Genomic DNA, 71,149 nt, shown 5'->3' on the forward strand with positions numbered 1-71,149 from the left:
CATAACACAGCCTAGGCGCACACATTTCTCTATGGGAAAGGGGTTGGTTACATTACCCTGAGAGCCCCCCGTTATTTGGGCAAAGTTGCCCTCATGAAGGCGAGCAATAAGGGAAAGCAGTTCTGGTGACGTCCCCAGCTCCTGCAACACTGTCCACAGTTTGCTGTGGGAGATGAGGTCAAATGCTGACTTGAGATCGACAAAGGCAGCATACAATCTGCTCTTGCCTATGACCACAGTCCGCCAATGAATTAAAATTAACCGAAACACCTGATTGATGGTACTGGTGTGTTCCCGGAAGCCTGCCTGTAGTTGGGATAAGATACCCTGCTCATCTATCCAGTCTTGGACCTTGTTTAATACCAGCAGCCCCATCACCTTTTGCAAAGAATCTATTAGGCTGATGGGCCTGTAGTTGCCTGGATGGGATTTATCCTCTTTTTTATACACAGGGATAATCTCAGCCCCTTTCCAGGAGTTGGGGACTGGGGCACCTAGGGCAATTGCATTAGCCAATAGTGCAATATACCGGCACCATTTAGGCTTGTCATGGAGGAAGATGTCAGCCGGGATACCATCTAGGCCTGGTGCTCTTCTCCCCGGTACTGATCCTAGGGCAGCCTTGACATCAGCCAAGACAAAGGCTGTGTCTTGACAAAACTAATACGAAGGCTCGACAAGATCTCCCTCATCTAAGCTACGTGCATATTGGGGTTTAAAATGATTGACCCATTGATCCTGAGCCACATGGTTTTGTGGTGGTAATGGCTGTCCTACCCTGTCCCATTTTACTATGTTCCAAAACTGTTTGGAACTCTTACTGGCACACGCCAGTCCAAGGTCCTGCCATCTGCTTTCATCACATTGCTTCTTAGCCTTTTCCTGGGTCCTTCTGTAGTTTCTCCTGGTTGACCGTAATATGCCTGGGTCCCCTGCTTTAATTGCTTCCCCAAAGGTTCTACGTACTATCCTACATTCCTTGTTGAACCATTGGCAGGGTTTCTTTTGTTGATTGTTTTTGGCCCTACATTGCTTGAAGAACTAAAAGCGTAGATGGGCGATAGATTTGTTATGAGTGGCAATTATAACCTCAGGAAGCTCGGGTTGACAGAACTGGCCTCTAGCTCAGTTATCATGCAGTCAATATCCTTAGTAACGTGGCTAAGAGTTCGTACTTCTCTACTATCTTTACCCATTTTAGTCACCGCATATCATTAGTGGGGACCAAATCAAGAGTGATCAGGTAATTAACTGGCTGTGTAAATATCCTCTGAGCTTGTAGATCTAGGGACGAGCAAAAGTGGCTGTGATCGCTCTCCAGGCGGTCTCTCACAATCATATCCCCCAGGGCGTGCCATAGTTTTAAATTGATTAAAAGATAGTCTATACGGCTTGTGCTGTGGCCGTTATTAAATGTGTTCGGCCAACGTCTTTCTGATGCAGTTCTTCCATTTGCCGCCCGTAGCCCTTTTTCAACAAATAGCTTTAATTTGAATTGCCACTTCTGACCATTTTTTTTATGGGTGCTAGTTCCAGTCTTGGGATGCCCCACTGAGCATCTTCCTCTCCTGTGAGATCATACTCCTCGTTGCCAAGGGCTGAAAGGTCGAGTTCAAATCTCCGACAACTAGTACTAGGGAATCCCACAAATACAGGTCTAGAAGATCGTCGAGAGCCGCTAAAACTTCCGACTTCTTCCCTACATTGCGGACCCGTCTTCAGACGATTTACAAAATGTCATCCTTTGGGTCGGGAGTACCTGGATGTTATAACTGATTGTTTGGTGAACCCAAATTGTTAATCCTCCAGATGGTCGACCTTTTCCCCCACTGGTAGCTGGAATGTGATAGTTTAAGTAGCCTACACAATGGAGAGGGTCCACCAGCCATGTTTTCTGGAAGAGGCAGGTATTCTGGTGCTCAATGAAGGTGTGCCAATCAGGAGATATAACCTTTGACCTCAACCCTGCGATGTACCATGATAATACAGCTAGCCTGGATGAGGGGAGACGAGGTGAACTCTGCCCGTAACACCTATTAGTCAATTTTACTCTAGTATCCCTCTTTCCCGCTAACGGGGGGTATTGTAGGTATATTTCTTAACATGGTTAATGATGGATTTAATACCGTGGCATCCTCCCTCTCGCTGGCAGTAGTTTGTGTTTTATGCTCCATAGGGGCGCCAGAAAGTGAGGATAACCTTTAATCTACTTCCCTTAATGTCGACAGACTAAGATGTAAATTCAACTCAGGGGGATTATATTATAGTCTAATGTTGGAGCAGGTAAGATGTTGGGAGCGGATGTCAAAATTTATGAGGTACGAGGAGCATTGGGGGCAAGTGTGTCTTTTAGCAGTAATAATGCCGCCCCTTATTACGGACCGACAGCCCCTACCATGGCAAATCCACTGGGTGCACTTATTCAAGAGGGAGTCCTCATCTTCTCTAGACGAGTCACCAGAATACTTCGGGACATTAACCAATTACACAACGTTTCTTGTACCTGCCATACTACTTGCCTTTCCTGCCAGTCTCTGCCCACAACTTCTATTGAGGTCGGGGATGGTGGGGGTGCAAGGGCCATAGCAGGAGGTAATGAGGTCCTAGGGATGGACATGGATTTACGCTCCCTAGCAGATTGCAAATGGCTCTTTGTAGTGCTTCCCATAGTTGGTGCCCTGATTAGTCCACTAGCCCTTGAGCTTTGTGATCCCTGAGCTTACTATGATGCATTTGGCAATTGCTAGCACCCATATCCTGTTGAGTGGGGGGCTATGGCTAAGGTATGCTCCCAATGAAGATTTGACCAGCTCCACAGCTAAATGCACCTTACTTACGGAGTCACTAAGATTACAGACAGACACCTTAAGAACTCTAACTTCCTTCATTAGGGCTATTAGCTGGCTGGACACTGATCTTTAGAAAGAATCGTCTGTGGGCCTACTAGGTTGTGCGCCACTAGCATCAGGTGCTATACTGCTCTTACTAACTTCGCCTGCTTCATCTGTGCCCCTGGTATTGTTATGTCAAGGTTGCAAATCTATTACTACAGGGAAAAATGGCCAGGGCTTCTCTGGAGTCTGGTTGGAACTGGGAAAGACCCTCTATTACATCACTTGACTCGGATTCCCTCAGGGGTTCAGAGGAAGGGATCCTACTAACTGCCTTTTTAAACATATCTGGTATGCACCCTTTGCCTGTTTTGCTACTCTGGGCCTGCTGTGTGCTATCCCTGATTGTTGTGTCAGGGAGTGATGAATCTAAAAGGCCCTCGCATTCGGATAACAAGATATCTACCCTCTCCATAACACCCCCTAGGAATCATTACTGGGACTTCTTTTTTTGACCACCACCCATTCCTCCTTCACGGGATTTTCTCTTTCCTATTCATGCCCCAGAGATGACAGATTCCACTAACAAACCTAAAACAACTGTCTAAAGGTCTAAAAAAGAAAATTGCGTCACCGTCCAATTAGCTCTTTAGCTGCAATAAATGCCCCTTAGCAAGAGAGCTGCCTGTACACAATTAAAAGCTGCCAAATAATCACCTGTATAAGGGTCCAGAAAATCAGGTGTCGGAGGGATTGCCCAGCCTCCTCCGAGCTCTGACAGACACAGACGGGCCCGCCCTTGGCCCATGCTTCGCATGGAGTGGTCCAGGCACACCCGCGCATGCTGCGGGAGTCGCGTGATGCTTCTAAGTGCCTCCGGGCACGGGAAACAGGTGACAGCACCTCCTGGTGCAAAGCAAAGAGTTCTGAGCTTGCAGTCCCCTTGTGGCAGCTGTGACTGAGTGATTGTGTGTGGCTCCCATGCTGTGGGAACCGTGTGATGCTTTTAAGCACCTCCAGGCACAGGAAACTGGTAACAGCGCCTCCTGGCGCAAAGCGTTCTGGGGGTTGTAGTCCCCTTGTGGCAGCTGTGACTGGGTGCGGTTAACAGAATAGGCCTGCAAAGGTTCTCATAAGAACATTCCCTCATATATCTACTATTAGACATATTAGAAACTTTTAGATAGCTGCTCAACAGAGTGAATATTTACCATGGGAAATGATAGGAGAGATGACAAACCATCAGAAATCCCGTTTCCATTGGATGACAATGAGTAATATGTGCTAACAGCAGAGTACAAAGTTCCCCAGGGGGCGTTAAACCGTGTGGAGCAAGGAGTTGGTATTATGAATACCGTGGCTGTGAAGAAAGGGTTCCCTAGTCGGAACTTAGAGAGCCTCACACACCCAAAGTAATAAGCGTGAAACACACCCTTACTAGAGGGTGTCCGGTGTCATCATCGGCTCACTGCCCCTCGTCAGACCGGCGCTGCAATATCTGACGGAGTCCCCAAAGGTACTCTTTTGACGGGGTTCTTTTAGTTCCTTGCCGAAGGTGGATGTGGGTGAGGATGAAAAGGAAGGTGTAGTCAGTGCAGTGGTGAGTGAAAGCGATAAAAAAGGTAATCAGTCCACTTGCAACTTTAATAACGTGGCTGATTCCTTAGTTAAAAGGGGTGGGAGGGGAGTTTAGAGACCGTAAAAGGTGTACAGAACAATAACTCTACCCCCTAGTGTGGTCAACATGTTTCTCGCCGAAAGGCGATTCGTCAGGACCTAAAATAAAGTACTACACAAAAAGAAAGTGAACTCAATGCTCAATCTATATAAAGAAAGCAAATACAACCTCGCTGGGTCGGAGGACAAGAGGGCCAAGCACCAGCAGCTCCGCACCCTGACCAGGTGCCGCGAGCGTGAGGGGTAGGTGTTCCGCCGTTCCAGTGTCTACTCAAAGGTGTATCCAATCCTTATTACGCTGGCCTCACGGGAGCTTGCTGCGGGGCCCATTCTTAATCCCCTTAGGGTCGCATAAATAGAGCAGGACCCCTTGGCCCTCTTGTCCTCCGACCCAGCGAGGTTGTATTTGCTTTCTTTATATAGATTGAGCATTGAGTTCACTTTCTTTTTGTGTAGTACTTTATTTTAGGTCCTGACGAATCGCCTTTCGGCGAGAAACATGTTGACCACACTAGGGGGTAGAGTTATTGTTCTGTACACCTTTTACGGTCTCTAAACTCCCCTCCCACCCCTTTTAACTAAGGAATCAGCCACGTTATTAAAGTTGCAAGTGGACTGATTACCTTTTTTATCGCTTTCACTCACCACTGCACTGACTACACCTTCCTTTTCATCCTCACCCACATCCACCTTCGGCAAGGAACTAAAAGAACCCCGTCAAAAGAGTACCTTTGGGGACTCCGTCAGATATTGCAGCGCCGGTCTGACGAGGGGCAGTGAGCCGATGATGACACCGGACACCCTCTAGTAAGGGTGTGTTTCACGCTTATTACTTTGGGTGTGTGAGGCTCTCTAAGTTCCGACTAGGGAACCCTTTCTTCACAGCCACGGTATTCATAATACCAACTCCTTGCTCCACACGGTTTAACGCCCCCTGGGGAACTTTGTACTCTGCTGTTAGCTCTACTTTAGGACATGTACACTGGACCCCATTAAAAATCGTCCTCTTCTGTTCCCCTTTTGTTAAAAATGAGTAATATGTAACATTCGCCATGCTGAATGTTACAAACTTTGTCTCCCTTTCCCTCCCTCACTCTCCCTCTGTCTCCCTTTCCCTCCCACACTCTCTCTCCCTCTCCCTTCCCCTCCCTCACTCACTCTCCCTTTGTCTCCCTTTCCCTCCCTGACTCTCCCTCTGCCTCCCTTTCCCTACCTCACTTTGTCTCCCTTTCCCTCCCTCCATCACTCACCCTCACTCTGTCTCTGTCTCCCTCACTCTCCCTCTGTCTCCCTTTCCCTCCCATTCCCTCCCTCACTATGCCTCCCTTTCCCTCCCTCCCTCTTCCTCTCTCTCGCTCCATTTCCCTCCCTCACTCTCCCTCTGCCTCCCTTTCCCTCCCTCACTCTCCCTCTGTCTCCCTTTCCGTCCCTCACTCTGCCTCGCCTTCCCTCCCTCCCTCTCCCTCCCTCCTCTCCCTCCCTTTCCATCCCTCACTCTCCCTCTCCCTCCCTTTTTCTTCCCTCCCTCTCCCTCCCTTTCCATCCCTCACTCTCCCTTTGTCTCCCTTTCCCTCCCTCACTCTCCCTCTGTCTCCCTTTCCCTCCCACACTCTCTCTCCCTCTACCTTCCCCTCCCTCACGCACTCTCCATCTGTCTCTCTTTCCCTCCCTCACTCTCCCTTTGTCTCCCTTTCCTTCCCTCACTCTCCCTATGTCTCCCTTTCCCTCCCTCACTCTCCCTTTGTCTCCCCTTCCTTCACTCACTCTCCCTTTTCCTCCCTTTCCCTCACTCCTTCCCTCTCCCTCTGTCTCTTTTTCACTCCCTCGCTTTCCCTTTGTCTCCCTTTCCCTCCCTCACTCTGTCTCTCTTTCCCTCCCTCACTCACCCTCTGTCTCCCTTTCCCTTTCTCACTCTGCCTCGCCTTCCCTCCCCTTCCCTCCATCTCCCCCTGTCTGCCTCTCCCTCCCTTTCCCTCCCCCACTCTCCCTCCCTCTCCCTCGCTCTCCCTTTCCCTCCCTGACTCTCCCTCTGCCTCCCTTTCCCTACCTCACTTTGTCTCCCTTTCCCTCCCTCCATCACTCACCCTCACTCTGTCTCTGTCTCCCTCACTCTCCCTCTGTCTCCCTTTCCCTCCCATTCCCTCCCTCACTATGCCTCCCTTTCCCTCCCTCCCTCTTCTTCTCTCTCCCTCCATTTCCCTCCCTCACTCTCCCTCTGTCTCCCTTTCCCTCCCATTCCCTCCCTCACTATGCCTCCCTTTCCCTCCCTCCCTCTTCCTCCCTCTCCCTCCCTTTCCATCCCTCACTCTCCCTTTGTCTCCCTTTCCCTCCCTCACTCTCCCTCTGTCTCCCTTTCCCTCCCTCACTCTTTCTCCCTCTCCCTTCCCCTCCCTCACTCACTCTCCATCTGTCTCTCTTTCCCTCCCTCACTCTCCCTTTGTCTCCCTTTCCCTCCCTCACTCTCCCTCTGTCTCCCTTTCCCTCCCTCACTCTCCCTTTGTCTCCCTTTCCTTCACTCACTCTCCCTTTTCCTCCCTTTCCCTCACTCCTTCCCTCTCCCTCTGTCTCTTTTTCACTCCCTCGCTTTCCCTTTGTCTCCTTTTCCCTCCCTCACTCTCCCTCTGTCTCCCTTTCCCTCCCTCACTCTCCCTTGTCCTGCCTTTCCCTCCCTCCCTCACTCTCCCTCCTCTCCCTGTCTCCCTTTCTCTCCCTCACTCTCCCTCTGTCTCCCTTTCCCTTCCTTTCCCTCCCTCCTTCTCCCTCTCTTTCCCTCCCTCCCTCTCCCTCCCATTCCCTCCCTCTCTCTCTCCTGTCTCCCTCTCCCTCCCTCCCTCTCCCTCTGTCTCACTCCCTTTCCCTCCCTCCCCCTCTCCCTCCCTTTCCCTCCCTCCCTCTCCCTCTGTCTCCCTTTACCTCCCTCACTCTGTCTCTGTTTCACTTTTCCTCCCTCACTCTGTCTGTCTCCCTTTCCCTCCCTCACTCTCCCTCACTCTGTCTCTGTCTCTCTTTCCCTCCCTCACTCACCCTCTGTCTCCCTTTCCCTTTCTCACTCTGCCTCGCCTTCCCTCCCCTTCCCTCCATCTCCCCCTGTCTGCCTCTCCCTCCCCCACTCTCCCTCCCTCTCCCTCACTCTCCCTTTACCTCCCTCACTCTGTCTCTGTTTCCCTTTCCCTCCCTCACTCTGTCTGCCTCCCTTTCCCTCCCTCACTCTCCCTCACTCTGTCTCTGTCTCTCTTTCCCTCCCTCACTCACCCTCTGTCTCCCTTTCCCATTCTCACTCTGCCTCGCCTTCCCTCCCCTTCCCTCCATCTCCCCCTGTCTGCCTCTGCCTCCCTTTCCCTCCCCCACTCTCCCTCCCTCTCCCTCACTCTCCCTTTACCTCCCTCACTCTGTCTCAGTTTCCCTTTCCCTCCCTCACTCTGTCTGTCTCCCTTCCCTCCCTCACTCTCCCTCACTCTGTCTCTGGCTCTCTTTCCCTTCCTCACTCACCCTCTGTCTCCCTTTCCCTTTCTCACTCTGCCTCGCCTTCCCTCCCCTTCCCTCCATCTCCCCCTGTCTGCCTCTCCCTCCCTTTCCCTCCCCCACTCTCCCTCCCTCTCCCTCGCTCTCCCTTTCCCTCCCTGACTCTCCCTCTGCCTCCCTTTCCCTACCTCACTTTGTCTCCCTTTCCCTCCCTCCATCACTCACCCTCACTCTGTCTCTGTCTCCCTCACTCTCCCTCTGTCTCCCTTTCCCTCCCATTCCCTCCCTCACTATGCCTCCGTTTCCCTCCCTCCCTCTTCCTCTCTCTCCCTCCATTTCCCTCCCTCACTCTCCCTCTGCCTCCCTTTCCCTCCCTCACTCTCCCTCTGTCTCCCTTTCCCTCCCTCGCTCTGCCTCCCTTTCCCTCCCTCCTTCTCCCTATCTTTCCCTCCCTCCCTCTCCCTCCCATTCCCTCCCTCTCTCTCTCCTGTCTCCCTCTCCCTCCCTCCCTCTCCCTCTGTCTCACTCCCTTTCCCTCCCTCCCCCTCTCCCTCCCTTTCCCTCCCTCCCTCTCCCTCCCTCCTCTCCCTCCCTTTCCATCCCTCACTCTCCCTTTGTCTCCCTTTCCCTCCCTCACTCTCCCTCTGTCTCCCTTTCCCTCCCTCACTCTCTCTCCCTCTCCCTTCCCCTCCCTCACTCACTCTCCATCTGTCTCTCTTTCCCTCCCTCACTCTCCCTTTGTCTCCCTTTCCCTCCCTCACTCTCCCTATGTCTCCCTTTCCCTCCCTCACTCTCCCTTTGTCTCCCTTTCGTTCACTCACTCTCCCTTTTCCTCCCTTTCCCTCACTCCTTCCCTCTCCCTCTGTCTCTTTTTCACTCCCTCGCTTTCCCTTTGTCTCCCTTTCCCTCCCTCACTCTCCCTCTGTCTCCCTTTCCCCCTCACTCTCCCTTTTCCTGCCTTTCCCTCCCTCCCTCACTCTCCCTCCTCTCCCTGTTTCCCTTTCTCTCCCTCACTCTCCCTCTGTCTCCCTTTCCCTTCCCTTCCTTTCCCTCCCTCGCTCTGCCTCCCTTTCCCTCCCTCCTTCTCCCTATCTTTCCCTCCCTCCCTCTCCCTCCCATTCCCTCCCTCTCTCTCTCCTGTCTCCCTCTCCCTCCCTCCCTCTCCCTCTGTCTCACTCCCTTTCCCTCCCTCCCCCTCTCCCTCCCTTTCCCTCCCTCCCTCTCCCTCTGTCTCCCTTTACCTCCCTCACTCTGTCTCTGTTTCCCTTTTCCTCCCTCACTCTGTCTCTGTCTCCCTTTCCCTCCCTCACTCTCCCTCACTCTGTCTCTGTCTCTCTTTCCCTCCCTCACTCACCCTCTGTCTCCCTTTCCCACTCTGCCTCGCCTTCCCTCCCCTTCCCTCCATCTCCCCCTGTCTGCCTCTCCCTCCCTTTCCCTCCCCCACTCTCCCTCCCTCTCCCTCACTCTCCCTTTCCCTCCCTGACTCTCCCTCTGCCTCCCTTTCCCTACCTCACTTTGTCTCCCTTTCCCTCCCTCCATCACTCACCCTCACTCTGTCTCTGTCTCCCTCACTCTCCCTCTGTCTCCCTTTCCCTCCCATTCCCTCCCTCACTATGCCTCCCTTTCCCTCCCTCCCTCTTCCTCTCTCACCCTCCATTTCCCTCCCTCACTCTCCCTCTGCCTCCCTTTCCCTCCCTCACTCTCCCTCTGTCTCCCTTTCCGTCCCTCACTCTGCCTCCCCTTCCCTCCCTCCCTCCCTCTCCCTCCCTCCCTCTCCCTCCCTTTCCATCCCTCACTCTCCCTCTCCCTCCCTTTTTCTTCCCTCGCTCTCCCTTTCCCTCCCTGACTCTCCCTCTGCCTCCCTTTCCCTACCTCACTTTGTCTCCCTTTCCCTCCCTCCATCACTCACCCTCACTCTGTCTCTGTCTCCCTCACTCTCCCTCTGTCTCCCTTTCCCTCCCATTCCCTCCCTCACTATGCCTCCGTTTCCCTCCCTCCCTCTTCCTCTCTCTCCCTCCATTTCCCTCTCTCACTCTCCCTCTGCCTCCCTTTCCCTCCCTCACTCTCCCTCTGTCTCCCTTTCCGTCCCTCACTCTGCCTCCCCTTCCCTCCCTCCCTCTCCCTCCCTCCTCTGCCTCCCTTTCCATCCCTCACTCTCCCTCTCCCTCCCTTTTTCTTCCCTCCCTCTCCCTCCCTCCCTCTCCCTCCCTTTCCATCCCTCACTCTCCCTTTGTCTCCCTTTCCCTCCCTCACTCTCCCTCTGTCTCCCTTTCCCTCCCTCACTCTCTCTCCCTCTCCCTTCCCCTCCCTCACTCACTCTCCATCTGTCTCTTTTTCCCTCCCTCACTCTCCCTTTGTCTCCCTTTCCCTCCCTCACTCTCCCTGTCTCCCTTTCCCTCCCTCACTCTCCCTTTGTCCCCCTTTCCTTCACTCACTCTCCCTTTTCCTCCCTTTCCCTCACTCCTTCCCTCTCCCTCACTCTCCCTGTCTCTTTTTCACTCCCTCGCTTTCCCTTTGTCTCCCTTTCCCTCCCTCACCCTCCCTCTGTCTCCCTTTCCCCCCTCACTCTCCCTTTTCCTGCCTTTCCCTCCCTCCCTCACTCTCCCTCCTCTCCCTTTCTCTCCCTCACTCTCCCTCTGTCTCCCTTTCCCTTCCCTTCCTTTCCCTTCCTCGCTCTGCCTCCCTTTCCCTCCCTCCTTCTCCCTATCTTTCCCTCCCTCCCTCTCCCTCCCATTCCCTCCCTCTCTCTCTCCTGTCTCCCTCTCCCTCCCTCCCTCTCCCTCTGTCTCACTCCCTTTCCCTCCCTCCCCCTCTCCCTCCCTTTCCCTCCCTCCCTCTCCCTCTGTCTCTGTCTCCCTTTACCTCCCTCACTCTGTCTCTGTTTCCCTTTTCTTCCCTCACTCTGTCTCTGTCTCCCTTTCCCTCCCTCACTCTCCCTCACTCTGTCTCTGTCTCTCTTTCCCTCCCTCACTCACCCTCTGTCTCCCTTTCCCTTTCTCACTCTGCCTCGCCTTCCCTCCCCTTCCCTCCATCTCCCCCTGTCTGCCTCTCCCTCCCTTTCCCTCCCCCACTCTCCCTCCCTCTCCCTTACTCTCCCTTTCCCTCCCTGACTCTCCCTCTGCCTCCCTTTCCCTACCTCACTTTGTCTCCCTTTCCCTCCCTCCATCACTCACCCTCACTCTGTCTCTGTCTCCCTCACTCTCCCTCTGTCTCCCTTTCCCTCCCATTCCCTCCCTCACTATGCCTCCCTTTCCCTCCCTCCCTCTTCCTCTCTCACCCTCCATTTCCCTCCCTCACTCTCCCTCTGCCTCCCTTTCCCTCCCTCACTCTCCCTCTGTCTCCCTTTCCGTCCCTCACTCTGCCTCCCCTTCCCTCCCTCCCTCCCTCTCCCTCCCTCCCTCTCCCTCCCTTTCCATCCCTCACTCTCCCTCTCCCTCCCTTTTTCTTCCCTCGCTCTCCCTTTCCCTCCCTGACTCTCCCTCTGCCTCCCTTTCCCTACCTCACTTTGTCTCCCTTTCCCTCCCTCCATCACTCACCCTCACTCTGTCTCTGTCTCCCTCACTCTCCCTCTGTCTCCCTTTCCCTCCCATTACCTCCCTCACTATGCCTCCGTTTCCCTCCCTCCCTCTTCCTCTCTCTCCCTCCATTTCCCTCTCTCACTCTCCCTCTGCCTCCCTTTCCCTCCCTCACTCTCCCTCTGTCTCCCTTTCCGTCCCTCACTCTGCCTCCCCTTCCCTCCCTCCCTCTCCCTCCCTCCTCTCCCTCCCTTTCCATCCCTCACTCTCCCTCCCTTTTTCTTCCCTCCCTCTCCCTCCCTCCCTCTCCCTCCCTTTCCATCCCTCACTCTCCCTTTGTCTCCCTTTCCCTCCCTCACTCTCCCTCTGTCTCCCTTTCCCTCCCTCACTCTCTCTCCCTCTCCCTTCCCCTCCCTCACTCACTCTCCATCTGTCTCTCTTTCCCTCCCTCACTCTCCCTTTGTCTCCCTTTCCCTCCCTCACTCTCCCTGTCTCCCTTTCCCTCCCTCACTCTCCCTTTGTCTCCCTTTCCTTCACTCACTCTCCCTTTTCCTCCCTTTCCCTCACTCCTTCCCTCTCCCCCTGTCTCTGTCTCTTTTTCACTCCCTCGCTTTCCCTTTGTCTCCCTTTCCCCCCTCACTCTCCCTTTTCCTGCCTTTCCCTCCCTCCCTCACTCTCCCTCCCTCCTCTCCCTGTCTCCCTTTCTCTCCCTCACTCTCCCTCTGTCTCCCTTTGCCTTCCCTTCCTTTCCCTTCCTCGCTCTGCCTCCCTTTCCCTCCCTCCTTCTCCCTATCTTTCCCTCCCTCCCTCTCCCTCCCATTCCCTCCCTCTCTCTCTCCTGTCTCCCTCTCCCTCCCTCTCCCTCTGTCTCACTCCCTTTCCCTCCCTCCCCCTCTCCCTCCCTTTCCCTCCCTCCCTCTCCCTCTGTCTCCCTTTACCTCCCTCACTCTGTCTCTGTTTCCCTTTTCCTCCCTCACTCTGTCTCTGTCTCCCTTTCCCTCCCTCACTCTCCCTCACTCTGTCTCTGTCTCTCTTTCCCTCCCTCACTCACCCTCTGTCTCCCTTTCCCTTTCTCACTCTGCCTCGCCTTCCCTCCCCTTCCCTCCATCTCCCCCTGTATGCCTCTCCCTCCCTTTCCCTCCCCCACTCTCCCTCCCTCTCCCTCACTCTCCCTTTACCTCCCTCACTCTGTCTCTGTTTCCCTTTCCCTTCCTCACTCTGTCTGTCTCCCTTTCCCTCCCTCACTCTCCCTCACTCTGTCTCTGTCTCTCTTTCCCTCCCTCACTCACCCTCTGTCTCCCTTTCCCATTCTCACTCTGCCTCGCCTTCCCTCCCCTTCCCTCCATCTCCCCCTGTCTGCCTCTCCCTCCCTTTCCCTCCCCCACTCTCCCTCCCTCTCCCTCGCTCTCCCTTTCCCTCCCTGACTCTCCCTCTGCCTCCCTTTCCCTACCTCACTTTGTCTCCCTTTCCCTCCCTCCATCACTCACCCTCACTCTGTCTCTGTCTCCCTCACTCTCCCTCTGTCTCCCTTTCCCTCCCATTCCCTCCCTCACTATGCCTCCCTTTCCCTCCCTCCCTCTTCCTCTCTCACCCTCCATTTCCCTCCCTCACTCTCCCTCTGCCTCCCTTTCCCTCCCTCACTCTCCCTCTGTCTCCCTTTCCGTCCCTCACTCTGCCTCCCCTTCCCTCCCTCCCTCTCCCTCCCTTTCCATCCCTCACTCTCCCTCTCCCTCCCTTTTTCTTCCCTCCCTCTCCCTCCCTCCCTCTCCCTCCCTTTCCATCCCTCACTCTCCCTTTGTCTCCCTTTCCCTCCCTCACTCTCCCTCTGTCTCCCTTTCCCTCCCTCACTCTCTCTCCCTCTCCCTTCCCCTCCCTCACTCACTCACTCTCCATCTGTCTCTCTTTCCCTCCCTCACTCACCCTCTGTCTCCCTTTCCCATTCTCACTCTGCCTCGCCTTCCCTCCCCTTCCCTCCATCTCCCCCTGTCTGCCTCTCCCTCCCTTTCCCTCCCCCACTCTCCCTCCCTCTCCCTCGCTCTCCCTTTCCCTCCCTGACTCTCCCTCTGCCTCCCTTTCCCTACCTCACTTTGTCTCCCTTTCCCTCCCTCCATCACTCACCCTCACTCTGTCTCGGTCTCCCTCACTCTCCCTCTGTCTCCCTTTCCCTCCCATTCCCTCCCTCACTATGCCTCCCTTTCCCTCCCTCCCTCTTCCTCTCTCACCCTCCATTTCCCTCCCTCACTCTCCCTCTGCCTCCCTTTCCCTCCCTCACTCTCCCTCTGTCTCCCTTTCCGTCCCTCACTCTGCCTCCCCTTCCCTCCCTCCCTCTCCCTCCCTTTCCATCCATCACTCTCCCTCTCCCTCCCTTTTTCTTCCCTCCCTCTCCCTCCCTCCCTCTCCCTCCCTTTCCATCCCTCACTTTCCCTTTGTCTCCCTTTCCCTCCCTCACTCTCCCTCTGTCTCCCTTTCCCTCCCTCACTCTCCCTTTGTCTCCCTTTCCTTCACTCACTCTCCCTTTTCCTCCCTTTCCCTCACTCCTTCCCTTTCCCTCTGTCTCTTTTTCACTCCCTCGCTTTCCCTTTGTCTCCCTTACCCTCCCTCACTCTCCCTCTGTCTCCCTTTCCCTCCCTCACTCTCCCTTTTCCTGCCTTTCCCTCCCTTTCTCACTCCCTCCTCTCCCTGTCTCCCTTTCTCTCCCTCACTCTCCCTCTGTCTCCCTTTCCCTTCCTTTCCCTCCCTCCCTCCTTCTCCCTTTCCCTCCCTCCTTCTCCCTCTCTTTCCCTCCCTCCCTCTCCCTCCCATTCCCTCCCTCTCTCTCTCCTGTCTCCCTCTCCCTCCCTCCCTCTCCCTCTGTCTCACTCCCTTTCCCTCCCTCCCCCTCCCTTTCCCTCCCTCCCTCTCCCTCTGTCTCCCTTTACCTCCCTCACTCTCCCTCTGTTTCCCTTTTCCTCCCTCACTCTGTCTCTGTCTCCCTTTCCCTCCCTCCCTCTCCCTCCCATTCCCTCCCTCTCTCTCTCCTGTCTCCCTCTCCCTCCCTCCCTCTCCCTCTGTCTCACTCCCTTTCCCTCCCTCCCCCTCCCTTTCCCTCCCTCCCTCTCCCTCTGTCTCCCTTTACCTCCCTCACTCTCCCTCTGTCTCTCTTTCCCTCCCTCACTCACCCTCTGTCTCCCTTGCCCTTTCTCACTCTGCCTCGCATTCCCTCCCCTTCTCCCTCCCTTTCCCTCCATCTCCCCCTGTCTCCCTCTCCCTCCCTTTCCCTCCCCCACTCTCCCTTCCTCTCCCTCGCTCTCCCTTTCCCTCCCTGACTCTCCCTCTGCCTCCCTTTCCCTACCTTACTTTGTCTCCCTTTCCCTCCCTCCCTCACTCACCCTCACCCTCACTCTGTCTCTGTCTCCCTCACTCTCCCTCTGTCTCCCTTTCCCTCCCATTCCCTCCCTCACTATGCCTCCCTTTCCCTCCCTCCCTCTCCCTCTCTCCCTCCCTTTCCCTCCCTCACTCTCCCTCTGCCTCCCTTTCCCTCCCTCACTCTCCCTCTGTCTCCCTTTCCGTCCCTCACTCTGCCTCCCCTTCCCTCCCCCTCTCCCTCCCTTTCCCTTCCACTCCCTCTGTCTCATTTTACCTCCCTCCCTCCCTCTCCGTCTCCCTCCCTTTACCTCCCTCACTGTCCCTCCCTCTCCCTCTGTCTCCCTTTACCTCCCCCAGCCTCCCTCTGTCTTCCTTTCCCTCCCTCACTCTGTCTCTCTTCCTGCCCTCACTCACCCTCACTCTGTCTCTGTCTCCCTCATTCTCCGTCTGTCTCCCTTTCCCTCCCTCGCTCTGCCTCCCTTTCCCTCTCTTCTTCTCCCTCCCTCCCTTTCCCTCCCTCTCTCTCCCTCTGTCTCCCTTTCCCTCCCTCACTCTCTCTCCCTCTCCCTTCCCCTCCCTCACTCACTCTCCATCTGTCTCTCTTTCCCTCCCTCACTCTCCCTTTGTCTCCCTTTCCCTCCCTCACTCTCCCTGTCTCCCTTTCCCTCCCTCACTCTCCCTTTGTCTCCCTTTCCTTCACTCACTCTCCCTTTTCCTCCCTTTCCCTCACTCCTTCCCTCTCCCTCACTCTCCCTGTCTCTTTTTCACTCCCTCGCTTTCCCTTTGTCTCCCTTTCCCTCCCTCACTCTCCCTCTGTCTCCCTTCCCCCCTCACTCTCCCTTTTCCTGCCTTTCCCTCCCTCCCTCACTCTCCCTCCTCTCCCTTTCTCTCCCTCACTCTCCCTCTGTCTCCCTTTCCCTTCCCTTCCCTTCCTCGCTCTGCCTCCCTTTCCCTCCCTCCTTCTCCCTATCTTTCCCTCCCTCCCTCTCCCTCCCATTCCCTCCCTCTCTCTCTCCTGTCTCCCTCTCCCTCCCTCCCTCTCACTCTGTCTCACTCCCTTTCCCTCCCTCCCCCTCTCCCTCCCTTTCCCTCCCTCCCTCTCCCTCTGTCTCCCTTTACCTCCCTCACTCTGTCTCTGTTTCCCTTTTCCTCCCTCACTCTGTCTCTGTCTCCCTTTCCCTCCCTCACTCTCCCTCACTCTGTCTCTGTCTCTCTTTCCCTCCCTCACTCACCCTCTGTCTCCCTTTCCCTTTCTCACTCTGCCTCGCCTTCCCTCCCCTTCCCTCCATCTCCCCGTCTGCCTCTCCCTCCCTTTCCCTCCCCCACTCTCCCTCCCTCTCCCTTACTCTCCCTTTCCCTCCCTGACTCTGCCTCTGCCTCCCTTTCCCTACCTCACTTTGTCTCCCTTTCCCTCCCTCCATCACTCACCCTCACTCTGTCTCTGTCTCCCTCACTCTCCCTCTGTCTCCCTTTCCCTCCCTTTCCGTCCCTCACTCTGCCTCCCCTTCCCTCCCTCCCTCCCTCTCCCTCCCTCCCTCTCCCTCCCTTTCCATCCCTCCCTCTCCCTCTCCCTCCCTTTTTCTTCCCTCGCTCTCCCTTTCCCTCCCTGACTCTCCCTCTGCCTCCCTTTCCCTACCTCACTTTGTCTCCCTTTCCCTCCCTCCATCACTCACCCTCACTCTGTCTCTGTCTCCCTCACTCTCCCTCTGTCTCCCTTTCCCTCCCATTCCCTCCCTCACTATGCCTCCCTTTCCCTCCCTCCCTCTTCCTCTCTCACCCTCCATTTCCCTCCCTCACTCTCCCTCTGCCTCCCTTTCCCTCCCTCACTCTCCCTCTGTCTCCCTTTCCGTCCCTCACTCTGCCTCCCCTTCCCTCCCTCCCTCTCCCTCCCTTTCCATCCCTCACTCTCCCTCTCCCTCCCTTTTTCTTCCCTCCCTCTCCCTCCCTCCCTCTCCCTCCCTTTCCATCCCTCACTCTCCCTTTGTCTCCCTTTCCCTCCCTCACTCTCCCTCTGTCTCCCTTTCCCTCCCTCACTCTCTCTCCCTCTCCCTTCCCCTCCCTCACTCACTCTCCATCTGTCTCTCTTTCCCTCCCTCACTCACCCTCTGTCTCCCTTTCCCATTCTCACTCTGCCTCGCCTTCCCTCCCCTTCCCTCCATCTCCCCCTGTCTGCCTCTCCCTCCCTTTCCCTCCCCCACTCTCCCTCCCTCTCCCTCGCTCTCCCTTTCCCTCCCTGACTCTCCCTCTGCCTCCCTTTCCCTACCTCACTTTGTCTCCCTTTCCCTCCCTCCATCACTCACCCTCACTCTGTCTCGGTCTCCCTCACTCTCCCTCTGTCTCCCTTTCCCTCCCATTCCCTCCCTCACTATGCCTCCCTTTCCCTCCCTCCCTCTTCCTCTCTCACCCTCCATTTCCCTCCCTCACTCTCCCTCTGCCTCCCTTTCCCTCCCTCACTCTCCCTCTGTCTCCCTTTCCGTCCCTCACTCTGCCTCCCCTTCCCTCCCTCCCTCTCCCTCCCTTTCCATCCATCACTCTCCCTCTCCCTCCCTTTTTCTTCCCTCCCTCTCCCTCCCTCCCTCTCCCTCCCATCCCTCACTCTCCTTTTGTCTCCCTTTCCCTCCCTCACTCTCCCTCTGTCTCCCTTTCCCTCCCTCACTCTCCCTTTGTCTCCCTTTCCTTCACTCACTCTCCCTTTTCCTCCCTTTCCCTCACTCCTTCCCTCTCCCTCTGTCTCTTTTTCACTCCCTCGCTTTCCCTTTGTCTCCCTTACCCTCCCTCACTCTCCCTCTGTCTCCCTTTCCCTCCCTCACTCTCCCTTTTCCTGCCTTTCCCTCCCTTTCTCACTCTCCCTCCTCTCCCTGTCTCCCTTTCTCTCCCTCACTCTCCCTCTGTCTCCCTTTCCCTTCCTTTCCCTCCCTCTGCCTCCCTTTCCCTCCCTCCTTCTCCCTCTCTTTCCCTCCCTCCCTCTCCCTCCCATTCCCTCCCTCTCTCTCTCCTGTCTCCCTCTCCCTCCCTCCCTCTCCCTCTGTCTCACTCCCTTTCCCTCCCTCCCCCTCTCCCTCCCTTTCCCTCCCTCCCTCTCCCTCTGTCTCCCTTTACCTCCCTCACTCTGTCTCTGTTTCACTTTTCCTCCCTCACTCTGTCTGTCTCCCTTTCCCTCCCTCACTCTCCCTCACTCTGTCTCTGTCTCTCTTTCCCTCCCTCACTCACCCTCTGTCTCCCTTTCCCTTTCTCACTCTGCCTCGCCTTCCCTCCCCTTCCCTCCATCTCCCCCTGTCTGCCTCTCCCTCCCTTTCCCTCCCCCACTCTCCCTCCCTCTCCCTCACTCTCCCTTTACCTCCCTCACTCTGTCTCTGTTTCCCTTTCCCTCCCTCACTCTGTCTGCATCCCTTTCCCTCCCTCACTCTCCCTCACTCTGTCTCTGTCTCTCTTTCCCTCCCTCACTCACCCTCTGTCTCCCTTTCCCATTCTCACTCTGCCTCGCCTTCCCTCCCCTTCCCTCCATCTCCCCCTGTCTGCCTCTGCCTCCCTTTCCCTCCCCCACTCTCCCTCCCTCTCCCTCACTCTCCCTTTACCTCCCTCACTCTGTCTCAGTTTCCCTTTCCCTCCCTCACTCTGTCTGTCTCCCTTCCCTCCCTCACTCTCCCTCACTCTGTCTCTGGCTCTCTTTCCCTTCCTCACTCACCCTCTGTCTCCCTTTCCCTTTCTCACTCTGCCTCGCCTTCCCTCCCCTTCCCTCCATCTCCCCCTGTCTGCCTCTCCCTCCCTTTCCCTCCCCCACTCTCCCTCCCTCTCCCTCGCTCTCCCTTTCCCTCCCTGACTCCCCCTCTGCCTCCCTTTCCCTACCTCACTTTGTCTCCCTTTCCCTCCCTCCATCACTCACCCTCACTCTGTCTCTGTCTCCCTCACTCTCCCTCTGTCTCCCTTTCCCTCCCATTCCCTCCCTCACTATGCCTCCGTTTCCCTCCCTCCCTCTTCCTCTCTCTCCCTCCATTTCCCTCCCTCACTCTCCCTCTGCCTCCCTTTCCCTCCCTCACTCTCCCTCTGTCTCCCTTTCCCTCCCTCGCTCTGCCTCCCTTTCCCTCCCTCCTTCTCCCTATCTTTCCCTCCCTCCCTCTCCCTCCCATTCCCTCCCTCTCTCTCTCCTGTCTCCCTCTCCCTCCCTCCCTCTCCCTCTGTCTCACTCCCTTTCCCTCCCTCCCCCTCTCCCTCCCTTTCCCTCCCTCCCTCTCCCTCCCTCCTCTCCCTCCCTTTCCATCCCTCACTCTCCCTTTGTCTCCCTTTCCCTCCCTCACTCTCCCTCTGTCTCCCTTTCCCTCCCTCACTCTCTCTCCCTCTCCCTTCCCCTCCCTCACTCACTCTCCATCTGTCTCTCTTTCCCTCCCTCACTCTCCCTTTGTCTCCCTTTCCCTCCCTCACTCTCCCTATGTCTCCCTTTCCCTCCCTCACTCTCCCTTTGTCTCCCTTTCGTTCACTCACTCTCCCTTTTCCTCCCTTTCCCTCACTCCTTCCCTCTCCCTCTGTCTCTTTTTCACTCCCTCGCTTTCCCTTTGTCTCCCTTTCCCTCCCTCACTCTCCCTCTGTCTCCCTTTCCCCCTCACTCTCCCTTTTCCTGCCTTTCCCTCCCTCCCTCACTCTCCCTCCTCTCCCTGTTTCCCTTTCTCTCCCTCACTCTCCCTCTGTCTCCCTTTCCCTTCCCTTCCTTTCCCTCCCTCGCTCTGCCTCCCTTTCCCTCCCTCCTTCTCCCTATCTTTCCCTCCCTCCCTCTCCCTCCCATTCCCTCCCTCTCTCTCTCCTGTCTCCCTCTCCCTCCCTCCCTCTCCCTCTGTCTCCCTTTACCTCCCTCACTCTGTCTCTGTTTCCCTTTTCCTCCCTCACTCTGTCTCTGTCTCCCTTTCCCTCCCTCACTCTCCCTCACTCTGTCTCTGTCTCTTTCCCTCCCTCACTCACCCTCTGTCTCCCTTTCCCACTCTGCCTCGCCTTCCCTCCCCTTCCCTCCATCTCCCCCTGTCTGCCTCTCCCTCCCTTTCCCTCCCCCACTCTCCCTCCCTCTCCCTCCCTCTCCCTTTCCCTCCCTGACTCTCCCTCTGCCTCCCTTTCCCTACCTCACTTTGTCTCCCTTTCCCTCCCTCCATCACTCACCCTCACTCTGTCTCTGTCTCCCTCACTCTCCCTCTGTCTCCCTTTCCCTCCCATTCCCTCCCTCACTATGCCTCCCTTTCCCTCCCTCCCTCTTCCTCTCTCACCCTCCATTTCCCTCCCTCACTCTCCCTCTGCCTCCCTTTCCCTCCCTCACTCTCCCTCTGTCTCCCTTTCCGTCCCTCACTCTGCCTCCCCTTCCCTCCCTCCCTCCCTCTCCCTCCCTCCCTCTCCCTCCCTTTCCATCCCTCACTCTCCCTCTCCCTCCCTTTTTCTTCCCTCGCTCTCCCTTTCCCTCCCTGACTCTCCCTCTGCCTCCCTTTCCCTACCTCACTTTGTCTCCCTTTCCCTCCCTCCATCACTCACCCTCACTCTGTCTCTGTCTCCCTCACTCTCCCTCTGTCTCCCTTTCCCTCCCATTCCCTCCCTCACTATGCCTCCGTTTCCCTCCCTCCCTCTTCCTCTCTCTCCCTCCATTTCCCTCTCTCACTCTCCCTCTGCCTCCCTTTCCCTCCCTCACTCTCCCTCTGTCTCGCTTTCCGTCCCTCACTCTGCCTCCCCTTCCCTCCCTCCCTCTCCCTCCCTCCTCTGCCTCCCTTTCCATCCCTCACTCTCCCTCTCCCTCCCTTTTTCTTCCCTCCCTCTCCCTCCCTCCCTCTCCCTCCCTTTCCATCCCTCACTCTCCCTTTGTCTCCCTTTCCCTCCCTCACTCTCCCTCTGTCTCCCTTTCCCTCCCTCACTCTCTCTCCCTCTCCCTTCCCCTCCCTCACTCACTCTCCATCTGTCTCTCTTTCCCTCCCTCACTCTCCCTTTGTCTCCCTTTCCCTCCCTCACTCTCCCTGTCTCCCTTTCCCTCCCTCACTCTCCCTTTGTCCCCCTTTCCTTCACTCACTCTCCCTTTTCCTCCCTTTCCCTCACTCCTTCCCTCTCCCTCACTCTCCCTGTCTCTTTTTCACTCCCTCGCTTTCCCTTTGTCTCCCTTTCCCTCCCTCACCCTCCCTCTGTCTCCCTTTCCCCCCTCACTCTCCCTTTTCCTGCCTTTCCCTCCCTCCCTCACTCTCCCTCCTCTCCCTTTCTCTCCCTCACTCTCCCTCTGTCTCCCTTTCCCTTCCCTTCCTTTCCCTTCCTCGCTCTGCCTCCCTTTCCCTCCCTCCTTCTCCCTATCTTTCCCTCCCTCCCTCTCCCTCCCATTCCCTCCCTCTCTCTCTCCTGTCTCCCTCTCCCTCCCTCCCTCTCCCTCTGTCTCACTCCCTTTCCCTCCCTCCCCCTCTCCCTCCCTTTCCCTCCCTCCCTCTCCCTCTGTCTCCCTTTACCTCCCTCACTCTGTCTCTGTTTCCCTTTTCTTCCCTCACTCTGTCTCTGTCTCCCTTTCCCTCCCTCACTCTCCCTCACTCTGTCTCTGTCTCTCTTTCCCTCCCTCACTCACCCTCTGTCTCCCTTTCCCTTTCTCACTCTGCCTCGCCTTCCCTCCCCTTCCCTCCATCTCCCCCTGTCTGCCTCTCCCTCCCTTTCCCTCCCCCACTCTCCCTCCCTCTCCCTTACTCTCCCTTTCCCTCCCTGACTCTCCCTCTGCCTCCCTTTCCCTACCTCACTTTGTCTCCCTTTCCCTCCCTCCATCACTCACCCTCACTCTGTCTCTGTCTCCCTCACTCTCCCTCTGTCTCCCTTTCCCTCCCATTCCCTCCCTCACTATGCCTCCCTTTCCCTCCCTCCCTCTTCCTCTCTCACCCTCCATTTCCCTCCCTCACTCTCCCTCTCCCTCCCTTTCCCTCCCTCACTCTCCCTCTGTCTCCCTTTCCGTCCCTCACTCTGCCTCCCCTTCCCTCCCTCCCTCCCTCTCCCTCCCTCCCTCTCCCTCCCTTTCCATCCCTCACTCTCCCTCCCTTTTTCTTCCCTCGCTCTCCCTTTCCCTCCCTGACTCTCCCTCTGCCTCCCTTTCCCTACCTCACTTTGTCTCCCTTTCCCTCCCTCCATCACTCACCCTCACTCTGTCTCTGTCTCCCTCACTCTCCCTCTGTCTCCCTTTCCCTCCCATTACCTCCCTCACTATGCCTCCGTTTCCCTCCCTCCCTCTTCCTCTCTCTCCCTCCATTTCCCTCTCTCACTCTCCCTCTGCCTCCCTTTCCCTCCCTCACTCTCCCTCTGTCTCCCTTTCCGTCCCTCACTCTGCCTCCCCTTCCCTCCCTCCCTCTCCCTCCCTCCTCTCCCTCCCTTTCCATCCCTCACTCTCCCTCCCTTTTTCTTCCCTCCCTCTCCCTCCCTCCCTCTCCCTCCCTTTCCATCCCTCACTCTCCCTTTGTCTCCCTTTCCCTCCCTCACTCTCCCTCTGTCTCCCTTTCCCTCCCTCACTCTCTCTCCCTCTCCCTTCCCCTCCCTCACTCACTCTCCATCTGTCTCTCTTTCCCTCCCTCACTCTCCCTTTGTCTCCCTTTCCCTCCCTCACTCTCCCTGTCTCCCTTTCCCTCCCTCACTCTCCCTTTGTCTCCCTTTCCTTCACTCACTCTCCCTTTTCCTCCCTTTCCCTCACTCCTTCCCTCTCCCCCTGTCTCTGTCTCTTTTTCACTCCCTCGCTTTCCCTTTGTCTCCCTTTCCCCCCTCACTCTCCCTTTTCCTGCCTTTCCCTCCCTCCCTCACTCTCCCTCCCTCCTCTCCCTGTCTCCCTTTCTCTCCCTCACTCTCCCTCTGTCTCCCTTTGCCTTCCCTTCCTTTCCCTTCCTCGCTCTGCCTCCCTTTCCCTCCCTCCTTCTCCCTATCTTTCCCTCCCTCCCTCTCCCTCCCATTCCCTCCCTCTCTCTCTCCTGTCTCCCTCTCCCTCCCTCTCCCTCTGTCTCACTCCCTTTCCCTCCCTCCCCCTCTCCCTCCCTTTCCCTCCCTCCCTCTCCCTCTGTCTCCCTTTACCTCCCTCACTCTGTCTCTGTTTCCCTTTTCCTCCCTCACTCTGTCTCTGTCTCCCTTTCCCTCCCTCACTCTCCCTCACTCTGTCTCTGTCTCTCTTTCCCTCCCTCACTCACCCTCTGTCTCCCTTTCCCTTTCTCACTCTGCCTCGCCTTCCCTCCCCTTCCCTCCATCTCCCCCTGTATGCCTCTCCCTCCCTTTCCCTCCCCCACTCTCCCTCCCTCTCCCTCACTCTCCCTTTACCTCCCTCACTCTGTCTCTGTTTCCCTTTCCCTTCCTCACTCTGTCTGTCTCCCTTTCCCTCCCTCACTCTCCCTCACTCTGTCTCTGTCTCTCTTTCCCTCCCTCACTCACCCTCTGTCTCCCTTTCCCATTCTCACTCTGCCTCGCCTTCCCTCCCCTTCCCTCCATCTCCCCCTGTCTGCCTCTCCCTCCCTTTCCCTCCCCCACTCTCCCTCCCTCTCCCTCGCTCTCCCTTTCCCTCCCTGACTCTCCCTCTGCCTCCCTTTCCCTACCTCACTTTGTCTCCCTTTCCCTCCCTCCATCACTCACCCTCACTCTGTCTCTGTCTCCCTCACTCTCCCTCTGTCTCCCTTTCCCTCCCATTCCCTCCCTCACTATGCCTCCCTTTCCCTCCCTCCCTCTTCCTCTCTCACCCTCCATTTCCCTCCCTCACTCTCCCTCTGCCTCCCTTTCCCTCCCTCACTCTCCCTCTGTCTCCCTTTCCGTCCCTCACTCTGCCTCCCCTTCCCTCCCTCCCTCTCCCTCCCTTTCCATCCCTCACTCTCCCTCTCTCTCCCTTTTTCTTCCCTCCCTCTCCCTCCCTCCCTCTCCCTCCCTTTCCATCCCTCACTCTCCCTTTGTCTCCCTTTCCCTCCCTCACTCTCCCTCTGTCTCCCTTTCCCTCCCTCACTCTCTCTCCCTCTCCCTTCCCCTCCCTCACTCACTCACTCTCCATCTGTCTCTCTTTCCCTCCCTCACTCACCCTCTGTCTCCCTTTCCCATTCTCACTCTGCCTCGCCTTCCCTCCCCTTCCCTCCATCTCCCCCTGTCTGCCTCTCCCTCCCTTTCCCTCCCCCACTCTCCCTCCCTCTCCCTCGCTCTCCCTTTCCCTCCCTGACTCTCCCTCTGCCTCCCTTTCCCTACCTCACTTTGTCTCCCTTTCCCTCCCTCCATCACTCACCCTCACTCTGTCTCGGTCTCCCTCACTCTCCCTCTGTCTCCCTTTCCCTCCCATTCCCTCCCTCACTATGCCTCCCTTTCCCTCCCTCCCTCTTCCTCTCTCACCCTCCATTTCCCTCCCTCACTCTCCCTCTGCCTCCCTTTCCCTCCCTCACTCTCCCTCTGTCTCCCTTTCCGTCCCTCACTCTGCCTCCCCTTCCCTCCCTCCCTCTCCCTCCCTTTCCATCCATCACTCTCCCTCTCCCTCCCTTTTTCTTCCCTCCCTCTCCCTCCCTCCCTCTCCCTCCCTTTCCATCCCTCACTCTCCCTTTGTCTCCCTTTCCCTCCCTCACTCTCCCTCTGTCTCCCTTTCCCTCCCTCACTCTCCCTTTGTCTCCCTTTCCTTCACTCACTCTCCCTTTTCCTCCCTTTCCCTCACTCCTTCCCTCTCCCTCTGTCTCTTTTTCACTCCCTCGCTTTCCCTTTGTCTCCCTTACCCTCCCTCACTCTCCCTCTGTCTCCCTTTCCCTCCCTCACTCTCCCTTTTCCTGCCTTTCCCTCCCTTTCTCACTCCCTCCTCTCCCTGTCTCCCTTTCTCTCCCTCACTCTCCCTCTGTCTCCCTTTCCCTTCCTTTCCCTCCCTCACTCTGCCTCCCTTTCCCTCCCTCCTTCTCCCTCTCTTTCCCTCCCTCCCTCTCCCTCCCATTCCCTCCCTCTCTCTCTCCTGTCTCCCTCTCCCTCCCTCCCTCTCCCTCTGTCTCACTCCCTTTCCCTCCCTCCCCCTCCCTTTCCCTCCCTCCCTCTCCCTCTGTCTCCCTTTACCTCCCTCACTCTCCCTCTGTTTCCCTTTTCCTCCCTCACTCTGTCTCTGTCTCCCTTTCCCTCCCTCACTCTCCCTCACTCTGTCTCTGTCTCTCTTTCCCTCCCTCACTCACCCTCTGTCTCCCTTGCCCTTTCTCACTCTGCCTCGCATTCCCTCCCCTTCTCCCTCCCTTTCCCTCCATCTCCCCCTGTCTCCCTCTCCCTCCCTTTCCCTCCCCCACTCTCCCTTCCTCTCCCTCGCTCTCCCTTTCCCTCCCTGACTCTCCCTCTGCCTCCCTTTCCCTACCTTACTTTGTCTCCCTTTCCCTCCCTCCCTCACTCACCCTCACCCTCACTCTGTCTCTGTCTCCCTCACTCTCCCTCTGTCTCCCTTTCCCTCCCATTCCCTCCCTCACTATGCCTCCCTTTCCCTCCCTCCCTCTCCCTCTCTCCCTCCCTTTCCCTCCCTCACTCTCCCTCTGCCTCCCTTTCCCTCCCTCACTCTCCCTCTGTCTCCCTTTCCGTCCCTCACTCTGCCTCCCCTTCCCTCCCCCTCTCCCTCCCTTTCCCTTCCACTCCCTCTGTCTCATTTTACCTCCCTCCCTCCCTCTCCGTCTCCCTCCCTTTACCTCCCTCACTGTCCCTCCCTCTCCCTCTGTCTCCCTTTACCTCCCCCAGCCTCCCTCTGTCTTCCTTTCCCTCCCTCACTCTGTCTCTCTTCCTGCCCTCACTCACCCTCACTCTGTCTCTGTCTCCCTCATTCTCCGTCTGTCTCCCTTTCCCTCCCTCGCTCTGCCTCCCTTTCCCTCTCTTCTTCTCCCTCCCTCCCTTTCCCTCCCTCTCTCTCCCTCTGTCTCCCTTTCCCTCCCTCACTCTCTCTCCCTCTCCCTTCCCCTCCCTCACTCACTCTCCATCTGTCTCTCTTTCCCTCCCTCACTCTCCCTTTGTCTCCCTTTCCCTCCCTCACTCTCCCTGTCTCCCTTTCCCTCCCTCACTCTCCCTTTGTCTCCCTTTCCTTCACTCACTCTCCCTTTTCCTCCCTTTCCCTCACTCCTTCCCTCTCCCTCACTCTCCCTGTCTCTTTTTCACTCCCTCGCTTTCCCTTTGTCTCCCTTTCCCTCCCTCACTCTCCCTCTGTCTCCCTTTCCCCCCTAACTCTCCCTTTTCCTCCCTTTCCCTCCCTCCCTCACTCTCCCTCCTCTCCCTTTCTCTCCCTCACTCTCCCTCTGTCTCCCTTTCCCTTCCCTTCCTTTCCCTTCCTCGCTCTGCCTCCCTTTCCCTCCCTCCTTCTCCCTATCTTTCCCTCCCTCCCTCTCCCTCCCATTCCCTCCCTCTCTCTCTCCTGTCTCCCTCTCCCTCCCTCCCTCTCACTCTGTCTCACTCCCTTTCCCTCCCTCCCCCTCTCCCTCCCTTTCCCTCCCTCCCTCTCCCTCTGTCTCCCTTTACCTCCCTCACTCTGTCTCTGTTTCCCTTTTCCTCCCTCACTCTGTCTCTGTCTCCCTTTCCCTCCCTCACTCTCCCTCACTCTGTCTCTGTCTCTCTTTCCCTCCCTCACTCACCCTCTGTCTCCCTTTCCCTTTCTCACTCTGCCTCGCCTTCCCTCCCCTTCCCTCCATCTCCCCGTCTGCCTCTCCCTCCCTTTCCCTCCCCCACTCTCCCTCCCTCTCCCTTACTCTCCCTTTCCCTCCCTGACTCTGCCTCTGCCTCCCTTTCCCTACCTCACTTTGTCTCCCTTTCCCTCCCTCCATCACTCACCCTCACTCTGTCTCTGTCTCCCTCACTCTCCCTCTGTCTCCCTTTCCCTCCCTTTCCGTCCCTCACTCTGCCTCCCCTTCCCTCCCTCCCTCCCTCTCCCTCCCTCCCTCTCCCTCCCTTTCCATCCCTCCCTCTCCCTCCCTTTTTCTTCCCTCGCTCTCCCTTTCCCTCCCTGACTCTCCCTCTGCCTCCCTTTCCCTACCTCACTTTGTCTCCCTTTCCCTCCCTCCATCACTCACCCTCACTCTGTCTCTGTCTCCCTCACTCTCCCTCTGTCTCCCTTTCCCTCCCATTCCCTCCCTCACTATGCCTCCCTTTCCCTCCCTCCCTCTTCCTCTCTCACCCTCCATTTCCCTCCCTCACTCTCCCTCTGCCTCCCTTTCCCTCCCTCACTCTCCCTCTGTCTCCCTTTCCGTCCCTCACTCTGCCTCCCCTTCCCTCCCTCCCTCTCCCTCCCTTTCCATCCCTCACTCTCCCTCTCCCTCCCTTTTTCTTCCCTCCCTCTCCCTCCCTCCCTCTCCCTCCCTTTCCATCCCTCACTCTCCCTTTGTCTCCCTTTCCCTCCCTCACTCTCCCTCTGTCTCCCTTTCCCCCCCTCACTCTCTCTCCCTCTCCCTTCCCCTCCCTCACTCACTCACTCTCCATCTGTCTCTCTTTCCCTCCCTCACTCACCCTCTGTCTCCCTTTCCCATTCTCACTCTGCCTCGCCTTCCCTCCCCTTCCCTCCATCTCCCCCTGTCTGCCTCTCCCTCCCTTTCCCTCCCCCACTCTCCCTCCCTCTCCCTCGCTCTCCCTTTCCCTCCCTGACTCTCCCTCTGCCTCCCTTTCCCTACCTCACTTTGTCTCCCTTTCCCTCCCTCCATCACTCACCCTCACTCTGTCTCGGTCTCCCTCACTCTCCCTCTGTCTCCCTTTCCCTCCCATTCCCTCCCTCACTATGCCTCCCTTTCCCTCCCTCCCTCTTCCTCTCTCACCCTCCATTTCCCTCCCTCACTCTCCCTCTGCCTCCCTTTCCCTCCCTCACTCTCCCTCTGTCTCCCTTTCCGTCCCTCACTCTGCCTCCCCTTCCCTCCCTCCCTCTCCCTCCCTTTCCATCCATCACTCTCCCTCTCCCTCCCTTTTTCTTCCCTCCCTCTCCCTCCCTCCCTCTCCCTCCCTTTCCATCCCTCACTCTCCTTTTGTCTCCCTTTCCCTCCCTCACTCTCCCTCTGTCTCCCTTTCCCTCCCTCACTCTCCCTTTGTCTCCCTTTCCTTCACTCACTCTCCCTTTTCCTCCCTTTCCCTCACTCCTTCCCTCTCCCTCTGTCTCTTTCCCTTTGTCTCCCTTACCCTCCCTCACTCTCCCTCTGTCTCCCTTTCCCTCCCTCACTCTCCCTTTTCCTGCCTTTCCCTCCCTTTCTCACTCTCCCTCCTCTCCCTGTCTCCCTTTCTCTCCCTCACTCTCCCTCTGTCTCCCTTTCCCTTCCTTTCCCTCCCTCTGCCTCCCTTTCCCTCCCTCCTTCTCCCTCTCTTTCCCTCCCTCCCTCTCCCTCCCATTCCCTCCCTCTCTCTCTCCTGTCTCCCTCTCCCTCCCTCCCTCTCCCTCTGTCTCACTCCCTTTCCCTCCCTCCCCCTCTCCCTCCCTTTCCCTCCCTCCCTCTCCCTCTGTCTCCCTTTACCTCCCTCACTCTCCCTCTGTTTCCCTTTTCCTCCCTCACTCTGTCTCTGTCTCCCTTTCCCTCCCTCACTCTCCCTCACTCTGTCTCTGTCTCTCTTTCCCTCCCTCACTCACCCTCTGTCTCCCTTGCCCTTTCTCACTCTGCCTCGCATTCCCTCCCCTTCTCCCTCCCTTTCCCTCCATCTCCCCCTGTCTCCCTCTCCCTCCCTTTCCCTCCCCCACTCTCCCTTCCTCTCCCTCGCTCTCCCTTTCCCTCCCTGACTCTCCCTCTGCCTCCCTTTCCCTACCTTACTTTGTCTCCCTTTCCCTCCCTCCCTCACTCACCCTCACCCTCACTCTGTCTCCCTCACTCTCCCTCTGTCTCCCTTTCCCTCCCATTCCCTCCCTCACTATGCCTCCCTTTCCCTCCCTCCCTCTCCCTCTCTCCCTCCCTTTCCCTCCCTCACTCTCCCTCTGCCTCCCTTTCCCTCCCTCACTCTCCCTCTGTCTCCCTTTCCGTCCCTCACTCTGCCTCCCCTTCCCTCCCCCTCTCCCTCCCTTTCCCTTCCTCTCCCTCTGTCTCATTTTACCTCCCTCCCTCCCTCTCCGTCTCCCTCCCTTTACCTCCCTCACTGTCCCTCCCTCTCCCTCTGTCTCCCTTTACCTCCCCCAGCCTCCCTCTGTCTTCCTTTCCCTCCCTCACTCTGTCTCTCTTCCTGCCCTCACTCACCCTCACTCTGTCTCTGTCTCCCTCATTCTCCGTCTGTCTCCCTTTCCCTCCCTCGCTCTGCCTCCCTTTCCCTCTCTTCTTCTCCCTCCCTCCCTTTCCCTCCCTCTCTCTCCCTCTGTCTCCCTTTCCCTCCCTCACACTGTCTCCCTTTCCCTCCCTCACTCTCCCTCACTCTGTCTCTAGCTCCCTTTCCTTCCTTCACTCTCCCTTTGTCTCCCTGTCCCTCCCTTTCCCTCCCTCACTATCCCTTCCTTTCCCTCCCTCCCTCTCCCTCTGTCTCCCTTTCCCTCCCTCCCTCTCCTTCTGTCTCCCTTTCCCTCCATCCCCTCTCTCTCCCTCCCCTCTCTCTTCCTCCCTTTCTGTCCCTCCCTCTCCCTCTGTCTCCCTCTGCCTCTCTCCCTCTCCCTCTGTCTCCCTTTCCCTCCCTCCCCCTCTCTCTCCCTCCCTTTTCCTCCCTCCCTCTCCCTCTGTCTCCCTCCCTTTCCCTCTCTCCTTCTTCCTCCCTCCCTCTCTCTCCCTTTGTCTCCCTTACCCTCCCTCACACTGTCTCCCGTTCCCTCCCTCACTCTCCCTCACTCTGTCTCTGTCTCCCTTTCCTTCCCTCACTCTCCCTTTGTCTCCCTGTCCCTCCCATTCTCTCCCTCCCTTTCCCTCCCTCCCTCTCCCTCTGTCTCCCTCCCTTTCCCTCCCTCCCTCTCCGTCATCTCACCCTGCGTGTGTGTGTCCGGGCTGAGACAGCTTCCGGGCACACACACACACACACACACACACACAGAGCCGCATTTCACTGGTCTTTAAAAGACCATTCGCATGTTACTGAGGCTGTGCTGTATTTCACCTTTTAGTGCCGCAGCTCCACTCTGACTATGGCTGGCCCCCACAGAGCAGCAGAGTCTCCGAGTCACACTGATAGATGTCTGCAAGGTCCGCGGGCCGCCCGGGAAGGCTTGCTGGGCCACTGGCGTCCCGCGGGACATACTATGAGTACCCGGGATCTAGATGGACAGTGCCACAGACTCTGGTCCCACTACTGCACCTGAAAAGACACATACGTGAGTACATATTAACTACATGTTGCAATCTCCAGGCTCCCATAACTTGACATATCTCTTAAGACAATCCAACGTCCAGCCCCCAAAATGCAGAATTCTGTCCCTGTCCCAACCCCGCCCCGAAGCATTAGTGGCTACCCCGATCCTGAATGAGTGAGTGACAAACTCCCCTGGTGCCTCTCCTAGCTAGCAAAGATCACTATATCACCCACAATCACTGCGCAGCAGTTACAAGCTGCCCAGACATCCTGTGAAAAACGTCCCTAGACCCCCCAGGAGTCAGACCCTTCAATGCACACCCCCAATGTACTGGGCATGCAAATATATCAGCATTGGCCCATAGTACCACCACTTTTCCTATACCCCTTTGGTCCATCTTAGAGTGTTTGAGCCTGATCATTACTGTGCCTAATTTCTCCCCTGTATTCCTACCTTCTTCCAATCAAGTCCTGCCACTTCTTAAATCCCCAATAACTCTGACACTCTGAATGCTCCAAAATACATCCATGACATTAATGTGGAAAACAACATTTCCCTTATGTTGTTGTGACCCTTAAAAGCCAAAAGTGTCCCTGACATCGGCCTGCTGACCCTGGGCCCTGGATTTATCTCTTTGGCACAGCCCTCAAGAATACATCTACTGGGGGTGTGGCCAATCGTCAAAGAACATGGCTACTTGCTAAAGTGCCTCGCTGCCCCAGCACTCTTCCCCGGAAACATCCAGACACATATCCATACATGCAACCCCTATCAGCGAGCTTAAAACGCTGGTGAATCCAGGCGGCGAAAATTGTTCTTGTATCGAGGCAGAGGTGGTGCAGCCGTGGAGAGTCAGCAGAGCCCCGACGCAGGGTGAACGGCACACATGCCATATCTGGAGGACCGTGCCCGGAACAGTGAGCGGCAGGACGGCTGGATAGAGAGGCATCAAGAAATCCCTGTGCTGCGGCACCCCGCAATGCCGATTCTGGGCGAATTGGGGCTAGAGGTACAGGAGAGGTGACTGCTATCAAGGCTGCAATAGAAAAAGAAACACGTTCACTCAACACGGGTGGTAGCCCGAGATCGAGTAGACAGATCGTGTGGGGAGAAGTGGTGTCCCGCTTGTTTCCCCCCTCATCCCCTGCCCCACCTCTGAGCCTGATAAGGGAAGACAAAGGGGCCAACAGCATCTGCTAGAGGCTTTATATCACACCAAGCAGTCCCCAAATGGCCTAGGACAGGAGAGGCCCCCGCTGGACACCAAAACCTATTGCCGATTGTAACACTTGGGATCAAGGTTGTGCCAATATCAACAAAAAAAAGCCCCAATTCCTCCCTGATGTGCTACTGAGGGATAAATAAGTGCCTACATGTCACAAAGTCACACACCTGGGTCTCCCAAATATCCGATTGTTTCCTTCTTGGTGCTAAGTGTTCCAAAATCCCCCTTGAACCAGTCAAAACGCCAAAATTATAATAATTCCTGTCGATCTGAAAGATCCCTGGGGGAAAGGGGAAGTGGAATGAGAAAAACAAACAAACACTGGACTGTTTCTTCTTGGGAGTGTTGTGTAGTTGCTTTCTCAATTGGAAGTGTCTCTGAGTTCTCCTTCATTAATTCTGTACATAGAAAATCAAAAATATAACTAACATCAAAGTAAACAATAATCCTTCACAATATTACTTGATCTTGAGTTGTCTACCTACTTATGAAAAACCCATTCGAACACCTCTATGATCAATAGATTTTATGTCCTCACGAGAGATCTAAGTACTGTAAAAGAATAATTGTCATCAGACTTAATCAAGATCAAACACGTATTTCCCTTCATGCAGTTAAAGGGTTAGTCTTGTTAATCAAATGTTTCCTAAGGTTAAATCCTACCTTGCTTCCTCTGGGACTGATTATTCTGAGGGGGTTCTGGAATGATAAATAAAAAAAAAAACACAGAAACAAATGCTCTAATATGCACCCTTTAGCTTCCTTAACAGTCAGGAAGTAATTGCATTTCTTAAAATGTGCACCGAGCTTAATTGTTTGCCTGGGAATAATTATCCAATCAGAAACGTGAACAAACTCTCAATGTTCCCAAAATGTACTTAAGAGATGCGAATAATTGTCTCTCAAAATGCCAGGCTGTAAATACAAATCTCTTTGTCTTTGTCCAAGGTCTCAGTTTTTCCTACAAAGTTATTCATCAAACTATAAAACAACAAGAATGTCAAGTTTTGCCTTGAAATAAGAGCTTACCAAAGTTTAGAATCTTTGTTGAGCCAAAAATAGAATGGTTTACCGGTTTTGACGTTGTGGAAGTAATCTATCTCTTGTCTTTCATTTTTTCAAGCAGGATTAAAGGAAAGCGCTTAGCAGCTGCTCGCCGATCCAGGAAGGAGTCGTGACCTGTTCTGGAAGACCCAGGGAATGAAGGAAACCGAAAGTTGAGGAGAGAAGTGAAGCGGGACAAGGCGGCTTCTTAATCAGGTAAGTGGAACTCGTTCGGGGTCCAATGATGAGCGGTATCCAGACGGCTTCTCAATTGGGGATGAATGCGGAGATCTAAAGATGAGCGGTGACTGCAACGAAGCAAAGCTTTGCTCTGAAGCCGGGTGGGTTTTGTATAACCGGCAGGGTATGAGCGTCACCACGAGTTTAGCGCTCAGCACGTGTGTTGCTTTTTCAGATGAGACACTGGGGCCACGTGAATTAGCTACCGGGCCCACGTGGATTCAATAGATGTTTCAGAACTGGGCAAAAGTATAATACAAGCATTGCTACCTACAAGGAATCGCTAGATGCTTTTAAGACATCATGATTAAGGTACAATAGTTCTATACTCAACCATCTTGGCATAAATATGATACCCACATGGGTATGACATCACTGGGCATTAATACTCACATGGGCATAACATTACTGGGCATTAATATCACATTTACAATGGTATTACATGTCTGTCTAACAAATCTGATACAAGGAAGAGCAATCAGGACACACCTTTAACACTACAATTGATCAGGTCTGCCCACATGGTGGTGGGGAGAGGGGAAGGTTCTGACCGGCCGCACAGGAACCATTACTTTCCAGTTGCAGATGGCCGACGGCAGGGAGTATCCTGGACCCCATCCTTCCCTACCAACGAGCCCTCAATTATCGAGCAGATATAACCAGGGAAGTGGGATGAAAAGTACACATCAGACAAAGCTTGATAACGTTGTCCTCCCCAAAAGGCAGGAGGGTCCAGAGAATATCTAAAATTGTGCGTTGTGTGCCCCCTCAATCAACTGATGGCGGATCTATATCTCTGGATTATATAATGGCAGCAATCCAGGGGGTCTAAACAGCCCTCGAGGTGGCACATATATGTGGTTACTACAGAAGTGTCCCTGATTAGTGCAGATATCCGGAACATGAGCTCTAGGATCCACAACGACAGAGCTGCTGCAAGACACTAAGACTCTGAAGGACTATGTTAAAGAACCTCAAACAACCTCGGCACACCTTGAAGTGAGAATTGAAGATTACGAAGACAGATCACGGCGTAACAATATATGTATTTTGGGGGTACCTGAGTGGACAAAAAGACCTTCTACAGATCAATTTGTTGAAGATCTCATCCTCAAACACCTCCAAACTAGAGGGCTCTCAAAATTATTTTCAGTAGACAGAGCGCATAGAGTGCCGGGAGGTCGGCCCTGTCCCGGCACACCACCCAGGCCTATCCTCGCTCATCTCTTTAATTTCAGGGATCTCGGTGTAGTGTTGAGGTCAGCCCACGCTGCCCCACCTGTCCAATATGAAAAAGCCTCAATAATCTTCTTTCCAGACTTAACATTGAAGGTACAAAAACAAAGACGCAACTTCCTGGCGGTTAAACAATCACTGATAAAAAAGGGATTGAAATACTCCATGATTTTTCCTGCAAAACTGCGTGTGGAGGATGAGGGCATAACTTGGTTTTTTGACTCACCATAGGCACGGCGGGCATGGCTAGAAGGATGGCATATGCTGGGAGGCCCCATCAAGGGTTCACCAGGGAAGGCAAAGGAAAGGAGGATCTGCCCCATCCGGGAACGGTGTAGCGGAACTGATGCAGGAGGGGCACCCTTGACAGGCCTCCGATGACACTGAGGTTGCAAATCTGACTTGAACCGATCTGCCTGGAAACACTTTTTTGATGTGTACTGTTGAATCAAACGACCTCCCAGGCTTACTGGAAGAATATGGGTTGCTGGGTGGGTCGTTGATGGGCTTGATCTGAGAATGGGTAGCGAAAGACGATCAAGGGCCCTGGGGCCCACCTAATCAGCTTTCTGTTCTATGATTAGAATAGTTGGGGTGATGACAAATCTTGCGTTTGGGGTTAAGGTCTCGGACTGCGGAGGTACACGCCACCCCCCCCCGAATTTTTTACAATTGGGGAGGGATGACAGGTGCTCTGCTAAATTGGGGGAGGCAGGCAGTTGTGGGTCCACCAGGCAGAGATGCGGGGTGGGGGGTTTGTTTACGGTTTAATGGGTTAGAAGGGGTTTTTGTTCTTTCACAATGTTTGTATACCACACACTTCAAGATTGACATGATTGCACCACTACCAATTAAAGTCATCACCTCATGCCGAAAGCATCGTATTTATGCATCTTTTGAGTCATTCCCCCCACCGGGAGGGGAAATTCCTATTCCGAAATCCACAAGAAATCTACCTTATAACCCTCACTCTCCATGGCAAACACACATATACCTGAGATTTGTCTTGTGACATGTAATGTGAATGGCTTGGCGGATAAAATTTAATGGGGTTTAGTCCTTCAGTTCATAAAGTGACACTCCCCAGATATAGTACTCCTGCAGAAATCCCATCTATTGGGAAAAACCTGCAGGCCATTAGACCGATGGGGTTATAAAATGATGGTTCACTCACTGTTCACCTCGGGAGCCAGGGGTACAGGGATACTCCTTAAGAAGCAACTCACACTCATAGAAGAAAGAACATGGGTAAACAAGAGGGGTAGATATGTAGCTCTCTCGGGAAGATGGGAGGGGGAAACGATAAACATAATCTCGCCGTATGTCCCACTGCCACTCCATAGCACTACTCTTCCAGAACTGAGAACACTCATATTGGAATTGCCATTGGGTCACCTCTTCTTAGGCCGGGACTTTAATATGACCCTGAATGAAACAATAGACTGGTTGCCAGTGAGGAAGAAGAATGACACACAAACACGACTGATGGAGTTTATGTGTGCCATGGGACAGCTAGACATCTGAAGAATGCTGAATCCAGTCACTTAAGAGTTCACTTTTCACTCTGGAATGCATGGCAGCCTTTCATGAATTGACCCCTTTGTCGCACTTCCATCCCAGCCTCGGAGTTTTGGGGAAGTGAGACACTTACCTGGGGGAATATCAGACCACTCCCCGATATGGGCGCGATATAGAATTGGCAAGCTGTGAATCAGTAACAGAATACCCATTCCCACCTCATACCTAAAAATCCCAAAGATTAGTGAGGACTTGATAAAATGAAAACACCTATAAAAAATGAGCAGTCCATGACTTCACCAGGGACACTCTGGGAAGCATATAAAACAGTAATCAGGGGACAGACCCTCTCTCTGATGGTCAGACACAGGAGGGACAAGAGGAAAGAGGGTAAGAGACTAGAACGCAGTATTTTAAACCTTGAAGCACAATTGGTACAACTAAACGACCAGGACACAAGACATTTGTTAAGCCTCAAACAACAGGAGTACAGAGATCCGACGACTGAAGATACCAGAGTCATGATTAAGATGACTCAGCACCGAGTCTATGAGCAAGAGGACAAAGCAGGGAAGCTTCTCGCCTGGCTTGACAAGCGACAAAAGGGCAGTCGGTGGGTAGCCTCCATCCAACTGGCAATTAACGAAGAATTCACTGACCCTCAGGAAATAGTGTATGCATTTGCAGCCCTTTGTGAGTGTGTCCACACCTCAGAGATGACAAATACTATACATGCTGCGTTAGATTTCCTTAGGGATTGACTCTGCCCTAAATCCACACCAGAAGACATCTAAGCCTTAAATAGTGACCTGACATGTGAACAGGTGAAGCAGGCGATCACAACACTTAGATTGGGGAAGGCACTGGGTCCCAATAGGATCCCAATTGAACTATATAAAATAAGGGATACATTTACAGTGCCTCACCTGCTCAAGATGTATGAAGAAAGCAAGGAAATTGGCACTAGAGATCAGTGCCTTGCAACAATAGTGGTAATTCACAAGGAGGGTAAACCAGGTGACAAATGTGGATCATATCGACCCATATCCTTGTTAAATACTGGTGCAAAGATTCTGGCCAAGCTGCTAGCCCTCCACCATATTCCGATCATCGCCAAAATATTGCACCTAGATCAATCTGGATTTATGCCTGGCTAAAATACGTCCCTCAATCTAGGACGCTTACATGGGATCCTATGACGTGCCAATCGAATTTGAAACAACACAGCAGTTCTTTCTCTCGACACTTGTATGCCCTTTGATACCATCAAGTGGACATAACTATTCACAGACCGTGAACACTTAGGTGTGGGACCTCTGTTTATTTCCTGGATTGATCTCCTAAACACAGCCCCCCGTGCACAAGTCGTTGTGAATGATAGAGTCTCAAATACCTTTTTGCTTCAGTGGGGTTCCAGACAGGGAGGCCCCCTTTCATCATTGCTATCTGCATTAGTGCTGGAGCCGCTGGCAGCTTGGATCCGGGGTGACTCACTGATCCGTGGCCTCTGATGGACTGCCAACTGGGAAGATAGAATATCCCTGTACGCAGATGACATTCTCCTATATGTGGGAGCACCTCGGTCATCCATTTCCAGAATTCTCAACATTTTTGCCACATTCCAGAGATAGTCTGAATATGCAATAAACTGGTCTAAGTCAGTGGTCTTCATCTTATGTGGTCCAATACCGCGAATGCCAAAAGAGTGCGAGGCACAGATAGTAATGGAAGGATTCTGTTCTTTGTCACAGTCAACCAAGGCCTATTTAAGACCAAAAACCTTCTCCCCCCTTTAAATCAACTAAAGGGCATCGTACATCATTGGCGGCCCCTGCCACTCTCCTTGTTAGGAAGGGTGGCCCTTTTTAAAATGATATTTAACACACAAACATGCCACCCCACCCTACTTGTTAGCTCTTACTAGTAGACAACACATCAATCCTAATTCGATATGTTCGGTATAATTATTTACCTTTTATTTCTAGTATTTTTTTGAAAACAATCTTTGATTTGATGTCAGAGTAAAAACACAACACATATACTATACAAACTTAGACTGTGTACAAACTTTAAATTTGACCATAACATTTACAAAAAAAACAACGAACTTTACTACATGGAAAATGCAATCACTATACACAACAAAAAAACATATATATCATTTTCAAATTGTTCCAGAAACGGGCAAGTATCAGCTCCTCGCCTAAATAATCATAACGATTTCGATTTTTAGGGAACAATGATTGACAAAATCACAGTTGAAAGGAGATAACCAGATAAATCAGTAATAATTAAAAAATTAATAATTATCAATATTTATTGTCTCCTTTTTTGCCGACGCGTTTCGAACTCCATACAGCTGTTATGGGTTCTCCTCAGGGCCTTGTCACTTCTGTCTGCATGTGTGTAAGGAAAAAACAACACTGTTTCAGTGTCTATTCCTATAGCCTCATATTACAAATCCGCTTATGCCATCCTTAAAAACCATGTTTACCTTAACTGTTGCCAGCCGTGATTATCCTATTATCTGGGTTCTGGGTCTTTGAAGCTGCAATCTGGGGGACATTTCAGAGAACCCATTTAGTGCCAATCTCATTCTTAGCCCTAAGATTACTTTATGCAAAAACACTGCAGGACATACCTTTAGTATTGCTCAAGGGTCCGTGTACGGGCGTCCCTCTACGTGACGGTGATGGTTTTGGTGTTTAAGCCTAGGAGAAAGGCAATATCAATTTCATGCTACAGGGCTTGAAGGGGAGACTAGCTAGTTCTCAGTATTTTTATAAAGCCTTCATACCTTGTGATGTACACCGTAGGCTTCGGGGGACGGCTTTATTCCGTCTCAAATTCTAAAACGGGGGCGGTTTCCCACTGAGCGCACCGCGCACTTGTTCGCCTCTGTTTACTAACACCGGGTCCTTGTGTGCCCCGCACACCGGTGTTCGTATTTCTGTTCTCCCAATCGCGCACTGTCAAAAAAATAAACCAAGGGACAAATTTAAATGCCCCGGTTTGCGTGTAAAGCGCTACAAGCGTCCATGCGCCCCTCACCCGGCTCACCTTCTTTCAGAAGCCTTTGCTCAAAAATCCTTCGATCACTGTGATGGGCGGCGGCCCGAGTATCTCGTTACTTGAAGCGGTCACATGACCAATGGAATTCTGGGATCTGTAGTTTTAGTATTGAAACGCTGTACTCTCTAGTTCCAGCGCCACTTTGGGGATAACGCTGTGACCTGTATTCACAGCGGACTAAGTCATAAGTCAGTGGAGCCCCACATAATTACCCCGTTACAGTCTCGACACCTCAGAGAGGGCATTCAGCCCATTTTGTGTACTATTAAATTTCAAGATGAGGTACGCCTCTTTTTTCAATAGTGTGTCCTCAATGTCAATCGGGCCTTTACTTCCAGATTGCACTATGGTGCACAGGACGGTCCATTTGAAATCCATTTCGCTATGGTTCATGTCCAGAAAATGTTGGACCATTGGGGCACTTAAGACCTTTTTTCTTATTCTCGACCTGTGTTGTGTAATTCGGCTATTGACCTGTTGCGTAGTTTTTCCTATGTACATCTTTTGACAGGTGCACACAACTGCATAGACCACATTCCGAGTCCTGCAGTTCGAAAAGCTGGTGTTTTTGCATTTAACTCCCCTATGTACAAATTCTGACCCTTCAATTGTGGAGTCGCACGATATGCAATTTCCACACTTGTGGTGCCCTTCAATTGGTTTCAACCCCCATTTTGAGAGTAAGTCGCTCTTTGGCTTAGGGGTTAGTACATCCGCTCTAATAACACATTGGCCAATGCTCTTGTTCTTCTTATAAGCGAACAATGGTCGCGGGAACGAACAATCAAGTTCCTCTAACAGGTGCCAGTTTTTCAGGACCATTTGCCGTACTTTATGGGTGTCTGGTCCGAAGGTCGTAACACAGACCAACCTGTCCATATCCTGTTTTATCTTTCTTTCAAGTAGACACTCCCGGGGCGTGTAGTGTGCTCTCTTTTTGGAGTGGCTTAGCAATTTCTTAGGATACCCACGATGTTTCATCTCTTCGCAAAACCTGGTTGCATGTTTCTCATACTCATTTATCTCAGAGCAATTTCTTCTTATGCGAAGCAGCTGTCCATAGGGCAGGTTATCTTTCAAGCTTCTGGGGTGTGCGCTCCGGTGATGGAGAATCGTGTTTTTATTCGTTTTCTTTCGGAAAAGGGAAGAACCCAACTGCCCATCAGTGCATTTTATCTCGATGTCTAGAAATGTCATGCTCTCATTACTGGACTCCAGTGAGAACTTTATATCTCGATGTCTCTGATTAATCCAAAGGTGAAAGTCCATCAACTCGGCATGGCTCCCCTGCCACAGGAGCCACACGTCGTCGATGTACCTCACCCATTGTTTAATCTGTTTACTGTAAGGATTGTTGGAATAGATGAATTTGTTCTCATATTCCGCCATATACAGTATGGCCATCTCCGGCGCATAGGGACAGCCCATGGCCGTACCCTTGATCTGCATATAAAATTTATCATTGAACCTGAAATAGTTCTTTTTTAATGTTATTTCAGCTAGTTGCAAGATAAACGAGGTGGGGACTTGATGAGGCCTAGCTCTCTTATCAAGGTAAAGCTCTAACACTTCCAGTGCCTCATCTTGAGGAATTTGGGTGTACAAGGACGTGACGTCCATTGTCACCATCAGTTCCGTTACTGGATCAAAATGCGTTCCCTCAACTTTTAGAAGAAAGTCAGTGGTATCCTTCAGATATGATTTAACATCACTGACAAAAGGTTTTAAAAAGAAGTCTATATATTTTGAAAGTGACTCCAAACAAGACTCACACCCGGAGACGATTGGTCGTCCTGGGGGCTCCTCCGGATTCTTGTGAATCTTGGGTAGAAAATATAGGATGGGCGTTCTTGGAATTTTTTTTATCAGGAATTCACTTTCTTTACGTCCCACAAATCCATCCTCTGCACCATTTTTTATGATCACACTAATTTGTCCCTGAATGGCCCGAGTTGGGTCTTCAGGCAGTTCCCTGTACCACTCAGCATTGTTCACCTGAGTTGCCCCTTCAGCGAGATATTTTTCTTTGGACCAAATCACTACTGCTCCGCCCTTATCAGCAGGTTTGATAACGACCGAAGGGTCATCTTTTAGATTTCTAATAGCTGTACGTTGGCCTTTCGTGATGTTCTGTTTAACATATTTCTTCTCTTTCTCTAGTTTGTTAATAGATGCGAGCATGATTTGTTCGAATGCCACAACCTGCTTAGGAATATTTTGGTAAGGGATAAAGGTGGACTTGTTCTTCAGGCCTGTCACTTCTACATTCGGGGCTGGTGGTTTATCCGCAAAAAAAGCTCGTAAGCGAATTTTTCTGCAAAAGGCAATGGTGTCCAACTTGAGTCTGGTAAAATCAGTGTGCTGGCTGGGAACAAATTTCAAGCCAAGATTGAGGACAGATTCCTCATCTCTAGTGAGTATCTTCGAGGAAAGATTTACTACTGAGGATGGTGTGGGTTCTATGACTTGTAAAAGTTTCTGCGGGTACGCATTTCCCACTGGGGTTTGAACCGAGTTTTTGGCTGCTGGCCTTTTTCTAAAAAAGGCCCCTTCTTATTTTGATTGTTCCCTCTATCCTCTGTTCCTGATGAGTTCGAGGAGGAGGATGGCAAAATGATGGCACTGCCATGTTTTCTATATGTCTTACAAAATACTCCCTTCCCGGTTTCGGATACCTACTTCAGAGAAAAGTGGTGAGGTAAGAACCTTATTATGGTATGGGGGTTCCCCTAGAATTGAGCTCAATAAATTAAGTCTGGGATGGTTTGACTGTGGAATTGCCCTCCCAGATGTACTGTCGAGCAGTGCAGCTGGTAGTTATTAATCAATGGGCCCAACAAACAATGATGGACCAGTCCTACCGTATGGGCAGACAAACATTACAACCAGAGGGATATCTGGGGGTGACGACACTGACAATTCAGGTCTGGCTCTTTACAATTCAAAAGCTGCGATGGAAAAATAAGACTACACTAGCTACACCCTTATGGGACGCTGACCTCCTTGGGGACATGGGGAATAGGCAGGGATTTGACAAATGGGATCTACTGGGAATCTCGAGTGTGGGAGATGCTTACTCAACAGCAGGAATACCCTTTACAGACCTACAAGAAATGTATAACTTGGCATCCACTGAGGTGTTTCAGTACCTACAACTCTACTACACCTGACGCACGGTAATACCCAGAGAAGAGCCTCCAGAATCTTTGCCCTTAGCAAACAGACTACTTGAGGAACATATAACCCAAAAGGCAATCTGGCTAACATACAGAAAGCTAGTAAATAATGCCCCATATACGTTAACAAAGCTGCAGTAGAAATGGGAGAGGGACATCAGATACATGCAAGAAGACGATTGGCCTGAAACCCTATCTTCCCCTACAGAAGTAGCCATTAGGCCAAGCTTTTGACTCATACAACTCAAAGAGCTTCACAGGACCTATATCTCATGCACTGCATTAGTGAGGAGAGGTAGGTGACAAATTCCACTCTGCCAAAGGGGATGCGGTCAAGAGGGAATGTGTTTCCATATTGTGAGAGGCTGGCTTAGTATATGATGCTCACTTTTGTAAGTGTAGCACCCTGCACTAATCCGGACGACCCTTATGGTGATTTTAGTGATTTAGAAAACCTTAGAAAGGCGCTCTAAGTGGTAGATGTGTAGAGCAGCTTTCAGGCTTAGTCTAGGAGGAGTGTAAAGCAGCTTGGTTTACCAGTATCTAATCTTTAGCATAGGCTAAGTGAAAAAGAACCACACAGTGTACTTATAAAATAGAGAATTATTACAATCACTCACTAACACTATACAATATCTCCTACTCCGAGATGTACTGAAAATGCACACAATACTTCAAAATAGTACAATAAGCAGCACCAATACACAGAGGTCCCCAGGCAGAGACCAAACCATATATAAAAAATACTGGAATGCAAACCACAGCAGTAGATGAGTCTGGACCCAGTAGGTATAGTGAGTTGGGGACCCAAGATACCACCCCAGGTGAGAGTCTACGTACCCCATGATAGTTGCATGCCAAGAGGATACACGACTGTGTACTCAACATTACTCAGGGAACATTGTGGTTGCAGTCTTGAAGAGGAAAGACCCTTCCTAGTGTACCCCGAACAGAACCAGTGAAAGACAGAAGGTTGAGGAGCTGCCCCCCGTGGAAACCCTCGGAATCAGGAAACTTACAACCACTGTCGAGCACAATCGAGAACTGTTGCAGAAGGATGAAAGAGTCAATCAATTTCTTTTTTTCAATAGAGACTTTATTTCGGTTATATTTCACACCATAAAAGTACACATATATACAATACAGTTAAAAACATTACTCATAGTATTACAATAATTCATAATCACATTAAAAAATCATATTACAAGTGTCCAAATGCCAGCTAAGTAAGCCTGGTAGGTAGTAAAGTGCAAGTAGTGCCGGCTATATACCTCAAAAATATCTTTCAATGGGTAGGCTGGACAGTCATTGGAAAATACAGTATCAATTGTCCAAGCAGTTTCTCAATTTAACAGTTAGTTTTAAAAATTCTATTACCTGGAGAACACTGTCACTGTACAAAAGCTGTAAATATATAAATGCTGGTCTGATATGGTTAAAATTAAGTTTTCTAAGGAGGGCAACAAGATAACGTCTGCGAGGGTATTCATAAAACCTACATAAAAACATAAAATGCAGCATATCCTGTGGAGACTTCCCGTCGCAGCCACAGGGTGCTGCAACCTTGTTAAAAATATCTGGCTTTGGTCTGATTAAAAGATGATGGAAAATGTTAAATCTAAACCTTGACAACAAGAATTTTTCATGAGAAGTAAAAGTACCCATTAAATATGGCTCCATACTGTCACAGGTTTTTAGCATAACATATTTCCTAATACTAGGTTTCATGAGCTCCTCACTTTCTCTTTGGGCCATCCTATCCTTATAAAATGCATGTTTGATTGCGGCGACATCCCCCTTTATAATCCCACTTGGGTTTTCAAACAAATTCAGGCGACCCAGCCTGGAAAAGCCAGTTTCCAAGTATTTTAACCAGGGGATGCACATTGAGTTATCCTGAGACACAAGGTCTCTTACAATCAAATGGGTAAGAGGTATATCTTGGTTTATCCACAGTTTTACCCAGCAAGTCAGAGGCCTTAGAGAAAAGATATCACATAGATACTGTGTCCCCAATTCTTCATGTACCACCAAGTTAGGTGTACTGGCGGGGACGCAGAGAAGACGTTTTAGGAAATTGTTTTCAGCAACCTGTAACTGTTCTCCAGTTACATAACCCCATAATTCGCTGCCATATGCAGCTGTTGCAACTGATTTAGCATTATAGAGTTTAGTCATTGCGTTAATTGGCTTCTTCCCCAATTTCGTTGCAAAGTTAAAAATAGAGGCATTAACCCTCGTCAGTTCCCCTTTTTTTTGGGCCAGTTGAGGACCCCAGCTAAGCTTGGTGTCAATTAGGACACCAAGATATGAGAATGTTTGTGTGACGGGGATAGGGACATCATCTAATTTAAAAACAAAATTCTTTTTAGGTTGGCGGCCAACATGCATAATGTATGATTTAGAGTTGTTGACCAGTAAATTTCTGTCAGTCATAAAAATATTAAAAGCATTTAAAAGCGCCTGGAGTCCTTTCTCCGTTCTAGAGATTAAAACCGCATCATCTGCGTATAAAAGAACTGGAATGCCCCGCCTGCCAACTCTAGGACAGTCTGCCTGCACCTTCTGTAAAACAGCAACTAACTCATTAATATAAAAATTAAAAGATGAAAGAGTCTGTTGGAACCTGGGTGCGGGTTCACGTCGAAATGTACCTGAAAGCAGAGGGGATAGAGTCTATAGATAGATAGAGTCTATGCCACACCGAAATGTCCAGGAGGAATGGAAGATGAAGGCTACTCGAGTTCAATGAAACAGGTCAGTGGATGAAGAGGCTTCAAGTACGGGTACACTGAATCAATAGCTGTGCCCAAGCCACCGTGATGCTGCAGACAACAGAGTCAGTCCGTTCAACCAACTGCATCGGCAGGGGTCAGTTATAACGGGGACAGACTCATTGACAGAACCTTTCGATGCGTCGGATTCTATTGGCACATGTCGGTTGTGGTAACCAATGCGGTTACCATGTAATGAAGCGATGCAACGACGCGATGCACAGGGGTTTAGTTGCAGGGAGTTCTATGAGGGATGCTAGCTTCAACCCGACAAAAGGACAACTCAGGCCTCGAGAGAATGCAGTACCACCACCAGTGTTGATGAGCCTTTTGGCGTCTTTCGGAGCCCAGGTTTTGCAGACCGGTCAATCATGTTGCCTGCAGTGCCTGTGGATGCAGGGGAGTAGCTCCTTCACTCCAAGAGAGATTCCTTTGGATGTCAATAGATGTCCACACACCCAGGCCGGAACCTGTTTGAGCACGGACACTGACAGTTTTGCAGGACAACGAGGTCAGGAGTAGACAGAGTCTTCTCAATTGCAGTCTCTGTCCCAAATCAAAGGGCGAGGCAGTCAGTCTGGCACGGTCAGCACGACTTGGCCATGATGTGCAGACGGTCAAAGATGAAGTGAAGTTGGAGCTGAATTGAATCCCATGATGAATCTAGGGTCCCACCCACAGGTAAGCCCTTAATTACCCTCAGAAAAGGATTGGGATAATCCAGGGGTCCCTCTCAGAGGATGGGCTGGACAGTGAGGAGGATACTCCCATGTCCTTCGTCCAGTTTCACGCCAGAGCAAGCACCAACGGCTCCTTGAACTGGTTTGAACTGGATTATGCAAGGAGGGCACCAAATGTGACCTCCTAGCAGACTATGGGGTGCTGGCAAGCGCCCCCACTCCGGCCTAATATACTAAATCCTGTCTGGGGGTGGTACCACCTCCCTGTCACAAACCTATTGTCCTACCTTCCTCTGCTCGGGCTCGGCCCAGCAGCAGGAGGGCAGAATCGTGTCTGTGGTCTGCAGTAGCCCTAGGTTGTTGTCAGGCTCTGTAAGATCAGTCCCAGTAGTATGTAGGGCCTTCTAGAGGGGAGACTTATAGGTTTCAAATGCAGTGATGTAAGATATTAGGGAAATTATATCTTTCATGAGAGGTGCAGGCACCAACTCACACAGACTGCAATGGCCGGCCTGTGGTCAGAGTTTGGAGGGTCCCTTATGGGTGGCATAACACATGTTGCAGCCCATGGGGGCCCTTGGTGTACCTAGGTCCTAGGTACCTTAGAATCATATACTAGGGACTTACTAGGATACACCAGCAGCTAATTGGGAATATACCAGGTACTCACCATAGACAATTTAGGGAGGAAGCACAGTGGCTGGGGTCCTGATTAGCAGGATCCCAGTCAGACTAATCAGAAAAACAGTAGAACACCAGCAAATAGTAGGGGTAAGCATGGAAGCAGATCCTACTTTCCTACAGATATAATATGGCCCTGCCCCAAAATCCAGTCCTACTGGGCTATAATATTTCAATGTTTAAGTCGTCTAGACGGAGTCGAGTTGCCAATGTCTGCCAAGCTGTGCCTGCTTAATGTGTGGGAGCCGACGGATCTGGGGGGGGGAGAATTGGAGGGACCTTAGCCCTGTCCATTGTAAAAAGAAATATAGCACACAGTTGGGGCCTTCACTGGGCGATTGGAAAAAAAGACATGGACTGGTGCATGGTGGCTGAACAGACGATCTATCAGAACAGGGTCTGTCCTCAAAAGTTGGGGAGAGTCTAGAATAAATGGAATGAGTATAGAGGCCTTCCGTGCACCGCCCTTATGGCCCAATAGAGATGAGAGGGATAGGAGGATGAAAATAAATAAAAGGGTGTCTGGTGGGGGGAGCTGACTATAGTTGTATTAAAGGGAATATAGAAGATGTGATTCGATATGCTGGTATGTTTTTGTAAAAGACCAATGAGTGGTGTAATATAACTTTTCAGCAACATTGTAATAAAAAGATGTTTAAAGATATTTAATTAAAAAAAAAATACATCTCCCCAACTCTCCGCAGAAGGGGCATGAACATACCACAGCTTGCCTATAAATGTAATACCTGCCTGCGATGATGACCTTAAACAGACCTCTGTCAATCAAAGACAATATAAACAGAACAATATCTTCTTCTCTCTCCCATGCTGCCGCCCTCTTCTGCGCCCCTCACTCTAAAAATTCCTGCTACTCTTGACTATACACACTCATAGTGGAGGCGGACAAGGATAAATACCACCAATCATAGCATCCTTTGTCTCCTATGGACAACATCTCTGTAGGCACCGGTGTCTTGCAAATGTCTGCCTCCGTGGCCAGCCCATGGATACTCTCCCACAGGGCTTGAAACAGAATTTCTTTCTTCAGGCAACTAAGAATGAAGAAACTCAGCAATGTAAGAACCTGTTCGTCCTTGGTGGGCTGTTTTATGACCAAATGTACAACAGCCGTGTAGTATACCCGGAAAATGACCCACTTGTGTGCTAAAGTCTGTACCCACACTGTGTCAGGTGCAATACTCCTGTCCCCATTCTTCCAATGTCTTGGTCACTCCTCGGCACACCACCTGCTCTGCCACTACAGACCAAGTCCACTAGCACCTGCTGCATCTGAATATATTTGGACATCCCATTACCATTTCTTAGGTGCGGTCATTTGGATGCCGTTGAATTTGTACAAAAACCTGCATCACGCGCATAACTCTTCCTTCCTCCCTGAGGACAAGCGCATGTGATGGTGTAGCAGCATAAGCCCCGCTTATGAGCAGCTCAATCCCCTACAAAATGTTCTTCCCGTCCTGACCACCCGGCATGTGAAATTTAGATGCTCTAGCAACACTTGCACCTCCCTCACCATCACTTTCTGTCTGGCCAACTTGTTGTCTATCAACATTTGCATATGCAGCTATTTTTCTGTCAGTAAGCCTGCTTCCATAGTCACGGAGTCCAATTCAATCTCCAGAAATTACAACACCGAGCTTGGACCTTGTGTCTTCTCTGGCACCAGGGGCACCCCCAGGAGCTCCTAGACCCTTGCCAGCTGTTGCAGGCAGTCTGCCGAACCAGGTTGGCCAACCAGGAAGAAGTCATTAAGTAGTGTATCACCGTCTCTTTACCTGTTTGCCATGATAAGACCCATTACAGGAAGAAACTGAAACGCTCAAACAAGGTACATGAGATAGAACATCCCATGGGAAATGCCTCATCTATAAATATTTGCCCATCAAACTGGATCTCTAGCAGCTCAGAATCTTCAGGGTGCACCAGCAGTAGCCGAAAGGCTGACTTTATGTCACATTTTGCCATCTCAGCACCTCTGCCCACCTTCTCCACAAGTCACCTGGCTACATCCACTGAAGAATAGGAAACGGCTGTCAGTTCCTCTATCAAATCATTCACTGAAACTCCCTCCGGCCAGGACAGGTGCTGTATCAATCTATACTGACCTAGTTCTTTCTTTGGTATCACCCCAATGGGGGAAATTATCAAGTCCTTGATTGGCCACTCTGTGAACGGTCCATCTATATGCCCCTTGGTAACCTCTTTGAACAAAATGTCCCACACAACTGCTTTGTGTGAAGCCACTGACCTCAAATTTTCAGCTCACCTGGAGGACCCGGGCTCCTCATACCCCAACACGAACCCTTCTTTAAAACAAAGACTCAATAACAATGCATCCTCCCAGAATGGATAGTAAGTCAGCCAAGACTCTAGGCAGTCCTGTCTATGGGGGTGTACAAGCCTTTCCCTATGTAACCCCGTCCTTGCTGCCTGCTCTAAGTACTATTTTATTGGAAACCCTGGCCACACTGCTGCCCTTGACTGTTGTATCCTGCTCCAAAGCATAGCACCAATGGGTGACGTTGTGCACATTTTGAGCACTTGTGCCTATATTTGCAGTACTCTCTCATGCAGGCTCCTTTCTTAAAGTCCAAATAGGCCCCCTGGATGCCTCCTGAATTCTTAGATGTGTATCCCACCGTCCCCACTGAGTGGGACGATTCTGAAAGGGGCCGTATATTAAAGGGAGCCCACTGGCCGTGTATGTGGTCTTGCCAAACTTAACTGACCGCATTGTTTGTTGTTACAGATCTGTATCAATCTCACTCCATTTTGCCTCCGGGTCCCATGCAAGCCTGGCTTTAAACTCTTCATCATAGTGTGAGCACGCATACCCCCCGTAAGTTACATGTGCCCTCCTAATCACGTCCATGTATTCAAACAAGGACATGCACAACTCTGGGTACTCTTTGCAATAAACGCTCGCAAATAACAGGAAAGCCGCTGTCCAGTTACTTATTGTCATGGGAGCCTTAGGCCTCTTTGACAACTCTAGCTTCTCCTCTTTCGCTCCCTCTTTTGACCTCAATTCCCTGTGTAGTAACTTCAGCATCTCCACATATTCTCAATTCCATATTTTTATTTTGTGGTCAGCATTACGTGTGCTCCCAGTGGCTTCATCACACCCATGTATGGCAGTTTCGTTAGCTTAATCTTATGACTTTCTTTTGCACCCTCTGCTTGCGATCTATTTCCATCTGTTTCCCCCTATCTCATCCTTACGTGATGCCATTCACTGTATGCTGTCTGGTTGACTGTCTGTTGCCCAACACAGCCTTCTGTGTCTCCGTGCCTACCCCAGTATCAATCCCATAGCGCACTTTGTGGAGACGGTCCTCACCATTCCGCATGTGTCAGTCCCTACTGACACCCTGTGCTTGGGGAGAACATGATGAGCATACCCCCCCCTTGACCTTACCTGGTGTCAAGGTCAGTGTCTGCATTGGATCCAGCCGCCTAACCAGTCATGCAGGGTGTTGAATGGCTTGGACCTGTGCCTGGTAACCATCGCCTTTCTCTTGTATCTGCAATATACCAGGGGCATCATTACTGAGCCCCCTCCAATCCCTCCTATGCCCACCTGTTTCATTCTCAATAATCTCCTCCTCCTCCATGCTGCCATCATCGTAATCTAATTGTGTGACCTCCATCTCTCCCTCCCCAAGACGTGCCTGATCTATCATACGTGCCGCAGCACTCTGTCGCCAAATGCAAATGAGCTCCTCTAATTCAATAACCAGGCGCCGCTGGGTCGCATGATGCCTTCGGCCCTAGCCATGTGCTCTTGTCCTAAAGGTCTCACCGCTGCCCCAGTGGTCGCATTGATCCATCTGGGCTGTTGCACCGCAGAGGCCACTTTGGTCCTTCGCGTGGCAGTGTTCCAAATGCCGCTCGACTCACTCCAGCTGGCGGCCCCAGATCATGCCATCTCTACCCCTAGGTATCGTGGAGCCACATGCTACTCACTTGAGACTGCCTTATCCTGCACCTGTTGATCCTGCAATGGAAAAGTAAGGTCCGGAAAGCTGGGTTCCTGCCTGTTCCTGCCTGCACTGGCACGGGGATGCACTACCAATATCCCCTTCACCTTCCCTGGGCTTCCCACGCTCTCCCTATATCAACTATGCCCCCTCCAATTCCAGACTGCCCTATCCTTTTCCTCCCTACCACCGCTGAGTGGTCCGTTCCATGCCTGGTCCCTGCCCTGTCCCCCTGCGTGTATATACCTTCGCTGGTGGCGTATGTACCGCTGCTTGGCCTTCTTATATACCCCCTTCCTGCTGCTCCCCTTCACTCCATTCAAGCATTACCACCACTATGTGAGACGCTGTACCCCGTTCCTACCTTTCCCTCCAGGTGACAGCATTTAAAATGGCTGCTTAAATATTCCCCCTCCTGCCAGCCCAAAAGTAGTCCAACGAGCCCAATTCTGCTCAGCTACACCACCGGCCCAAAAACCCCAGGGGTACAAGCCTCGTGAAGAAATAAAAAACCTTCTAAGGGGTTCACTGATACACCTGGTCCTTTAAACCAACAAAGAAGAAATTGGCACGGAAGCTGTAATATAAAAACAATGCATTTATTAACCTCACATGAGGGAGACCGTGTCATACAGTATCCTCAGGCCACTGTAGGAGACAGTCTAAGGAGCAAAGAGAACAGGGGCTTTTTATGGCCAGTTTATTGCTGAGTTAGCATGAAGACTCAGAAAAGAGGCAGTACAATTGTGCACACAAATACATATATGGATGCATTAGAATTGCTTAGTCAACAGAGTGGGAGGAGAGACTAAACTGCTTATTAGTGAGAATAGCCTGACAGTTCTACACTAGGACCAGTGCATTCTGGCAGCTACAGGCAAGATTTAACAGATAGTCCTTTTAGCATGAGCTAAAGACATTCCTATGATCTAGAGGGAACATAGAAAATATTTTGCACATTTACGCTCACAAATTCATCAATATCCTAATCCATTGCTAGGTGGGTATTTTTCATTCTAAATATTGTTAAGCGGGTATATATAAGGTATAGACAGAAGCACAAAGGGAACAGAGCATTGGGTCATACAGATAGCAGGAGAGAGTAATGACTATTATTACAAACAGAATGATCAATATTTTTCAACCTCAAGCAGGAAGCAAATCCTAGAACCATCTAGTCCAATTCTATGTAAAAACATTTTCCAGGGTTCCTTTAATGAGGGCTAGAGTATCAATTAATATACTCAGGGAAAGGGCAAAGTAACATTTGTCAACTGCTCAGATGAACGTTTCTCCTGCAGAATAAACATTATTCCTAATGCAAATATTAAAGCAGTCAAACATATTATTACAAAAACAATCCTGGCTCCAGGGGTCCAGGAGGACCACACAGGGCCATAAGAATTAGGACGAGGTGCCACAAAGGGCTGCTCCTCCTCAAGAATGGGACGACCGAAAGGGTACATTGCTAACAAAAAGAAGCCCTTGGGAAATTGAAGCCGCTGTACAACCAGCCCGAGGGGAGTCTTCTCCCTGTGTCGGTTTGAGCCTCACAGGCAGGCTCTTATTGTTCCTACGGTGGAGCTGCACAACTCGCAACTCAAGGAAATAATCACGGCTGAGTTTTAGAAGAAAAAGTCTTTCAACAATCCTGTCCAGTGCCTCAGGCAGTGCACCAGTTTTCTTCACTTTGATCTAACAGGCACCAAGGGCACAGAACCTGTACCCTGAACTCAAGTCCTTCCCTAACTCCTGTATTGCTCTGCTGGCGCACTGCTCTTTTGTTGGGGCCACAAATTGTACCCAGTATGACCAGGTATCTCTTGATCAACAAACAAAGGTGCAAACTTTCATATACTTTGGGACCAGGAATCAGAGGCCTGAAGCAAAGCTTGTTTCTAAGGGGGTCACCTCAAGCAAAAGCCTCCTTGCCGTCCACGACTTTTCCTTTCTGATTATTGACCCCGTCTTTCGCCCAAGACAGTGGCAGGGGTACACACTTCACATCCCAGTGCTTCTGCCTTCACTGAGGTCCTAGTTGCCAGCAATGCCTGTGCTGGTTACCTTCACCTTGGCTTCAAGCTGGACTGATGCTGACTCCCCAGGCTGGATCTGATGTTCAGGCCCTTCTGGCGATGGTTGTAAGTCAGCAAATATCAAATCAAATCAAACACATTTATAGAGCGTGCTACTCACCCGCAAGGGTCTCAAGGCGCTGGGAGGGGGGGGGGTTGCTGTTACTGCTCGAAGAGCCAGGTCTTGAGTTGCTTCCTGAAGGAGAGATGGTCCTGGGTCAGTCGTAGGTGGGTGGGGAGGGAGTTCCACTTCTTGGCCACCAGGTAGGAGAAAGATCTTCCTCCGGTGGTGGTTCTGCGAATCTGTGGGACGGTGGCGAGGGCGAGGCAGGTGGATCGGAGCTGTCGGGGGTGTGTGAGGCGGTTGTTGAGGTATTTGGGGCCCATGTCGTGGAGAGCCTTGTGAGTGGGTGAGGAGCCTGAACGTGATCCTTTTGCTGACGGGGAGCAAGTGCAGGTCTCTCAGGTGGGCAGAGATGTGGCTGTGTCGGGGGATGTCCAGGATGAATCGTGCAGAAGCGTTCTGTATGCGCTGGAGTCTTTTCTGTAGTTTGGCTGTGGTTCCAGCATAGAGGGTGTTCCCGTAGTCCAGTCGGCTGGTGATGAGGGCCTGGGTGACCGTCTTTCTGGTATCGTTGGGGATCCACCGGAAGATCTTTCGGAGCATGCGCAGGGTGTTGAAACATGATGACGAGACGGTGTTGACTTGCTTGGTCATCGTGAGGGAGGAGTCCAAGAGGAAACCCAGGTTGCGTGCGTGGTCCGTGGGCTTGGGGGCGGTGCCCAGTGCAGGGGGCCACCAGGAGTCGCCCCCGGCAGAGGGGGATGGTCCCAGGACGAGGACTTCCGTCTTGTCTGAGTTCATTTTCAGACGGCTGAGCTTCATCCATTCCACAACGTCTTTCATTCCTTCCTGGAGGTTGGCTCTGGCGGTGGCAGGGTCGTTGGTGAGGGAGAGGATCAGCTGGGTGTCGTCAGCGTAGGAGATGATGTTTAGGTTGTGTTGGCGTGCGATGGCTGCGAGGGGGCTCATGTAGACATTGAAGAGGGTGGGGCTGAGTGAGGAGCCTTGGGGTACGCCGCAGATGATCTTGGTGGCCGCTGAGTGGAAGGGAGGGAGGCGGACTCTCTGAGTTCTGTTGGAGAGGAAGGATGTGATCCATTCCAGTGCCTTTCCTTGGATCCCGGCGTGGTGGAGGCAGTTTGTTAGGGTGCGGTGGCAGACTGTGTCGAATGCAGCCGATAGGTCGAGGTGGATGAGGGCAGCAGTTTCCCCGTTGTCGAGCAGGGACCTGATGTCGTCGGTGGCTGCGATGAGGGTGGTCTCGGTGCTGTGGTTTGCTCGGAATCCGGACTGCGATGGGTCCAGGGAGCCGTTTGTCTTGAGGAAGGCGGTTAGCTGTTTGTTGACGGTCTTCTCAATGACTTTAGCGGGGAAAGGGAGGAGCGAGAATGGGCGGATGTTCTTGAGGTCCGTGGGGTCCACTGTGGGTTTTTTCAGGAGAGCGCTGATCTTCGCATGCTTCCAGTTCTCCGGAAAGGTGGCAGATGCGAAGGAGTTGTTAATGATGTTCCGGAGTTGGGGTGCGATGATGGAGTCGGCTTTGTTAAAGATGTGATGAGGACAGGGGTTGGCTGGAGAGCCGGAGTGGATGGTGTTCATCACGCTGGTGGTGTCTTCAGAGCTGACGGGGGTCCAGGCGCAGAGGGTGGTGATGGGGGGGGCATTGGTTCGGTGGTTGGGTGCTTGGTCTGGGCGCCGAAGCTGTTGTGTATGTCGGCGATCTTATGGTGGAAGAACGAGGCGAGTGCGTCGCAGAGGTCTTGCGAGGGCATGATGTCGTTGTTGCTGGAGCTGGGGTTGGAGAGCTCTTTAACGATGCTGAAGAGTTCCTTGCTGTTGTGGGTGTTGTTGTCTAGTCGTTCTCTGAATGCTGTCCTTTTGGTAGTGCGGATCAGCTGGTGGTGTTTGCGGATGGCGTTCTTGAGAGCTGTCATGTTTTCTGTTGACTGGTCGTGGCGCCAGGCTTTCTCGAGGGTACGGCAGGATTTCTTGGAGTCTTTGAGGTCGTTAGTGAACCACAAGGCTTTCTTGCTTCCGGGTCCCCTGGGAGGATTCTTCCGTGGTGCAAGGGCATCGGCGCATTTGATAAGCCACTGTGTGAGGTTGCAGGCTGCTTCGTTAGAGTCCGTAGTGTTGGTGGGAGGGTTTTGGCTCAGGGAAGTGGTGAGCTGGTCGGTGGTGATCTTGCTCCAGCATCTTCAGGGAGCCTGTTGCGGGTGGTGGTGGGTCGTGGTTTTCCTGAAGTTGAAGTGGACGCAGCTGTGATCGGTCCAGTGTAGTTCGGTGGAGTGGCTGAAGGAGATGTGGTTGCTGGAGGAGAAGACGGGGTCAAGCGCGTGGCCAGCGTAGTGGGTGGGGTTGTTCACCAGTTGCTTGAGTCCGAGGTTGGCGAGGTTGTCCAGCAGGGTGGTGGTGTTGTTGTCATTGTTGTTCTCCAGGTGGAAGTTGAGGTCCCCTAGGAGGATGTAGTCTGAGGAGGTGAGGGCAAGCGGGCTGATGAAGTCTACGATGGCTTTGCTGAATTGTGTGCGTGATCCCGGGGGTCTGTAGATGAGAGTTCCTCTGAGGGTGGTCTTGGGGTCGGTGTGTATCTGGAAGTGAAGGTGCTCGGCGGCGGTGAGGGTGTCATCGGAGTTGGTCGTGATGCGGATGGTGTTTCTGTGGACGATGGCGATGCCTCCTCCGGTTTGGTTGACGCGGTCCCTCCGGGTGATCTTGTAGCCCTCCGGGATGGCTATGGCGATGTCGGGGGCTGAGGAGGCGTTCATCCAGGTTTCTGTGAGGAAGGCGATGTCTGGCGCTGTTGTGTCGAGGAGGTTCCAGAGTTTGACGGCGTGCCTGTGGATGGAGCGGGTGTTGAGCAGGATACACTTGAGGTGGTTGTTGCTGGTGCCTAGTCTGGCGGGTGCGGTGCAGGTCCGGAGGCAGGTGAATTTGCAGGCTTGGCAGGGGAAGGGTTGGTGGGTGCGTTTCGGGGAGGCTCGGTGGCAGGCAGGGGTCTGGCCGGTATTGAGTGCGTGGAGGGTGGCGTCGTCGTAGCTCAGACGGGTGGGCTGGTATCGTCGAGGGCCAGGGGTAATGGCGCTGGGCACGGTCCAGGCGCGGACGAGCACAGACGGGCTTGCCTTTGGCGTGCCAGCGGCGTGCCCGCTGCGCGCGGCCGCTGTGCGGCCTCCATATGAGGGGGAGAGGGAGGGAGGAGCAGCTGGGAGGCGGGAGCGGGGCGGCCAATGAGTAGCGAGGGGGCGGGCCGCGTGGGATGCGAGCGGTGGGAAAAGGGGCACAGAAGGCAAGAGGGGGCAGGGGGGAGAGACAGGGACAGCGGGCACAAAATAAAACAAGGGCACAGTAGAACAGGAGGCAAAAAACAGAGAACAGTCAACAGGGAAGCAGTCAACACACAGTCAAACAAGCAACAGACCAGTCTGCAGGGAGGCAGCAGACAACACGGTGCAGCAGCAGCGGCACATAGGGGGTCTGCGCGGTGGCAGAGGGAGCGACCTGCCTGGTCACAGGGTCAAGGGTCGCTCCTCTCACCACCGCGCGGCCTCCATATGAGGGGGAGAGGGAGGGAGGAGCAGCTGGGAGGTGGGAGCGGGGCGGTCAATGAGTAGCGAGGGGGCGGAGCCGCATGGGACGCGAGCGGTGGGAAAAGTGGCACAGAAGGCAAGAGGGGGCAGGGGAGGAGAGACAGGGACAGCGGGCACAAAATAAAACAAGGGCACAGTAGAAAAGTAAAACAGGAGGCAAAAAACGGAGAACAGTCAACAGAGAAGCAGTCAACACGCAGTCAAACACGCAACAGACCAGCTTGCAGGGAGGCAGCAAAAAACACAGAGCAGCAGCAGCGGCACACAGGGGGTCTGCACGGTGGCAGAGGGAGCGACCTGCCTGGTCACAGGGTCAAGGGCCAATATCTATTGGTGGACAGAACAAAAGGTCTTTAGACAAGGCATACAAATAATCTATCAATAGAGAGGATAGTCTCAGAATACTTCCTAGTCTTGGGGTGCCCCATATATTAGCAAGGCACCTCGAGAATCACTTCCATCCATCTGAGAGTAAAAAACAACAACAGCCTGGATCTATTGGCAAGTATAAAAGGAACTCTTTGGTGAACTGACAAGAGTAATACGTTACATGATCTAATGTGTTACTCCCAATACCAAGCAGCCAAGGAAGTCTATGTTCATTTACTAAATTCTGAGGAAAAGAGAAAAACAATACAGACATACTCCAAATCCTTACATTTGTGTATTCCTATATTATTCATCTGAAGAACCCTCAAGAAAGGGAAATTCTTAGAACAAGCAATAAGCTTGTGTTTCATAAATCATAACCTTTCACTACTTGTACAGGACTGCAGTCACTTCTAAAATGATTTTTCTTTCATAAAGACACCTACATTGTACGCGTAGGACCATGCTCTCGTGTTATAGGCACAGCAGGAAAATCTAAAACTGCTAATTTAACAGGGATTCTTATTACATAAAGGACTAAAAAAACTTCAACATAGTGGGTGCATACATTTCTCCAGCAGAACATGGTGTGACAAACAAACTCCTATAAAACAATATTTTCCTTCAAAAATGTTTGCGGAGGATCACATGGGCATCTTTCCTGACATTATAAACTTTGTGCATTCTACTTTTCACGATCTAGACTATACAACATCATTTTTAAAGGAAAAGTCCCCTATTCACCAGCTCTAATAAGGGCTGTCAGCTTATTTACACAGACTAGCTAATAAAAGACTGGCAATGCCCTTGCAAAACTGTATATAGCACGGGAATAACATAAACAATAATGGTGTTGTCATCTAAGATTTTTAGAACAAAAACTACCCACATCTAGTTCCCCTTAAAGGTCAAATAAGGGAACAGCAATCTAGACTACTCATCCTTTCACAATTTCATTACACAGGATGGGCAGTAACATGACATATTGAATTATTCATTTTATTAATGCTATCAATTTTAAAACAGTATTACTGAATAGCCAATTAACTGTCTCATAATCATTTCCTAGACAATTTAGACAAGCTCAAAAGAGAGTATGAAAAAGAGAGAAAAAACATAAATTTGCCTACCCTTAATTTGCAGAGGAGCTAACCTCCTTCCCCCAATGCCACAGTAGGAAACCTGAAACATGTTTACCTTCTGTAAACACTATCTACCCCTATTTGTAGCAACTGGGCACAAACAAACTTGTAGGAGGTAAATAGCACATTGAGCTAACTAGAAAACTTTAATAACCAACCACGCAATTGTACTATTGTAACATGAGGGCGAATAAATGCAAACTAAATCCCATTGCCTCCTTATCTCAGCCCTTGCATAGTAATCTTTAAGCTAAAACCATTTTTTTATATACATGGCAGAGCTATGCTCTACAAAGGGCCCACATATACCACTATCTTTCCTTCTGCTCATATGCCTGCGCAAAAACGTACTTTTGCCAAAAATAGTAAGCAAAGCTTCTCTTTCTCTCCCTGCACTGTTATCTCATCTTTCAGAATTTTTAAGAGGTCAAAGTGTAAAAGCAGACCTTGCTCTTAGCCCTGCTAGGGTGCTAAATGCAAAACTCGACCTCTAACCCTTATCAGCTGTCCTATTTTGTGCAAGGCTTTTCCATGCGGTTTTTCCAATTCAAAGTAACTCTGGAGACAGCTGAAAGGCAGTCCTTTTTCCGTTCCTGTTTGCCAATAATTGAAAGGTAGGCTAATAACTTCTGCTGGTTTCTTTATACTTATTTTCATTTGTGTGCAGTGTGTGGTGTGCTGTCTAGCAGTATAGAGGTCAGCTATTTGTTCTATACTTTCATGTGTGCATTACTGAAGCCTGAGATCAGTTTGGAAACTTGCCCTGAGTGGCAGAACTGCTTTTAAAAAGTAAATTTTGCCCAAATTCGACTTTGGTGCTAGAGGCATTTAAAAAGGGGTCACCTACAATGTTTTGGCATATTAGGGACCCCCAGAGTGTCCTCTAGGTATCACAGGAATGGGGAATCAGAAATGTATAAGGTATACCCTTATAAAAAAAGAGTTTTGTACGCCTGGGTAAAGTGACGTTTCACATTTTATTCCTCACATTGTGGTTAAAGTACTGCTTAAATTTCAACTTTGATACTAGGAGTTCACAGTATGAGTCAGTCAGTCAGTCAAAAAAGCTTTATTATAGGTTAAAAACCATAAAAGCACATATATACAGAATTTAGGATAAGAACAAACCATTATACAACAATACAGTGCACTCGCGATAACAGGCAATACTCTAACAAGCATTTGCAATGCAATAGGGCTCGCATTAGTAAAGTTAGAGGTATTAGTATTGTAAATGACACATTTTTATTTTTGTTTTTGTTTTGAAAATAGCGAAATTAATAACTTTGTCATTTACAATGCCAATAGTGTTAAGTTTTGCAAACGTGACACCTATAGCATTTGTAATGCAATATGTGTTGTGTTTACATGACTTAGATGTATTATTATTAAAAATAACAATGGGTTGTATTTTTTCAATATTTAATACTTAAATAAAAGTTATTGTAATTTATAATGGCAACAGCTTAAACTTTTGCTAATAACTTTTTGGAAGATTATGTTTAGTGTATTTTATTGTGATGAAAATACAACAGAAGTGAAATATTAACATTTTTTTTGTGACATTTGTAATAAAGTTTGAAACATTGAGAGAACATATTGGAATCAGTTGTTCTTGAATGGTTGCACAGATTGATGCTGTGGTGGCTCTGAATGATGTGGCGGCGACGAGTGATGTTGTGGCGTTCAGTGATGCTCTGGTAGCGCATAGTGATGTTGTGGTGCCCCTGAGTGATGCTGTGGTGATGCAATGGATAGTGATGGCGATAGATAGAGGGAGGGCGAAAGATAGATAGAGGGAGGGTGAGAGATAGAGGCAGGGTAAGAGGGCGAGAGATGGAGTGTGGGCGAGGGATGGAGTGTGGGTGAGGGATGGAGTGTGGGCGAGGGATGGAGTGGTGGTGCTGAGTGGTGCTGTGGTGGTGCTGAGTGGTGCTGTGGTGGTGCTGAGTGATAATGTGGTGGTGCTGTGTTGGTGCTATGTTGGTGCTGCGTGGTGCTATGGTGGTGCTGTGGTAGTGCTGTGGTGGTGCTGAGTGATAATGTGGTGGTGCTGAGTGATAATGTGGTGGTGCTGAGTGATGCTGTGGTGATGCTGTGGTGGTGCTGTGGTGGTGCTGTGTTGGTGCTGTGGTGGTGCTGTTGTGGTGCTGAGTGATAATGTGGTGGTGCTGAGTGTTAATGTGGTGGTGCTGAGTGATAATGTGGTGGTGCTGAGTGATAATGTGGTGGTGTTGAGTGATAATGTGGTGGTGCTGAGTGATAATGTGGTGGTGCTGAGTGATAATGTGGTGGTGCTGAGTGATAATGTGGTGGTGCTGAGTGATAATGTGGTGGTGCTGAGTGATACTGTGGTGGTGCTGTGGTGGTGCTGTGGTGGTGCTGAGTTGTGCTGTGGTGGTGCTGAATGGTGCTGGAGTGGCGCTGAGTGATGCTGGGGTGGCGCTGAGTGATGCCGTGGTGGTGCTGAGTAATAATGTGGAAGGGAAGGGAAGAAAGAAAGAACGAAAGAAAGAAGGAAGAAGGGAGGAAGGAAAGAAAGAAAGGAATGAAAGGGAGGGAGGAAAGGGAGGGAGGAAAGGAAGGAAGGAATGGAAGAAAGAAAAGGAAGGCAAGAAAGGATGGAAAGGAAGGATGGAAAGGAAGGAAGGAATGGAAGAAAGAAAAGGAAGGCAAGAATGGATTGAAAGGAAGGAAGGAAAGGAAGGAAAGAAAAGAAGGAAAGAAAGGATAAAAGGAAAGAAAGAAAGGATTCTAATTGCAAGTGTCAACATGAACAGGCTTGTTTTGAAGATGTAGTCCCCAAATTTGAGATTCCACGACAGAGAGGGGCTCTGAAGGATGGAGGCGACAGGCAGAGGCCACGGGGACATCAAAGGAAGGGTGGGAGGGGAAAAAACGCATTAGCGAGCGAGAAAAGCCATAAACACCAGGGGGGCGGGGAAGCAGATTGCCTCCAAGCTTTCAAGCCTTTGTGAGGCCAAGCGCGTGCCTGGGGAAGGAACGTTGAGTGCTGGCCAGAGGAGAGCAACAGACAGGCAAGAAAGAGAACAATGTGGAGCACTGGGCGGGAGAAGAGAAGGGTGTGAGAGAGATCCACGTGGAGAGATCAAAGTGGGGTGCTGCATTGGGATGGGGTGAGGACTCGGAGAAAACAATGTGGAGTAGTGGGTGGGGGAGCATCTAAGGGTAGAACGGGGAGGGAGGGAGCAGAGAAGTGCCTCAGGAAAACAGCCCAAAAAAATATGCACACTCATGCAGTGTTTTACAAGAAAAGAAAAAAAAAGACTTCCCGAAAAGTTTAAGAATAGAAAGAGCCTATCAGAGAGGTGGTGAACAGGGTAAGCTTCATAGGAGGGACAAAGACATGCTAATGGACTAAAATAAAGGTAGCAAATACTAACCCAGCAAATATAAAGCAAGCAAATGTGAGTGACAAACCACAAAGCCAATGGTAACCAATGAGAGGAATGTATACTACCTAAGCTTTCAGCATGTCCCCAAATAGGGAGGAGGGTTGGGGAAAGGTGCCTCTGTGCTGCTGCCTGCCCTGCTGCGGTCATGATTTATTTATCTCATCCTGGGCAGGAGGTCGCTGGCGCTGCAGTAATAAAGCAAACAACATGATGGTTTTTCACTGCAGATCAGTTAAAATAGCGGGTATTGGGCAAATTACTCAGGAATGTTGTGATTCACAAAATTGCGAAAAGGTGGTGGTTTCTGGTTATTGAGGACTCCTGCAGGGACTGCAGAACCCACGGGGTTGCACTTTCAGGGAACTGTCTACCATTTGCAGTTCCTTGCTGTTAACACCTCCCTCCTTCAGCGATCTATCCTGCTGAATAAATCCATTGGCAAAACAAGATTAAATCTGATAGCTTTCTTCCTGTTGTATACTAGCCACATACGCTGCCAGGGGCGGAAACTCTTATAAAACAAGCTATAACTCAAAGAACTCCCTTTCTTGACTTTTTGTGAAGGGCTAAAACTAATGCGCATGAGGAACGAACTGGCATGCCGGTGATGGCGGCGCAGGGGGGCACCTCTCCTTGTGAGAGAAAAAGGGGGTTGTTAATTGCTGGATGATAAGCTGGATCCCGTGATAGCGGCTTGAAGTCCAATCAAAGTCAGAAGGTTGAAAGAGTGCCTCCGCTGGTGTTGTTTCCCCTCTCTTCACACGCGACGCTGCTGTGATGCCTGTGGACGCACAGAAGCGAAGGCTGCAGCTGGGGGCTGCGGGGGAGAGGCGGGGGCGCTGTCACTGGAGAGAGGGGTGAACAGAGAATGGGAGGGTGTGGCAGAGGGAACGTCGGTGAGGGAAGGGGGCAGGCAGGTTACTAGCGGAAAGGGGCAGTGTTACTGTTACCGAGGAGAGTGTGACAGGGGCCAGCGTGGAAAGGGGTGACAGGCAGGAAGGAGAGTGTGCCAAGGACTATTGGACAGAGAGCGCCGTAGTGGAGAAGAAAAAGAGTGATCGAGAAAGATAAACTGAGAAGGAAAAGGAGAGAGAGCGAGAGAAAGAGGGGAGGGCAGAAGGTAGTGGGAGTGTTACAAAGGCGAGAGAGAGAAAGAAAGAGAGAGAGCCCGTGGCAGAGGAGAAGGAGACAGAGGGTATCAGAAACAAATGAGGATGCATGGGACAGGTGGGTAGGAGAGAGTGTGCGAGTGAATACTGGAGAGAAAGTCCAGCAGTGGAGGTGAGAAGTAACTGGTAGTGGTATGTAGTCACAGGGCTAAGAGAGTGTAACAGGAGAGGAAGCTTCAGTGGAGTGACAGAGGAAGGAGGTGACAGGAAAAGAGGGGCGGGGAAAGGACGCCGTGAAAACACGGAAACAAAATCAGCTCACAGTCACAGCAACAGTAAACTGCAATTATAACATGAACCAGTCATTTTTATGGCAGTGTTTGGCATTCTAAATGACATACCTATGGACTTTCACAGGATGAAGTGCCCCAAAGTGTAGACTGAACATATTCATAACAATAAAAGTAATCTCCGGGGTGATTAAATGTGTGCAAGGTTAATAAAAAGTAGGATGGCGGTGATTACAATGCCTTTGAATTCCTTGAAAGAGACAGAGTCCAAATACTTTAAAGATAAATTCAATTATCATCTGAAACCTTAGATGTAAAATGCAGAACAGAACGGAAAGCTTAAAGATGTTAATTGGTGTCTACATGGGCTGGGGGGAGGAGAAATGCGAGTCACGGCCAGAGGGGAGGTGAAATGCCAGAGGCCGGCAGAGCGCACGCTGGGGGAAGCTTCAGATGCATGTGGGAGAGAGGCTGGTGGCTTGTGGACGCGCTTTTCACGTGCACTGCCTGAAATCCGATCTGCCCGATGGTTTAGCTCTGAGCTCTGGTTTACTCACTATACTGTCGTCCTATTATTCCTTGCGGAATTAATAGGACGAGTCCTAAAAATTGTTTAAAATACATTATTAAAAACATAAGATCCTATACAGATTAAAATAGAACAAAAAATGGAAAAATAGGTCGGTCCCTGCGCGTATTAGTATTGGGGATACCTTCTGGATTACAGTAATTACACTAGCGCAGTTTGAGCAGTTTGGCATTTTTTAATTTTGGCGCCTCTTGCGCACCACATAGGCAAAAGGTATCTGGAGGTTGCAAACACGATCAGGGGGTAGTGTCGTATTTTAGTATTCTAAATACCTCCCTATAATCCCTGAGACCCCTGGACTTACATAGTTGGACGATCCATTTAGCTCTGGCCCTAGAGTAGAAGGGGCAGAAGAGCAGAACGTGCAGATCCGTCTCTTCACTACTTTCACACCCAGGGCAAGAACTCAGTACATGGGGAGCGTTTGACCACTTGTTTGTCACAGCCCTCAGTGGGAGTGTTCCATGTCTAAATTGGACATATAATTTCTTTGCCAGTAAGGGCTGGATATCGTCCAGGAAATTCTCAAATTGGTAGTTATCCTTGACCTCCAGAAATCTATTGGTCAGTGTACCCAGGGATGGATTTGATGATATAAGGTGCATTCGATGTTGCTTGAATACAGCGACCAACGGCCTCTTGGTGGTCAGGGCGCAAGTTTCCTCGGGAAAGAGCCACAAGTATCCCCTACCCAGTGCGTGACAGAGGTGCTTAACATGTTTTAGCCAGGGGATTTTTACCACACCCCTTATGGTCAAAAGGTCCCTTAGGTCCTCCCTATTACTTAGGAGCTCTGGAGTAGACCAGTACAGCAGAGGGCGATTTAAGGTAACCTCCTGTATGGGGGCCAAACCTAAATCAAACCGTAAAGGGGTCAATGGTGTGCTCTGGGGAAGTCTCAATAGGTGCCTAATGAAACTATTCTCGGTGGTGGACAGGGAGGTGGCGCTAACGTGGCCCCATAGCTCTACTCCATAGAGCGCCCCACCTCTCGCCTGAGCTTTGTAAATTTCCACTGGCGGACCCAAGGATTTAAATGAGCACTCATTATAAACCTTTAGAATACCGCCAGAGGATTGGGCCAACTTCATGTTTGCCTTGACAATATGCGACCCCCATTCCATCCTATCGTTTAGTGTTACCCCTAAGTAGTCAAAAGTGGAGACTCTTTTCCAACACCGAACCATCCATGTGAGGGTGGGGGCAGTTGGATGATTTTGCGTTGAAAACCATATATTTGGTTTTGGAAAGCTTAATCTCCAGATTTCTAGATCTACAAAAGGAGCAAAACGCATCCAGTGTTCGCTGTATACCCATAGAAGATTTTGATAGCAAAAGCGTATCACCAGCGAACATCAGGGCTGATATCTTGCGGGCTGCTAAACTAGGAGAATCTAAATCCCTCGCTCCCATTAGATGTTCAATCAATCCATTGAGGAACAAGGAAAAGAGGGTAGGGGCCAGCACGCACCCTTGCCTCACACCCTTTTTTACCGGAAAGGGAGCTGAAAGCTCCCCATTCCTCCCATACTTCACCCTTGCAAAGGTGCCTTGATGCAGACGTTTGAACAGTTGTCACAGATATGACGGGGCGCCCATCTCTAACAATATGGCCCAGAGCTTATCCCTCTGTACCAAGTCAAATGCGGATCGAAGATCCACAAAGATAAGGTAAAGACTACCAGCCCCCATGGTCTCCGTCTTCCAGTAGACCAGCTGGAGTCTAAACAGTTGGTTGATGGTGGAGACCTCAGCAAGAAAGCCCGCTTGGAGGGAGGTTAGGATGTGATGTTCGTCCATCCAGCTCTGCAACCTCGTTAGTAGGAGGCGGGCAAACAGTTTCTGTAAAGACATCGATGAGACTAATAGGGCGGTAGTTAGCCGGGTCGAGTGGGGAAGCCTTTTTATGGATGGGGATGATCTCTGCACCCAGCCCCCCAGCCAGCCAGGTTGGAGGGATCTCCATGCCATGTAGGATGTATTTGACAATGAGGCTTGAACCGCAAAAACGAAAACGAGGCTTGGAACTCGCGCCGTAGCGTAAAATGAAAAACAAACAATTAATCGCTTAGCAGAACGAATTGGTGGAATCAGCTGTTGGGCATTAAAATGTAGCCAATGACAAAGCCACAACATAAGTTTAAATTTGGACGGGAACGGCAGGGTTGATCCTTTTTTTTGCCAGAGCAGAGACGTCAGGATTATTGCCGGAGAAGGGAGTGGAACGCTACTGTGTAGAAGATAGCCAGTAAGATAACTCCCCCACCCCGAACCTAGATACTATTATATATGTGGTAAATTCGACTATTAAAAATCCCCTGCATTCTATCCACACTATCTTTCAGGGTGAAGACGGCACACAAAAGGCTATCTAGAGATTTAATATCACTTTAAGAAGCCTGCTACCGATACCACTTCCCACTAGGAGGCTCATCCAATTTTATAAGGTAAGACCAGGGCCTAGAACGGGTAATCTGAAGGGTAGGCTCCTCGTAAATAAGGCTGCTAACAACAACTTATTAATATACATTTCAGAGATAAACCGGGAGGGATTTTATCACGACGGGCAACCCAGAATAAAGAACTAGAGTCCGTGAGAGAAGATACTAATTAGGAAGATCATATTGAAACTAGTGGTAAGAAGCAAGGAATATTGTCTCATACTTTGTAATCTTGGAATAGGGTGGCATCTTAGGAAGTATAATATATAACATATGTTTCAGGAAAACCGGTTTAAAAAACGAATGAACCCTAAAGACAAAGGGACCCGAGGAATCCCCTGCTTAATTGTAATCTATATCTTACTACCTATGCCTATCAAGTGGAATAACATTAGGAAACTAATACGTTTATTTTTCCCCTTAAGATTGCTGATTTAAGAGGAAATATATCTCCGGAGTGTTGAGGATGCAAACAAACCATTTAGAATCTTAACTGTCATGTGAACAGGTAAAAATGGAAAAAGTGATTCTCCGATACTTCAAGTGGTATAAGATTGAATTTCAGATACATGTTAGCGGGTAGGCATGTCAAAAAGCCGAAAGGGGCAAAAAGGAAATTTCAACAGATTGAGTTGAGGAATAATGATGTCCTCATGAAAATCCCTGCAATAAGGAGTGTGGATAATAATAGAAATGTGCCCCTTTGTGATACATCAGCTAAGTCTTTGGGGTGGGACCTTTAAGACATGGAGACATAGGAATAATAAGGAACCCCAAGGGGAAGGTCAAAATACAAGAGTTCAGGAAAAAGATAAGGATAAAATCGATGTGTCTTGTTCTCTAAAATATAAAATTATCATCTAGAATGCAGTACAATTAAAAAAAGCTTTATTAAGTGAGAATGATCCCGATGTTCGAATTCTGATAGCATATTATTTGTTCTCAGGAGTATATTTGACAGTGGCAACCATCCAGTGCCCAGCCCATAGGAGAGACTAATCGCACAGTCTTGAAAAAGATGGCAGTGTATCAATAAATAGCCATCGAAATGCGTCGACGCAGCAAATACACAATCAAGAGAACCAATCTAACCTGGAAGTCCAGAAGATATCGGGCCTAGGTGTAGATTTCGAGAATACTAGGTTCTCAGATGTGTAATTTTTATGACTAAATTTGATGTCTTTTGTTTGTCTCTCCCTTAATGTGATTCTTTTTCTCTGTTCATAATTTAGTGCAAAAATGTCTATTATTGCACTTTTTAATCATTTGAATGTATAAAATTGTGTTAAAGAATTGTTTTTAATGCTGTATTGTAACAACGTTATTCTGTTGATGTGCTCCGTGACTATGATACATTTGGTTTTATATATTGTGTATTCTAGTAATAACAACTTTTTTTTTAAAAATAAAAAATTGCAATTTTTAACAATTCATGTATGGATAGATTGCAACGTATATAGTTTACTACTCATACAAAAACACATGTGAATGTGTATGAGAATAATAGTGTGTTAGCCAAGGGAAGATCTCTTTTCTACTTTTCGGCATTAAAGTATAGCCAAATATAGGGGACCCATACCTTCTGTTCACTCAAAAATAGATCTCCAGGTATCCTATCCAGACCCGAAGCCTTCCCGGAAGACAAGCCTCTAAGGGCCGCCTGGATTTCGAGCATAGTGCAAGGTTGATAATCGGGATCCTTTGCATCCGATAATGCTAGAGCAGCTGTACTCTTCATTGGTGGAACTAGGTCTGCTGGGGATGCGGAGTCGATGTGGGAAAAGAGAGGCTTAAAGTGGGCTATCTAGACCTCTTCGCTCATATTCGGTATTATAGCGGACGACCCCTCTTGCGAGCCTGTTCTAACTAGGTTCCAGAAGGCCCAGTAGTCGCGTGCATCCAGGGCTTCTTTTATGCTTTCCCATCTTAAAGCCTCCCATTCCGACTTGGACTCCATGATTATACTTTTGTAAGTATGTCTGGCCCCTCTAATACTCAGCACAGAACCGGATTTAACCTCCCTAACAAGAGCTCGTTTAGCCGCCCTACAGTTTTTGTTAAACCATTGGGCCTGGTTTTTTGCCCGTGGCCTCTAGTTGACTGGTGTAAAAATAATCGGCCAGAGTAGAGAAAATATTAGTGTGGAGATGCTCAAACTCCTGGAATTAGAAAAGATCATAGTTGTTAACCGGGAGTTCGAAAGCCTCTGCTAGGGAGCATGCAGCATGCTGATAAAGCTCAGCTAACGCAAACTTGGCCCACCTAATACGTCTGCCACCCGCCGCTGTGATATTTAAGTACAATACAGAGAATATCCGGGGAGTGGGAATCTATTACTTTAACTGCACAACCCCAAATGAGTGGCTACCCAGATACACAATCCCCCCGAAGGTCTTCCCCTAGGTCCCTGCACAGCTGGTATATAGAATGTTGCAAAGCCCACCCTTAAGTGGGCAGTCAACATCCAAGTCTCTTGGAACAAGCACAAATCGTACTTGTCCACCAACTCACCCCATTCTGGATTGGATAGCTTAGAACCTAGCCCAGCTAAGTTCCAGGACCTAATAAGAGATCTACGGGTTTCGGCCCTTACGGGACTAGCTATAGTGGAAGAGAACACATTAAAAGGGGGAGATCCCATATGGATATCCGGCTCCATTCCATCTCCTAAAAGACTGGTGTTTAAGCTTAAACTTAATGGGGTCGATGTCAATCCTTCTTTCTTAGTCCTAAAAGCCAACTGGGGTGGGCCCTCCTCAGCTCTATCGCCCTCCTCCACAGGACACCCGGCTACATTGGAGACCATTTCATTGGGCCCCGGTTGGTGAAGTAGTCAATCCACATTATTCAGGGCGCTGAAACTATTGACTACAAGTATATTATATTCTACTTCCTGTACACCATGGTGGAAATAAGTTGGTGCAAGCCCGCCTGGTGCTAAATCCCTTGAGTAGAAATACCTCAGGGAGAGAGGATTGATTGAACCCGGGTTACAAGGACCTCCGCACTCAAGGATGTTATTGATCACTCCGGGATCCCTGAAATTAACAATCACACAAGCCCCTCCAATATCTTTGGGTTTAGTCCCCAGCCAGCTAACTCTTCTAGCAAATAGGATTTCCCCCTGGCCCGATAGTCTGTATCTGTTCAGCCAGAAAATAATTTGTTCTTCAACTCGGGGAATGTTTCGCCTCGCTCACCTGACAGCAAAGGAATTGCTGTTCAAACCACCACGTATGGAGAAGCCGCAGGTGGTAACTGGGGGCAAGGTGGAGATTGTTGGATTCCATTGCCGGAAGCTTTCATAGCAGGGTTTTGAGGCGCCAGGCACCGGTCTGGCCGCTGCTTAGTAATGGCTTTTGGTGTAAGCGATGGGTGTCGGGGAATCAGGCTAGCTGTGTCTGGGTGGACCCTGGGTGGAATAGCAGGACCGGGAACAGTAGTGTCAGGTGTACGTTTACGCGTGTTTATTGGAACCGATCCCTGTGCCAGGTTGTCTGATCGAGGACCTTCATTGGGTTGCCTGCTTGGTATTGCCTAAAACCACTTTCACAGTGTTATTCCCAGTTGAGGTGGGTAGCTGTTCTCCTCCTCCACTTTTGTTATTTATCAATGAAACTACTTTATCAATTCTACTCATCAAGGTTTTAAAATGAGAATTGATGAGCTGTTCCATTTGGGCTTGGAAATCAATTAATAAATGAGTAGCCCAGACCGGAGGTGCTAGAGTGGAAAAGAGGGGGCCTGACTCTGCCTCTGGAGCATCTAGGGTAGATGTGGTTCTCTTGGGTACTTTTTTAAGTGATTTCGGCTTCTTAGTTCTAGAGCGAGGCTTTGGTGCCTTTTTAGCTGCCTGGGGAACTATAGATGGTGCAGGATTGATAGGGGAGCTAGCATCTGGGACGATCTGCGCACATGGAAGCTCAGCAAAAGAAGACACTAGCATCGAGTCAGGAGAATTAACAGTGGCTAAAGATATATTCCCGGTTGGCGGAGGGGGGGCATAGCAGGTGTTAGTGAAAGACGTCTTTCAGTGTTCTCTATAGCCGACGCAACCACCCCTATTGTTTTTTGTAGCATTTTGTCGATGGCTGTTAAAACTCGGGACTGGGGTTGTTGAGGCTGCTTTCTGCCTTCTAAGAGGGCGAGAGATTGGGGGATTAGTTTTACCCATGGTACTCAGCGTGGGGTTCTTGGAGATTTAAGTTTACAGAGACTCAAATTAACAATTAGAATAAATTAAGAAAGGAATAAACTGATCGCTAAAGGATAATAAGGCCCCAAAACACAATTTCAAATAGTCAATATAAAGAAGTTACTTTAGAGCCAAGCTTTAACTGAATAATATAGTGATTACCAAAACAAAAAGGGTCCAGTCCAGTCACTGCCCATCCAGCCAAGAGGGGTGGTCCTGCCCGGCCTCCTTCGGCCCCTAATGGCCTCAGACGTTCCCGGCCTTGTCCCGGGCTTCTCCGGGCGCGTCCCGCGTACGTCCCGCGTTACGTGGGGGAAGGCAGCGCTTTATAGCGCGATGTCAGCGCCTCCCCCTGCAGCAGCTGTTGACACTCGGGCTCCGGGAAAGCAAGCGGTGCACCCTGGGATTCGAAGTCCCACCAGGGTGTTGTAAGGCGGCAAGCAGTCCTCCCGTCAGGCAAACAGGGCAAATTTTCAGCGTTTAAGGCGAGAATGCACTTTCCAAAGGGCCCCACGCTGCGTGGGGGAAGGCGGCGCTTTATAGCGCGGTCAGCACCTCCCCCTGCAGCAGCTGTTGACACTCGGGCTCCGGGAAAGCAAGCGGTGCACCCTGGGATTCGAAGTCCCACCAGGGTGTTGTAAGGCGGCAAGCAGTCCTCCGTCCAGCAAACAGGGCAAATTTTCAGCGTTTACGGCGAGAATGCACTTTCCACAGGGCCCCGCGCTGCGTGGGGGAAGTCGGCGCTTTATAGCGCGATGTCAGCGCCTCCCCCTGCAGCAGCTGTTGACACTCGGGCTCCGGGAAAGCAAGCGGTGCACCCTGGGATTCGAAGTCCCACCAGGGTGTTGTTAGGCGGCAAGCAGTCCTCCCGTCCAGCAAACAGGGCACATTTTCAGCGTTTACCGCGAGAATGCACCTTTCAAAGGTATGAATATTAGGCATTATAGAGATCAAAAAACGATTTTAGTGCACTTATTTTTAATAAACATTTTTTCCTATCACCTTTAAATGCATTAATTTATAACCCTAAGCACAGAAGCCTTACTTGAAACATGAAAAGTCTGCGTCACTTTTAAAGGGCAGTAATTATTTAACATCAGAACCACAGATGTACTTATGTAAAAAGGCATTAGGAAAGGAAATCCCTACTTTTAATCTTTGTCTCTGTTATCCAAAATAATGAAACTGTCTTTTTTAACTTTTAAAATCAGCAGTTTTTAATGCACGCCTTTATACCATGTTTGCACTAACTTAAGATCTAGTTTACCCAGCAGTTTTCCTTGTGGCTTGGGATCAGAAATAGCCATGTGTTATTGACTCTGCTGTGCTCTTCAACATCTCGCGCCTTTCAAGCCACCACAAAATCTATCGTATTATAATGTGGTGAAAGAGACACTTTCATTTTACAGCAACTAATTACTCAAATAATGTGAATGCCTTTTAATATCTAATACAATGTATCTAAGGAGAATGCTGTTACATTTTGTATTTTAGTCCTAGTTATTGTGAAGCACACAATTTTTTTTCCTTTCTATAAGGCCTATTTTATTTAACCCTATGCAAAGCACTACGCTACGCTCGCGTAGTTTGCGAAGTTTGCGCTACTTCGCACTACGCGAACTGCACGTAGCACAGTGCAAACACGCGTAGCGTAGTGCAGCGGTCATTTTTTGCTTGCTCGCGGTCCTCAACGTCATGTTGGCGACCGCGAGCAAGCAAAATGACATCCCGGCGAGACTTTTTCCTCTTTCACTATCAGCAACCCCAAGTTGCCGATCACGAACGTCTAAAATACACCTCCCGGTGAGATTCTCAACCCAGGGAGGTCAGGTTTCTCATTGCGAGTGATCGCGTATGCTCACGAGAAACTACCAGTCTGCGTAGAGAAAGCTGCCGCTCGAGTAAAAATCTACTAGAGCGGCAGAAAACTACAGCTCACATTGTGCAAGATGCCGTTTTCAATGATTGCACAGTGCCGGATGCTTGTCCGCGCTGTGCATTCATTGAAAACGGCATCTTGCACAGTGCGAATAGGGTACTATGCAGTTCGCGTAGTGCTACGCCTAGCTCGCCTAGTGCTACGCCTAGCTCGCCTAGTGCGAAATGCACTTTGCGTAGCTTCGCGTAGCGCTACTTCGCAAACTACGCCCAGCCCTAATTTTTATTACGATGGAATGTGAATTCTACTTTTATCTTTAGCATTGTGATAATTTGCACACAAGTATAGTTTCTTATTCTTTCAAT

This window comes from Lissotriton helveticus, chromosome 2_1 (genome assembly GCF_964261635.1).
Source record: "Lissotriton helveticus chromosome 2_1, aLisHel1.1, whole genome shotgun sequence".
In the NCBI taxonomy this organism is placed as follows: Eukaryota; Metazoa; Chordata; class Amphibia; order Caudata; family Salamandridae; genus Lissotriton; species Lissotriton helveticus.